The following is a 72,089-nucleotide window of genomic DNA, read 5'->3' as shown; positions in this document are numbered from 1 at the left end:
GTACCATCAGTCCAGCACCATGACCTGGGGAGCAATGTGAACCTGATCCGTGTTTTCTCAGATGCAGAAATATGATCCTCTGCAGGATCATTTAGTATATCGTCTCCAGGAGACAGTCCTGCATTAGTGTGCATTTGGTTCTATTTGCAAAAAATTCACGTGAAAACAGCTGGCTAGCATGGCGCCCAGACCCGTGGCCATGCAGGTGGCACTCCCGGCTGGGACATACCTGCTCTCACACTGCAGTCACCTCGGGTAAGGGCTGTCCATTTACAGCCCAGATGTGCAGTCTTGGAGAGGAACTACAGCTAATTAATAATAAATTGATGGCTTTGGTGGCTAAGTCCCTAACTTAGGTGGGGAAATTTTCTTCCACATATTAAAATCTCTGACTAAATTTCTCAAGCTGTATTTGTAGAACTACTGACTGTGATTTTCTAAACATTAGTTTATTCTGCCTTTTATTTCCTTCTCTGCATTTTTAATTTTTTCTCTCCAAGCCGTATCCTGACTTGAAAACTGTATGCAGCCTTGTATATTCCATAATGAAAAAATGTTGTTTGAATCAATGGAGCAATTCTTCCTCCTCCACGTAAGTAAACTTGCCAATTTCTTTGGCTCTAAAATTCTCATTTTATTAAGACCACTCTCTGCATCAGCTGGGAAGTTTTGATCTCAGTTAAAGTACCGTCATTCGTTTCCTTCAACAGGAGGCCATTGCTGGTAAAAATCACTGTTTATCCATCATAACTGTGTTACATCATAATATTTTATTGTATATTTATATGCAATATTTTGTGGGGCTTTTTCCTAGGAGGAAGATGTTAGTAATTCAGTGATTATACAGAGTCTGAGGTTAAATAGGCAGCTCCAGTCCCTGCTCTTAGTGAATACTTCAACATGGTTACAAGCCATGAACAATTTTGTAATGCGTGTCATAGAGGCAATACAGGTGTTGTCTTGACCCACACTCATTTGCTTTTTACCTTCTGCAGCATTAAAGATTTTTTGATCCACTTTTGAAAACCTAGGAGATAAATTCACTATCTGTGAAGCCTGAAGGCCTGCATGAACAAATCATAAATCAAATGCCAGCACATGCCAAAAGTGGGCGTGCTCAAAGCTAAAACTGCAGGCACTATGCTGATGTGTAAACAGTAATTCTTAGGGAGAAAACTAGTAGATGGAGGAAAATAGAGACAAGGAATGAAAGCAGATCTTTTGGAACAGGAACACAATCAAATTTGGGTTTTTTACAAGTTCAGAGTATGGTATGCTATTTCTGAATATTGATTGAAAATTTCCCAGTTAACAGAAATAAACAGCAAAAGTTCATCTTCACGTTCACACACAGAAACAGAGCCCCTAAATACAGTAGGAGTGCTAAGAGTAAGCACACGTATAAGTAGTTTGTTGGGTGAGATTTGCATTCCAAAGCTCTTTCTAAGACTGATTTCAAGGCCCACCTTGGAAAAAAAAAGGAGCCTCATTTCTTGCAAGGAATTTTGTGTCAGAGGTTAGGGGGGGTAGTTGTTGCTGCTGCTGCTGTAGTTGTTATTTATTATTATGGGTTATGGCACTAAACCAGGGGTATCATGTCCCTGAGCCTAGAGGCTATATAGTCATTTACACTTGATCAGCTTGAAGTTCAAGTGCAAAGGCTGTACAGATGCCATCGTTTCAGAGCCGGAAATATTTACATCCACTTTGCACAGACAGGAACAGAAAAGGACAACAGAGATCTGAGTCATTTGTGTTTTGTAATATCTTCTGATTTATGCCTTAATATTAAGAAACTGCATTGGGAAATGGCAATTTTGTTAATGCAAGAAGAAAGACAATTAGTTTGAAAAAAATATGAGCCCTTAAATAATTACAAAGTGAAACTTACATCTTTATTATTAAAGAAAAGTAGTAAATTCTTAAGAACAGGAATAGTTTAAGTGCAACTTCAGAACAGGAAATAGGTATAGAAAAGTTCCCTGTGGGAGGCTGTGCTAAAATGAACTAAATTATCATTATGTCTAAACTTTTTTGTAATCAGTAATTTGCCACTATTGTTGCCAGCAATTTGCTAAGAACGTGGAGGGGGAAGAATTAAAAAAGAAGATTCAATTAAGGAATTCCTTAGAAACAAAACAAGCCTCAAATAACAGTCACATACTTAAAACTTACAAGTCAATAGGAGATTTGCAGGTTCCAAATTCATAATTGTGTCCCATAGCTAATTGTTTGGCATAATTATCTCTCTGAGCAAGACATCCTGTTCCCAAGAGAGGTCTTGGGAAATTCAGGAAAAGCGGAAGGGGTCACTTGCCAAATAAGAGTTGTTCCAGTTTTTAAAACAAACAAACAAACAAACAAAACCAGTCTGAAATCACTTCCACTACAAAAGCCCTTGGCTCAGGTTTTCTGGGAGTGGGACAGATTTTGGGGGATTACAGATAAAAACAGAGAGATTGATGGTGAGGAAGAATTAAACCTCACAGAAGAGGCTGAACAGATAGCTCACTTCTGTAACAAATTTAACCTTTTTTTCTCAGACACTTACAAGAAAAATGTCATCAAATAGATCCCCAAGAGCTAAGGCTTTGCTAAAAAAGATTTTACCCAGCCCTCTGGAAAAAGTTTGTTTCAACATTCAAATCTCAGCTCTGTATATTGCTTACACTATTTTACATGAATATTGGGACTGTTAAAAATTACCAGTAGTGTTCAGTTACCAGATGTGGATAAATCTCTTTCCTTCCAAAAGCTGACTTTATACTATACTGTGTAGGGCACAAGCCTTGCAAAGTTCTGTTGTACATGCTCCAGTCTCGGATGGTCGCAGCGCCTTAGTCAAGGGATTGGTAAACAAAGTGTAGTTTCGGCTAGAGAGAGAGAAGATACAAGTTAAATAACACCAGCTGGCTGTGTCAGAAACTGTCTCCAGTGGGCATTTGGGTTCAGCCTTTTGAACTTATAATAGATAAATATTCTTCAGGACGTATGGGGACCTGTTAAGTCAACTCCTTCATGTAACTCAATGGAACTGCACTACCCTGCCCAACAGCATGTGCTGTCATCATTGAGATAAACAACCTGCTATGCTTACAATGTTGTAAAGATATTACTAAAGTCACAGTTGAAGTCTCATTGCCTTAAACAATTGACTAATTCTTGAGAAATTTTTAACACAAATGAAAAGGCTCAAAGAAAACTGTGACAAAAAATATAAAGAGAATTTTTGGTAGAAAATTCAAATTTCCATCAAAGCATATCACAATAAAATGAAAAAGAAGGTTCCCTGTAGTTCACTGAAGAATTCAGAAGGAGTAGCCTCAGGACAAGATTCAAGGTAAACACATTTATCTCAATATTCAGATTTTTTCAGAGGAAAAAAATTCCAAATCAGTATTCTTGAGAAGAGATGTGATAACTGAAGAACTTTCCAGAATAACAGGAAGACCACCAGAAGTATCATGCTGGATTAAGCCAATACTTTATCTAGCACAGGATTTGGCTCTCGACAGTGGCAAAACCTGGCCAATTTTCTTCTATCCATTCTTCTTATTCCATAGGACCCACCATCACTGAATTAGGGATATTGGAGGCCACATTCCTACTTTTCCGAGTTGATATGTATTCTTTGAATTTTTTAATCCGCTGATACCACCTGCTATCCTCAGTCTCCTGTGGCAAATTTTTCCAAAGTGTACCACCCATTGTGTAAAGTACTTTTAAATCTTTTTAAGCTGATTTCAGTATTATCAAGCGTCCCCAGGTTTCTGTACTGTGGGATTTGGTGAACCGTAGATCCACACTCAGCTTACTACCACCTGTTTTATTGCCGCCTTCATGCCTTCCCTCAGTCTTTGCCCCAAACTAAATAGCCCAGACTTTCTAACCTTTTCTTCTAAGGCAGCTTTTGCATGCCTTGGATCATTTGCACATTTTCTGGTACCTTTACATCTTTGTTGAGAGGCAGAGACCAGAACTGCACCCAGGCCTAAGATGTGACTATACCACAGAGGTTTTACAGCGGCAAAATGTCACCTCCTTTCCCACCCCTCAGAATGCTCTCAATCATCTGCTGTACATAATAGATACAGAATATAATATAATTTAATTTTGCCACACAGTTACAGAAAAGATTGTCATCTTGCCTCAAAAGTCACTTCCGAATTATCTTTTTAAATTTCTTTTAAAATATTTTTTAAATAATAATTTTTAATTTAATAATTTAATTAATTTTTAATTAACTTTCTTAGTTCAAAACTAAAATGTGGCTTTTCCAAGGAAATCCAACGCATCAGATTCAGAATAGTTCTCTGGGGTCCAAACTGTTTTTAATCTGTACGATGCCTAAATAAACAGAATTTGTACGAAGTGTGAATATCAAGCAGGTAAGATGAAAAAAGTCTTCTGCAGCCCTAGAGGCAGGCTGTGGCATGGCTTTGTAGCCAGTCCATTTCTGCTGGGAACAGCCAGGCTAGAGCAATGGCCAAGGGCTGTTACACATACTCCTTACACAATGGCTTTCACACATGAAAACACATGCTGCCAGTTCAAGACATCACTTACAACATATTCATCCTCAAATCAAATAAAGTCACAAGAGAATATTAATCTTTTGCCTGTTGGAGCTTGTTGCCTTTATGCTTTTTCAATGAGCGAGCACACCGCCAGATAACTACCTCATTCTGAATGGAGAATTAAAAAAAAATAAAATGTAAAGGGAACTGAGTCTTTGATATGATCATCAAATTTTGGCAGACTTTTCTGGAACTGGGAGTGAAAAACTGTTCTTCATCTCAGCACTGGCCAGGTGATAATGCAATTGCTGTGCTCAGGCACAGACTTGTTTCTCCACATTTTCTCAAGGTGAAGAGGGATGAAAATAACAGACAAAACCAGGATTTACTTGAATCATTCCAGCCACGCAGGGGGAAAGGTGTGCTGCTGCTGCTACCATCTGAAGTGGAGTAACTTTGGGCTTTTCCCTCCTGGATCTTCTAAAGGCATCTGGGCTTCCCCAAGGCACAAGGTCCTCGGGGCTGGAGGGCAGGAAGAACAGGGCCATGCTGTTCCCACAGCAGGACATAACCCATCCCTGAAGCATTTATCAGTCTCCAAAGATGTGGGTGAAGAACAAGGACACACTGAAAACTTACTCATATATAGTGACTGGTGCTCTCTTTTCTCATCCTCATGATGTAGCCTAGTTAAACGGAAGGTGTATACCTAACTGATCTTAATGGGGCAGAGCTTATGCTGATAAAATCACTTGTTTCTACTTCTGCCACACTCTCTGCATGTCAGTATTTTAATCTCTGTAATTTTCGTAAGAGAAGGATGTGCAGCATGCTTTCTCATCTCCCACAGACTCAAATCCTTTCCTGCCTTCACGCACTCACTGGAAATAAAGATTTCTCTCAATATGGTAGCGTGAATCACTGTTGGTGAACATAGCTAATAATGTTGGATTCACAGAAAGCAGAAGCAATTACTCTTACTAGCGTTCTAAGGACATGGTTCATTAACCGAGTAAGAGCATGCGGGGGAGAAAGATGTAAAAACTGCTCATAGTGCTGATCCTAACAAAGACAAAAAAATAAGGCAAAACCTGAAGAGACATTTGAGGAAGTCCAGGTATGAGTCCTAGCAACACACCCTGTACTGTCAAATTAGGGAAAAAATCTATATTAATTTCTTCATATTCTCTCCCCACTTGTTGCCACATACGTTGTACTGCTGCATTGTACTAACCACCCATATGGGTCTAGTCCCAGTTCCTTACCAGCATCCTCAGTCCTGGCAGAAAATACCTTCTCAAAAGAGAAATTGGTTTCTGTTATCTGGTCCATTTTATAATTATATGTTTACCTTCAGTAACTAAGGTGAACAAGGGTGATTTCTCATGAAATAATGATACTTAATATCTTTCAAATATCAATGAAATAAAAAGGAAATTTGGAATCTAAATAGAAATTAACAGCCTAATTATGTTGTTGCCGCATCTCTACACTGGACAGAGTTTTCTGACAGTATGTAGTCTGTGATTAATAGGGGCATAAATATGGAAATCACCTATTTTTTTTAAAAAAAAATTTTCCTTTAGCATGAATTTGTCATATCATATGCTTCCAAAGAGACTGCCATTCAAGTTTCAATGAACATCTCTCAAAATGACAGGAAACACAAGATACTGACCTAAACTTTGCACTTTTATAAAACAGGACAGAAACAAGCGACCAAAATCACTGCTGAAGGTTTCAAAGCATAAACCCAGCTGTGAATCAGCACTTACTCAACGTCTGAACACTTTTTGCATGCACAACTATAACCGTCAAATAAGTGTACAAGGTTAAGTAGTTGAAATATTACTATTTTGGGGGATTTTTTTTTTTCCAAAGCACTAGAGTTAGTTCCAAAGCACTAACATCAGTTAGTACGTATGGAGTGCAGATGGATTACTGAAACAGAAAACAGAAAATCTCCCCATTAAAAAAAAACAACAACCAAACAAAAAAAAAAGCAAACACAAATAAAAAACCCACACACAAACAAACCAGAAAACCTTAATTTTCTAGTTTGAGGACTTTTGTTCCAAAGTCTATGTGAATTCATTTAGGAAATGAAAATTTTGCAGGTAAAATGAAAAAGTAGATTTCCTACCTAATACAGGTACATTTACTTTAGAGTGAACATGCTGGAGTAACAATTTTAGAAGTGTACTGAATGTAAAGGATGTTAAAGTTTTTCTTTGGCTTTGGTTTTCTGGGAATTTTATCTGCTCATTGAAGTTGTTATATTAATAAGTCACCATGTTGCTTGGTGATGGTTGTTTATGCAACTTTTCCAACAAACAGAAGCATATTCAACATGTTGTTTATTCACTAAAACTTTGTTTTCTGAATCTCATTTTGAAAATGAAAATTTTTCTGTGTACTTGTAGCATTACAAAAAAAGACTTAATTTTCTTTTCAAGCTTGTCAGCAAAATGCCAGTTTGGCCAGATGACAAGCACTATTTTATTTAGAGAGAAAAATAAAAGCAAACCCAAAATACATTCAATTTATTCACATCTTTTGTATAAAAGCTGTAATAATATGCTTCTGATATTATTGTATTAATGCAGAAAGCATAAATGTTACAGGCAGTTTAAGAAGCAGCAGGTATTGTGCCAAAACAAAATTGCTACTTACCTTCAAAATGTTTTTTCAGAATCTAATGTAATGTTCACTGGAATCAAAATGAGTGTCTGAAATACAATTTCTTATGCAATACGTGCATGTATAGTATCTGTGGCAAAGCATGAAAATCAACACCTGAAAAATAAGCAGTGTTCTCTTTCACAGTCATTCCAGTAGTAAATAAAAATATGTTCTATGATATTTAACTTGAATACATTTTTTTCTCATCAGTTGATAATACTTTAATGTTTGATCTATACACTTTACTGAAGCTGGAAATGTCTGATCCTCTAGATACTTGATTATCAAGGAAACATTAATTTTATCATAAGATACGTATTTTTTCCTTAACAAATATGTACAAGCATGTAGCTAGTTTGATATTACTCATCAAAGATGGTTTTAGAAAAGAAATATCTGCTATACTTAGTCCCAGATAAACTGAATTTTCTTAAATATCTTTTCCCATTCTTCTCACTACTGTATAAAATTCTAATAGCTATCATGACAGTATTTTTTACTTACTTTATGTTACTGCTAAACACGGTTTGGTTTGTGGGGGCTTTTGTTGTTGGGGTTTTTTTGTTGTTTTTTTATTTTATTTTTTTTTTAAATATTAAAGAGATGCAGGCCCTGATCCAACAAAGCACTTACTTATGCATATAATTAACTTTTGTGATGTCTGTGGGTCCAGAAAAATCAATGAATGGCTCACCCATGCCTAAGCGCTTTATGGAGCTTAGTCTTGCAGTACCTTTGGAAATAAAATATCTGCATTAAGGGAGCTTCACCCAGGGTAGGAATAAGATTTTTTAAGGTCATTGTAAAGGATGAAGAATGAAACCAGGAGCTTGAGACCATGAGGTGCACATCAGTCACTTCTAGAAAACAGTCTCTCATTCTGGAATGGTGCTCACATACCATTTGATTCAGTTGTGAGTTTAAACAATACCTAAAAAAAAAATTATTGTGGGGTTACTGGAAACTAATATGATGTCCACATCTTGATGCCCATTACACAGGAGGTCCTTCTGCTGAAAAAAAGAGCAGTGCTTTTCAGACAGTGAGATTCATCATCACAAGAAGGAAACACTGACATCTACACTCACCTGTGATAAAAGCTCAAGGACAAACTTTACAATGAAAACCAGCACAGTTCATCAAAAAGTGGTCCTGCTTTGCAACCTACATCAGATCTTGTTCTACTCCACCCACCCCCCACCCCCCAACATTAATTTGGGCTAATCAGCTTCATTGTGCACCTCATCCCAAAACCCTGTTGTTCCCTGTCCTCAGGGCAAGTATCAGATTCTCCAAATCTGATGTGATCAGAACCACAGGGAGGAAGAGCTATGGGGGCACCTTGCAGGCAAGAAAACAGCTCCGGGGGGAGGTCTGCTCCACTGCAGGACAAAACTGGGCAAGGCATGCTGCCAACAAGCTCCATTCCAGACAGTATCTTAGCCCAGTTTTCCTCACAGGATCTCCCAGGTCAGTCCAGACCTTTGTTGGACAGTGATGGTAACACAACATCACTTTGCTGGTAGCACAATGTGAGCAGCATGAGTCCCGGGACTAACAGCTGCATCCAGCTCATAGCCCTCCTCCTCAGTGGCCGCTCAGACTCCCTAAGAGATCTTTCACACAACAAGCCAAGTCATTGAGCTGTGGTGAACTTCAGATTCCTGATGAACTCCAAGGGGGTCTTGGATAAATTTCTTCCCCTGGGGGTGTATGAACATCCCAAAACCAACAAAACCCCAATAATTGCATAACTTTTAAGGTATTTCATGACACAGATAAGGATAATTGTTCAGTTAGTTATTTAACCTATAATTAAGTTGGAGGCAGGGGAAGAAACACAGTCACATACACTTGTGGCCCCAAAGGGTAGAAAATCTATATTATTTTAAAATAGATACAGAAAAGCAATAGAAAGAATCTGTTGGCTGCAGGATGAACCAAACGTAGCTTCTGAGGATGTAGGCCCCCCAACCTGGTTTGTTTATTTAACCAGAAAGTTAAGGAACAAGGAAAGACAAGGATAACAGGAAAGCTTTCATGTACTTAGAGGGGTTAGTATGTGTGTATATACATTTTCTGAATCTAGCAAGGCTAGCTGTAGTTCTCAGATACAGGGAATGGGATTTATGATAGAGCCTTCATTAGTAAATTAACTAATAGTGTTGCTATCATAATGAAAAGCAACAAGGCAGATTTTGAAGGAGGAGGTTGTTGCAGCCTTACAGATCAATCCAGTGCAATGAAAATATGCATAAAGTATTGGCACAAAAGAGGGTGAAGCCAGTAGCAGAAGTCAGGCACCAAACAAGCATTCAAAGCCTGACACGTTGGCAGAACAGGTCAAAATGAAATTCATGCCAGAACAGCAGCAGCTAAGCATCAAGGAGCAGACGTGTGCTACAGTGTCTTGAAGGCTGGAAGAAAAACCTGGGATTTTCTATGAAGAGTGGGTTCCCTGAACACAGAAGTGATTCTGAAGGGAGGCAGATGTGTCAGCACGACTGATAAGAAAGAATTTGGACAAATGGGAATGTGTATGGACAGGAAAAGAATTTATGACACAAGTTTTAGGTTCCATTAATTAATGAGTTGCAGAAATCAAGTTCTTATCTTGAAACTCATGAACACAGTTACAGCATGGAGAGAGACCGTGGAGAACTGGACAGAGCAGCCTGTGCAGGTGAAAGGGAAGAAAGTGCTGGGGGGGAAGGGGGGTAGGGCATGGAGACTGTTGAAGCCCTGAAGGTGGCATGGGAGGAAAGCCAAAACAAATAAATCCATTGATCTTTCTGTTCTATGTGATATTTAAAGTGGCTAACAGACTTGCAGAAGAGAGAGTGCAGTGTATCTGGAGAGCTGAGGATGGGTAAGGTGTAATTGTATGAGACCGCACTGAAACTGCAAGGAAAGACTGGCCTCCTGAAAAAGAAGTGCAAATTGGCAGGAAGGGAAAAAGTGGAAGATCTCAGAGAGGGATCCAATGTACGCTCACTGCTGACTGAAGGACACCGTTTAGATCAAAACAGGGGAAATACAAGACCTAAAGAAGACATAAAGGCGTTCCTATGGCAAATGAAAAATATGTGCTGAGATGATTTCAACATTTGCAAATCCTGGAAAACAGACTTGGGGGAAAAATGTACTCAATAATCTCCATGTTATTTTTTAATTGAAATGTATAGAAGCATCTTCACAGAGAACATATTCAGAAATGCAACATTTTCTGCGAACAGTAAGAGAGGAAAGGACCTCATCATCCTATACCCTGAGCAGGTGTTTCTGCAGAACTTTTGTGCCCATTATGTTTTACCCAGGGAGACTAGAAGCCTTGTACCTTGGCTGAAGGGGAAATGAAGCTTTTTTGACTTGCATGCTTTCACTTCCCATCCCTACTTTGCTATGACCTGCAAAAAATATTAACAGCAATACTGATAACTTCATGGAAAAATAACTCAATCACTACATTGTCAAAGCACTGACATTTATAAACCAAGTAGCTGGAACACTACTATAAAAATATTACTGTACTGAACACAATGGACTATTGGATTTAGAAGCATCTTGGGACAAACAATGCGTTTAAGATGAAGAGACAAAAGCACTCTCAAGGCAGTGGTTTCAAAGGCTTCTGGGACTAAGATCTACTGAGGTACAATGTCGAGCAGAGAAAAACTGAAACTGTTTGAAAGGTTTGGGAGTGCTTACCTGTGTGATTCCATACAGGTTTCAAGACAAGCCATATTTCTCATCCTCCTCCTCAGCTTCATTCTTGAAGGATTCAGCAGACACAGCCTGATTTTGTAGCATTTAATTGCACTCTCCAGGGACAGGATAAAACAGAGAATGCAAGGTTTTCCCCTTGCTGGCTGTTTTCCAGGCACTCCTGGCCCCTAAGAAGGAATGTGGACAAAGGGATCCCTAACTGTAGGACCTGTGCCGTAGGCTAGGAGTCACAAATCCCTCAGCAGCTTGGCAGTGGCACTGTACCGGCACACAGCAGGTCCCTGCCCTGTTGAGAGCCATCGCCCCGCTGACATCTGCCCTCGCCCCGGCACCTGTGCAGGACGGTGGCTTTGGCACCATTTTCCTTCCCTTTACTGGGGGAACAGGGAACACACTGGAGTAACAAACTCACTCAGGCACCTTTGAGTACATGACAGCTGAGGCAGGTCCTGTGATAAAAGCTTGAGCTAAAAAAGAAAGCCTACATTTTAATTTTATTTTTAAAAAGCATATGCTCCTCTGTTGCCTGTTTCCAAACAGGCTGGAAGCCAGCACCATTCCACTCCTCTTTCTTAGGTAGGTTCTGGGGTGGTAACCCAGCAGCATAAACAAGTTTCCCTTTGGGTGAACCTAGGGAAGCTGCTGGGCTGTTCTTGCTCTAAGAAACCAGAAAGTCTCCAACCTTTAAACCCAGTTCACAGAAAAGTTAGCTGTAGAGACTGAGGCTTATCATTGCTGTGGTGTCTCAGAGTCATCATTTTTAGATACACGAATTGACGTCAGGAAACCTCTGATTAAAAAAGAATCAGGTTTAACATATTTTTTTAAAGCAAGCCTTTGGCCTTTATACTTACAGACCAAAGAGTGAAAAATGTCGCCGGGCCAGACGCTAAGGACTCAGTTCAAACAGGACACTGACTGAAGTTTTAGGACAAAAGCTCTCCTGCAGCAGCTGTAAAGAATCACAAAGCATTTCTACCAGCACTCTCAGAGATCATTATTAGAATACAGAAAACTATTATTGGCTCTAAACCCTGTCTTCCTTCATTTAATTTACTACTATGTCTTCCCCTGGGCTCCTGCTGCCTTTTTTCCTTCTACAGCTTTTAAAGAAATAGCATACGTCTCCGCAGATGCTCTTGTTAAAGTAGCTCTGTCACTGCTTATGTGTTACAGCTTCAGAGGCTCTCCACCACCGCCATGGGTTTGGGAAGATACCAGATTTTAAATTGCTCCAGTTCAGTTGTTGCAGACCTCTCTTTCTGTATTCACTTGCCCCAGTTTAAGCTTTGATTAAAACTTTCTCAGCTTGCGTCAGATGACTGAATTACACTAAATTGACTAAGCGGGGGATAAGCCAGCTTAACCAGGACTCTCTTGCCGTGGCCATAAGCAGACCAATTCAGAATCAATTTCCATAGCTAGCTATCACCTTTCGACGAAGAGCACCAGTAAGGATACACAGTAATCCTTCTAATCTGAGGCTAAATTGCTAGGGACTGTTAAAAGCCTTACTTTATCAAAGCAGGGGCACAAAGAACATTCTCCTATTAGCCTCCTTTAAATAACAGAAATGTATAATTCCCCAATTAACCCTTTGCAAATTTTCTTGCATGCACCAGACCCAAGCAAGTCTTCTCTTGCCTGTATTTATCACACTATGATCTATAGTATCTATGGAAAGGATGCTGTAGTGGTTACAGAGAGAAAAGGGTTCTTGAAATTACAGCTGAGAAAAGATCTGGGGAGGTGTGTTAAGGACATTCACTGCCGAAGGGAATGAACAAGGCCCTGAGCTGAAAAGAGCCTGTAACTGAGAGCATGTAACAGTGAACTGTCATCAGTAAAAAAGAAATGGAAAAGCATTATGAGGGATCTCTGGGATAATACATATTTTTAGCATTATCTGTTGGTATCTTAGTGCGTCAACGTATTTCTAATAACATTACATGCCTCCATTTAAAACAAAACAAAAACAAAAACAAAAGTGAGAGAAAGGGTAAAAGACTTCCTTGTATAAAAGTATGTTGTATAATCTCTCTGTCACTTAAGCTTCCAGCACTAGATAGCAGACACTCATGGTCCTCCACCTGTAACATGACAAAGTGGTGTGCATAAAGAAATTGACTGATGTAGTTCTGAGTGAATCAGCTTGTTTCACTACAAGAAAACCTGGGGTTTTTTCCCTGTTAACGTGATGTCACTTCAAATGTGAAATGAATACAGCTTATGGCACCTGCTTACACATTTTCATATAAGTGTAAAATTAATGATTACAGTGGGGGAAGTTTAGTTCTCAAGATAAAAAGTATGAATCTGCTTTAATAACAGGACTTGGACTTTTTTAAGAATGAAAACAATAAAATATGGATGTATTTCATTCACATTGCCTGCAATCTAAACAGAGTTTGTGATAAGAGCATTCTAGTACCTACCTGTTTAATATTGTGTCCCAAACACTGGAAGAGTGATATTTCACCATCTGTTGCTGAGTCGCTCATATCAATGGCTTGTGCATCAACTTTAGCCTCTTACATTGCACGAATTTATACAGCAAGAGTCAAACACCATCAGCAGCAGCCAGAATTCCTTTAAAAACACTGGGAAAATTTCACACAGCAGATCTTCAGTAACTCATGCTTTTCATGGAAAGGACTTTGTTTAAATGTGATGGTGGTGTTTACAAGACATTCCAAACTTTGCCTCTGGTCATTATGGCCAGCAGATGATTTCCAATGATCCCACAGGGTTTTCAGCTGGCAGCTGCCAGGAGGCCCTCCACAGATGTATTCCATGTAGTTTTCACAGAAGTTACTTCCCCCATTTTACATCGTTCAATTGCTTCACACAAAAATACCTAATGGTGCCAGCTATGAACTCCTGAAATCAATAGGTGACTTCATTAGGAGGTCAAATAAACTGCTTTTTTTCCATAAAGTGCAAGTTTGACCCCATGGCATTTTGCTTCGCTGCCAGCTATAGGGGTGCAAGATGGTTTGGATGGACTCCAAGCATTACCCTAAAACTGCAACATGCTCTCAGTGACCAAGTAGGAAAGCACAGCAGCAACTGGAACATCTGTGCTTTGTTTTACCAGGTATCACCTAGTGTGGCACCCTGTCAGCCCAACACCACCTCTTGCAAGGGACCTTTTACACGATACCTTGTGTAATAATTTTTCCAGATTTGCAGCACACACTTCAAAACGATATATAAATCTGAAATCACTGCAAGGTAGAAAACATCTTCTGACAAATACCAGTGCTATTTTTGCTGGCAGTACACATGATACATTTCACTTATCTCTGCAGGTGAGTAATAATAAGCACTAACATGACTTTCATTACCTGCTGCATTTTATGCTTTCTCAATATATCACCTTACATGAAAGTTGAGAATTTTAGGTATTGGAGATCTATGAAAAATGAGATCTCTAGTGTATCACGAGCCTGACTTTTTAATTTGAAATGTGAGCTAAGTGAACACTGTTCTATTTGTTGTACCTGTGATGATCCCCACTGAATTTTGCAGAATTTTATGCTACTGTCACTGTAGCACAGAACATTTCAGTGATACTCAGAAAGCAGGTATTACAGCCTAGGCAAAGCAAGTTTGTGGTATTGACATACGTATGCTTCTGGACTGAGAGCCAAAAATGATGGGATCACCTGGGAGTTCCTTGCTGTACAATGTTTCACTCATGTTAAGATTACCAGAAAGGAAGGTTCAACAAGAAATAAAATGTATTTTTCAAGGCCTCTGGGTTGCTTTCCTTAGGTTTGTTTTAGTTTAGTTTTGTTTTGTTTTCTTATTCCCCCCCCCCCTTTTTTTTTTCCCTAATGGACTGAAGGCAACCGCATTAAAATTTAAATTGGGATCGTTTTACCTTGTATATGCCTTTACATTACCGTATCCTTCAGTCTTTGCTTCTCAAAAGCAGTTAGCAAAATAAATCACATTGACTTCAAAGAAAGATAGGCATGGAAACAACTTTGCAGATCTGGACCTCAGTACCTTTTCAGCAGTGCTGTTTGAAATGGATGGAAAGAGGCGGAAAAGGCGACAACAAAAAGCAGAATCTCAGATGGTTTAAATGAGCAGTGCTAAACTGTTGTCAATTCACTTACACCAAAAGAAAATCTTATCCTTTGAACATGAACTGAGTTTTCCACACTAAACAGAACTTACTGCTTTCATTACACAGAGTAATAGCAAAAAAGCCACATAGGGGGAGTTTAGGGAAAAAAAATATCTTATTTTCAAGTAGCACATACTTCATTACTAGAAAACAAGTCTTCTAGTATTGGTTGCAATTGTTAACCGTTTCAAAAACAAATATATGCAATTAGACCACTAACAACCTGTCATTTTTAAGATGTATGGTTCTTTATCCCATTGTAGGCTGTATTGTATGCTTAGACTTTTAAAAATACTTCTCAAATTAACATTTTAAAATATGTATTTTTATCTATAGAAAGTTTCAAATATTATAGCTGGTGAAATAGTAAACTATTATTTATCACTCAAACTACATGTTAAGAAAAAAGTAGAAATTAAATTGAAATAGGAAGCAGTCAGCATGAGAGATAAAGGAAAAAAATAATTAAAAATGAACCATCAAATAATCCTATTTCATTGTTTCCCCTTTTCCCCACAAAAAGCAGCTTCAATTCTTCCACACAACTGAAAGTAAGTTTTCTGTTTTATCAAATGTAATGAATTCAAATAACCATTTTGTTAGCCTCCAGTTAGCACCTAAAAACCTATTTCAGTGAGGACCCTGGGATTAAATTGTAAATGAGTGGTTGAACAGTCCACAGCACTTGTCTGGGAAAGGGTGATCTTCAGTAATTACTTTTTTATCCCCTACGAGACAGTATGTGTAGAGCTCCCGGTCCAGAGGGAATGCAGCATTCTGCAGGCTTCACCAATTTCAAAATGAGCTAATTTATAATAGATAATTCAGCAGGCACACTGTAGAAGTGAGATTTGCACTGCAAATTGTTTTGTGAATTCATTTTTTACTAGGGTGGGTATTTTTTTTTCATGACACTTTCATAAATAATGTGTTCACATTACAGAAATCTTTCATCCACCATCCCTTACACTAGCATTGTCCTGGTTTTATGGGGAAGATTTAGATTTCCTCACAGAGAGAATAGGATGGGGGCTTGATTTAAAAGCTACTAAATCCAGCAAGATTATTAACTTCTGCAGATTCCAGGTAAGGAAAATGACTCTTGCAGATAGAGGTACTAGGAGAAAGCAGTCCTGCAGGTTCTCCATGTTCTTCAGTAAGTCCCACAGCTTCACCTGCCCAGGGAGTACCGGCAGCACCAGGAGGGCTCCTGCTCCTCTCCTCTGAAGTCAGCGCTCAACACCTAAAAGAAACAAAATATTCTGCTGCTTTGAGTTTATTTCAGTAACTGATACAGAGAGGAAAGCTTGTAAAAGAAACTCTCTGTGCAAGTTGTATTTACAGTCAGATGCATCTGCCAGTAAAGTTCTCTGGCCAAGAATCTTCAGGCTGTTGGAGTTTAACCCTGGCTGGCAACTCGGCCCCACGCAGCCACTCGCTCACTCCCCCCACAGTGGGATGGGGGAGAGAATCAGAAGAGTAAAAGTGAGAAAACTCATGGGCTGAGATAAAGGCAGTTCAATAGGTAAAGTAAAAGCTTCGCACACAAGCAAAGCAAAGCAAGGAATTTGTTCACCATTTCCCATGGGCAGGCGGGTGTTTGGCCATTGCCAGGAGAGCAGGGCTCCATCCCATCTAACGGGGACTTGGGAAGACAAATGCCATAATGCTGGACATTGTGCCCCTTTTCCTTCTTTTTCCCCCAGCTTATATGTTGAGCATGACATTGTATGGTGTGGAACATCCCCTTGGTCAGCTGGGGTCAGCTGTCCCAGCTGTGCCCCCTCCCAGTTACTTGTGCATCCCCAGCCCACCCGCCGGTGGGGTGAGGAGCAGAAAAGGCCTCAGCTCTGTGGAAGCCCTGCTCAGCAATAATGAAAACATCCCTGTATTATCAGTGCTGTTTTCAGAACAGATCTAAAAATGGCCCCCTAGCAGCTACTCTGAAGAAAATTAACCCTGTGCCAGCTGAAACCAGCACACAGGCAAGTCCTTTTTGCATCCTGCTCCTTCAGGCCTCTGGCAGCATGCTGGTACCTGATCCCTGTCCCCTTTCACACCACTTCTGAATTCATCATTGTGAGCCAAAGGTGACATAATGTACACACCAGGGGATAAGTGAGAGGAATCCAGCAGAGAAGCTTGGAGGTAATAAAACTGGGAGGCAGTAATCTGGCCCAAAGGAAACAGCAATTGTTTCACGGGTATTTGCATCACTACATTATCTTCAGCATCCTGGAGTGTTAAATTCTCCCTCACAGGTTGCAAATTGCATTAGGAACTCCCCCACCATAATATGGTGTAGCTTTTCCCAGGTGACTCCCACTGCTAACAAAAGCAATGCCATGCCTTTTGTGTACTTCTGAAGATTAAAAAAAAAAACACAAACAAACCTCAAACAAAAAAAACCCCAACCAAAACTCAAAATTAGAAACCATCAAATACTTACTGATATTACATTTGATTGGGAAGACAGCAGGACACTGTGCCATGGATGAAGGCAGTAACTCCAGACTGTACCTTCGCACTGAACTAGGTCCTCTCTCAGCCGTGCTCCCCCAAGACCAGCTTGGACACATCAGTTATGGCTTAAATCCTTTGGAGCTCTCTGACTATTTCCCTTGACAGCCTATTTCTTAGGACCATATCACTTTATATGGCAACAAAGTCTTCTGAGTATCAAGCCTACCTCTCTTTCCCCAATTTTCACTGCATTATCCTATGTTGAAGAAAGATTAATTTCCTACTTTGCTATTAGTTTTCACAGGCACAATATTTGCTCCATTGCTAAGCTTCCTCTCAGGTGCCTTTGCCTCTGATGGGTGAATGCCAGAAGATACACAAACAGCCTTTAAGTTTGTCTTACTCATCCCTTTGGCCATACAAAAGTACTCCCTGTAGTACCCGTGCCAGTGCTCCATTCAGTTCAGTTTAAATTGTCTCACACAATCGGATTTCTGTTCCTTCCCTTGGGAAGCTATTTCACAGCTTAGCAGACCAGCATCTCTCCCAGACCTCCCAAGGCAAAGTTTTTTAAACGAGGGATCTGGTTCGTTGTTATGGCCAGGCCAGGCAGGGTTTGCTTTTTCCAGTTCTGTCTGTTTCTTGATCAGTTCTTTCAGGGAAAGAGCAGAAGGAATTTTATGGGAACACAAGAAAAAGAAACCCTGCAGGTTACCCCTGCCCAGATACCTACTATCTGGGAGTGCCCGGAAAGGGCAAAGCAATCCAAATGAGAAGGTGGCTGGAGGGCAGCTCTCCCTTACCATCCTCTTCTCCAGAGCAGCGTGCAGGAACAAAACAAACGCCCAAACCAACTAAACAAGAAACAGGTTATGAGTGCAGTTCTAAGCTCTATCTCCTCAAGAGGTGAAGCAGCCTCCCACCTTTCCCATACCAGGACAGCCCAGGAACTTCTCCAATGTACTCTTAGCTGTGACCACCACTAAGAGCTCACAGGTTACAAAGACACCTCAGCTACTCCTCTAGCTAGCCAGGTAACCAGACGCTTGTGGCTGAACTGAATGTCCCCAGGACAAGACATTTTGTCTTTCAGAAGCTTTTCCTCCAGATCACCTTGGTTTCTCTCTCCTCCTGTCCACAGTGTCTCCTTCCAGGCCACAGGCACTCCGTTTCTGGATCACTCCTATTTTTTCCAGCAGTCGTGTCCATGTTGCAACCACCGCTCTTTGCCAGCCCAGGCTGCCTTGAAGTCCCTGTCCCAGAGCTTTTGCAGCAGCAGCTACACCATCACTAGCAGGACTCACCTATATTGCTTCAGCGTTGCTGTGCCGTTGGAGCGAACGCACAGAGCTGACCATAGGATGTGGGGTGACAGCCAGCAACCAAATGTCCTGCGCTGGGGTGGATCTGTGCAAGGAGAGAACTGCTATAGCTAAGGACACTATGACTGTGAGAAGTCAGATCTAAGTGTGCTTATACATATACATATACATACATATACATGCACACACACACATTTATATAAGGAATAACGCTAAACAATTATTTAAATAAGAAAATTCTTAAGATATCCTAAGAATTAATTTGACAGTCCCATATCCCAGCTAGCTAGATTCATGCCTTTTTCAAAAAGAACCGAGTTTTTCACCTTCATTCGATTGACCGTCCCTTTACTGAATGATGAAATTCAGTCCTATGTTACAAGAAATATGAGTTAAAACTCAGCTCCCAAATTAAGTATACATCAAGCTGACAGATGTAGTCATAGATAACCCACACAAGAATTGCAGTTTTCTGACATAAGTAACTCTAAGTTTATGTCAGTAAATGTGAGAACTGTCCTGAAAAAAATATTATAGCTTATCTCTAACTTTTATGTGCTTGACTATCACTTGTGTTCAGCTGTTCTTCTATATCTGAAATATATATCAGCTTTGAATAGGTGAATGAAACTTCAGTCTTAGTCATACATATATATATAAAAGAAGTTATTTATGTTCCTTTTGAAGTCTGGTCTAAGAATGAGGATTTTTTTTTCTCTTTGACTCGCAGGTTCAGGCACAACAACTGTCTCAGCTTCGCTAATTAATCTTGTCCAAGCTGCTGACTCCACAGGTGATGAGACTCTCCACTTGTCACCTAGGAAATACAGCTTCTGTAATAGAGAAAGGTTTCTATCTGTGAGAGTCTAAAAACCTCTCTTAAAAAGTTTAAAAAAAAGTTCTAGGGACCTTGCCCATGTAATTAAAGAATATTGGAACTTTTAAGCTTTGAAGTACAAACTACTAAAAGCTGGGGGTCTGAGGTTTTTGTTGTTGGGTTTCCCCCCCCCCCCCCCAGCTCCCTTTTTAAACCAAGGTAGCAACTACTGTTGATAAATTACTTTTATGCCATGTGCCATGCAGTCATTTACCTGCAGCATTGGTTTTCGGTTAGCAAAATGTCCAGCTTCTTCAAAGAAAAGAAAAAAATCACCTCCTTGTTATCTCCTAATTGAACAGTATGTAACGAAAATGGCTGCATTACCAGATATTTGTTATTTTTCCTATAGCAACCAGAGGGAATGCTCTCATCAGGGAGACACTGTTAGGATTATTTGCTACAATAGTGGTGAAAAGAGAGAGTATGAGGGGATTCACACCCAGTCAGATAAATTGGTGATGAAGCTCAAATAAGCTTTTGTGACATTTTGCCAGTACTGATAGGATGTTTTCATTTATCTTCCACCTACACTGTTCATTAGGAATTGATTTCTACCAAACACAACTTGAGAAAGCAGTCTGAATTGCCCACAGTTAGAATGAGCAGTATCGCTGGTGTTTACTATGAGCAGATCATAAGGTCAGCATATTTATTCCACCAGGCACTTGCTTTGATCAGGGACAGTAACACCATCTGACTGAATCTCTGAAGACCTGACAGTGACAGGGCTGCTGCTGGGTGGTGACAGCTGTTTATTATGCCGACCACAGCTGCACCCCTCAAAAGGTGCTTCTTTCTCCCTGTTGTAGCTGTCCCTTGTCCCACCTCCCATGTTGTTTCTCATGCTCCCTCCAAATTGCTGTTGCTCCCCCCGTTGTTTCTGTCACCCTGGACCAGGGGGCTGAGGGTGATGTAATATCACCAGCGATATGTTTTGCCCCTCTGCTTTAGCACTGCTTAACAACTCGTTTTCACTAGCTGAACTCCTGTGCGCACAGGCAGAATCAAACCGAGGAGGAAATGGGAGCAGTTATTCTTAGTTAGATTTGGAGGGGTTTGGATTTTGAAAACAGGGGGGTTTTGAGGATAATTTGAGGATACTTGGGGAAACTTGGTTGGAGCCAGAGGAAGAAGTCCAAGGTACTCACGAGCAGCTCATTGACTGACAGAAATGAGTTTACAGTTGCTGTGTAGAAGACACAACAATTGCTTGGAGGTCTACAAAGACCCCATGCTGTTGGCTACGCTAATAGATACAGCCAGGTATGGGCTGTTCTTGTGCCCTGACGAAAATGGCAGAGGACAGTGTTCCTGTGGCTGAGCTCCTTACCTCTCCTCCCACAGCCCCCAGGACAAGATGGCTTTGTATGTTCAGCTGCTGAGGAACAATCCCTGGGGCAGGCTCATGCCCCAGATGATGCCTTGGCACCAATCACCAATAGTATGCCAGGGCTCATGCCAATGATTAAGCAGAATGGATGGTCATTTATCAAGGCCTCTTCCGTATTTAGTTTCTTAGTATGTGTGTAGTCAGTAATTCAGGTACAGAGTCCTCAACACAGAGATGGTGGGGTAAGAACTGATAGTTTCTTGGTTTAATAAAGGTGGAAGAGTGCTCAAAAAGTTGTTTGGTCCATTCCTGTGCCCCAGGACAGACTCCATACTTGGCAAATTGCTCTCAGGAACAAGATCTTTGGTGATGTCATGACCCCTAAAAGGTATAGAAAGTGTAAGCTCAAGCTTTCCATCCATATCACAATGTCTAAACTATTAACCATTCTTGTTGTTTTCCTTCTTTAATTGGTATAAGTCCTTCTCGAGCCGCAGTACCCAAAATTGTCTGCAGCACTCCAGATGAAGTCTTACCAGTGCTTAGCAGAGAGGAATTATTTGAGTGGGTTTTATATACTACATCCCTGTTCATGCATTCAAGTAGATTTATTGCCTTTCTCGCAAGTGTAACAATATTAACACCTATTTAGTTTCCTATTCAGCCCCTTAGATCTCTTTCTGCAGAGCTGATACCCCACCAGTTAATCCCTGACCTGTTTTTCCCTGGCAGATTATTCCTTTTTACATGAGGCGTCTCCCTCTTTCCATACCCAGTAGTCTGTGATTTTTTTCAAAGCAGGTTGTCAAGATTAGTTTGAATTCTGACTCCGTTCTTCAATGTAGAGAAGTTCTTAAAAATGCACCCCAAAAGCAGTTATCAATGAATCATTGTTACAATCAAAACAGATATTGAATATAAAACTACAAGAAAGGTTGGGCCTGTTAAATGTTTACAGCAGTTACTATAGATAATCAAAAGACAGCTGATCAAAACAACACTTTTGAACTGACCCTACCCATGTGTTCACACAGAACACATTTCCGTACTTGCTCACAGTAACATCATGGGTGGTTCTTGCCTGTGAGCCCTCATATGCTGCTTTCAGTTAGAATTAGTTCAACATGGTTTATGCACAAATCCATATTGGCTTTTACCCATCTCCTTTATTTTATTTTTCCTTCTAAATGGTCAGTTTGATGATTTATTCCAGAACTTTTCTGGGGAATTAAAATTAAGCTTCCTTATATGTATGCATAATTCCCCAGATTTTCCTTTGCTTATACTGTCCTGCTTGTTGGCAAAATCATACCAGAGAAACGATTGTGTTTTCTACTCCAGAATAAGACTGATCAGTGAAAAAGCTCATCAAGCCTAAGAATTAAAATCAATAAAAATCTAACAGGTGAAGTACCTAATGCAATTCCATTCAGATTAATTTTAAACACAGGCAACAACTGAACTAAAAACAAGCTAGAAGGGTGTTTTTCTCTCTTAAAAATGTTCCCAAATATGAAACAGAAATCCAGACTCTGTGCCTGCTGCATGTCACTGACATAAATTATTTACAAGAGGATGCTGCTATAAAGCAAACTCCTGTTCCCTTTGGCAAAAGCAATAGTTCAAAATATTCTGATAAATTAACTGAATTTATGGATTCCGAATGAAAATGATGAAATAACATGAAATATACTGTCAAAAGATGCAAAAGCAGTAATTAAAAATCGTGCCAGATCTGTTAGCCACACTGCAGAACAGACTGAAGGCATTTTAGAATAACTGATCATACTACATTTGAAAAGTTTCATAAAAACAAAAGCAAGTAGAACCTGTAGGAAGAGACTGTTACTCTAAAAGAGCTTCAATGTGCTACTTAGAAGATAACACTGTTCTTAATGAAAAGCACAAGTTGGAGATTCTATGGAGAAAATAGCAATAAACCTGATAGAATAATACCCCAATGGCTTACAAAGTGCACCCGAAGGAGCACTGACCAAGCTAACCAAAATTAAGGCAGCTATTAAACATTTTTTTCAGTATTATGTATTGCTCCCAGATAAACAGAGCTCATATCAATGACATCAACTGCAAATTAGAGTTCCTTGTTTTCATATGATTGTAAATCCCCCCTCTTTTTTTTTTTTTTTTAAATGTCTGCTGCTGCTCCCTCTTTGTTTGGGATTCCAGGAAAGCCAGATCTCCAGGGCTAGATGGGTATCAGATACATTTCAGTGGAGCAGTAAAGCAGTTAAAAGGTAATTGCTCTGCCTCTAACTTTTGTTTATAAGGTGGGGAAAAAAAAGGTAGTACTTATCATTAAACCTACACGATGATATTTCCCATTTATTATATAAAAATATCCGGCCTACTGAATAAAGTTATATTTGGTGTGTTATGTAGTGACAGAGAAGCTTCACAAGGGTAACATTTCCAGATCTATCGATTCCCCTGTGGTTAGAGTTGAATTTCCTGTGCCTAAATGCATTATAGAAGTATTTTTAATTAAAAACAACAGAATAAATACAAAAGTATTGTCTGATACAAAAACAAGCTGGAAAGGGAAAAGAACAATTCTATGTTTTATACTCAGCTCAACAATTTAAATTCATCAGTGTGAAAGACAAGTGTACCTGTACAAGTAAGGGAACGAAACAAGCATAATTTGACGAGATAGTCATATTTTAACAGTAGAAATAATTAGATTCTTTACCTGAGTTTTGTATGTTCGCAGGATGGACAGATGCGGGAGATGTGAATAACCATGGGGAAAATAGCAGAGACCTATTTGTACAAGTAATGATTTAAGAGTTATAGACCCTTTCATTTTCCCATGCTCAACCCCTTAACCTATTTACAGGCTGAAAGGAGAATATAACCTGTGTGGTTATATATATATGGTCAAACCATATGGTCAAACCATAATGAAAACCAGCTTGGGCTGACAGGTAAGAGAGGGCAGGGAGAGCCTCTTCAGGTGCACGTACAGAGATGAGCATGGCTGCAAAAGGACAGGCAATGGCAAGTACCAGCAGCTGGTAGAAAATATGAGATTACATAGGAATTTTTTCCAGTCAAAACTACTAGGGAATGTGCTTAATGAATCCTGATAATTGCTTATTTTGACAAATAAATAGGTCAATATTTTTTTCATTTGCCGAGCCAAAAGCATGTTTTTCTAGATTATTTACTATCCCCCACCCCATAAGAGCTTGTAAGCCTCAAGTGTTATTTGACTACTGAGAGTATTGATTGTCAGTTTTTTAACACAATAAGATAGACACAGCACTAAATATTTCTTCTAATGAACTAGATGATTAAATAGAGAAAAGATCAGAAATATCAAAAGTAAAAATTTTCAGAAATCTTGCATTAGGAGCTTAGATTCCTAAGGAGGAATCTAAGGAGGACACAGCACTTCACTTTGCAAATCACTCCGTGCTTCCAAAACTTTCTCTTAAGCAGTATCTCATTTTCTTGCCTTTCCTATTGGCATAGAAGGAGATGGAAGGATGAGAGGAAATGGTTAGAAAAATCTGAATATCTGTTTTGTAGGGATCCAAGAGGGTCCTTACAAAAGGAAAAGATGACACATGGAAGCAATCACCTTCCAGCCACTGCTCACTATTCTTGTAATTTCTTACTAGCATCAGCAAAGTTGTCTGCTGAGGAGGGCAAGTATTAGGTATTGGGCACTTAGTACTCTCGTTAGCTCTCTCCTACTATGTAGACCACAGAAAACATACAATATTCTCTCTAGTACACATGAGATATATGCATCTTAAGAGATTTTTTTTGCCTGTATTAGCTCTGCCTAAAAGCATAAACATATTTAAAATGCTCCCTTTCATATTCCTTTGGAGCTTTTCAATGACCAGTTTCACATTTGGTAGTTTACCATGGGAAACGAGAGTGGCACGTTCTCAGTAATGCCTTAAAATAGCTTTTCATTATTTCAGGCCCAACACTGACATCAAAATTATAGTAACACATTAAAACAATCCATTAATTATTGTTTATTCACCAGCAACTCTATAGTTGAAGTAAAATTACTTCACATACCACTATTTCTGTGGAATATATAACAGAGCTCTAATTTTCCATTAGCATTTTCCCCCCAGTTCAAGTAGCACTGGAAATATAAAAATACAGATGGGATTACGCTTTGGCCATTGCAAATACTATATATTTCCTCTATATGAGCACAGCTGTGACTGCTGTGGGGAAGTGGCATCGTCTGACTTGCTCTTGCATCTTACCTGATCACTGTGGTTAAGCTCCAGATGGAGCCAGGCGGGTGCTTTTACAGACCCTGTGTGCTTGCCTGCTTGGCCAAGACCTGAGCCTGGCAGGAGTCATCACTTTTTGCCTCCCAAGATTTTGTGTCGCTTTACCAGACAGGCAACAGACGTTTGAAATGAAGGGGAAAGGAGAGCAGGCATGATTAGTTCTTCACACCCCTTTTTCCTCCCAACCAAAATCACTGCAGCCTTTTCAAGGCTGAGATTCTATCCTTAATAACTTCTTTTTACTCCCATTTAAGAGAGCAGGGGAAATGACCTACCACATATTTCACAAGGATATATCTTCACTAATGGCATATATGGCATCCTAATATATTTCCACTAAGGGTCTCAAAGCATGAGGACAGAAAAAGACTTCTGTGGAAACTCCAAGGCTAGGGTTTCTGAAAGATGTTGGAGCTCATTTCTGAAAGGAATTTTTACTCTTCTGTGTATTTATTTCAAGGAATAAGGACATGGTCGAACTTGAGAAGGAGCAGAGTACAGGAGAGACATAAGCAGGTAGCTATGAGTGTGCTGCTGCCATCTGTGCATACAGGTTGGAGTACATCTGCTTGTTAAAATACTGGGAGGGAGTGGTGCCACAGGCAAGATTAAGCCCAGAACCAGGACTATGCAAGAAAGGTCTCTCCTGAAATGGAGGTTTTGACTGACGTTTCCCAGTCGTACCACTTTGTAGATTTGGGGTTTCTGGTAGGACCTTAGAATACTCTGCCTTGATATATTTGGGTGATTTTACCCTACATTCTGCCCAGGAGAGGAACCAGAACACCCTTGGAACTAGTTGTTCCTCACTCAGGATGTAGTCCTTTTTCTCAAACCATCCACAGCTGGGAATACACCTAAACTGCACCAGCCAACAATTTTGGCAGCTGGCATTTCTTCCTACCCCAAAGCACCTTTCCTCCACCCCCAGGGCAAATACCATGGAGGCATCACAGGTGAGAATGCCCTATGTCTGAACTTACGATGCCACATTATGTGGATCTGACTGCAACATGGAGCCAGGCAGGGGATCCCTCTGGCTGAAGCTACCCAGAAGGTACTGAAGTTCATTAAGGAGAAGGCTAATCTGCTCTGCATATTTCTGAATACTATTTGCTTGTAAATTCAGCTGAACACAGTCAGATGATAAAAATAGTATCCTCCATAGTTTTTTTTTAAGGGGAAAAATTTCTATCTAAAATCATTATTTTTGCGCTTTGTTGGAAGTGGCTTGCCTGCTATGACAATTAAACGTAAAATGGACTTCTGTACATGGTTTATAGTTTAGAAATGTGTTTCTATAATGGCTTTGGCTCATGCATTTAAAATCTGTATATAGATTGAATCAAGCTCCTATTTTATTAAGATACTTTGTTAAAAAAATCTGCAGCAAATAATCATTTTCTAAAGCATTAAATTGCTATTTTAAAGAGATGGTTTCAGGTCAAAGAAGCGTATTTGTAACCTACTACAAAACCACCCCCTTAATTGACTAAGAAGGCAGTATTTTAAAAATCTATCACCAGGTAGCACAAGTACAATCACTGAGATTTTATTTTATTCATACATTATGACTATAGTCAGAATTTGTTCTCTCTTTTATTTCTCTGCCATACATATGTTTTGCATTTCTTTTAGCTTGGATAACAAGCCTAGGCTTCTGAGTTTCATATTCTCATTTGTTGATTTAGTCCAACAATTTTGTGCTTACATTGCAAGACAATTTTTCTCTTAATTCCCTTTCCATTAGAATGTCTAAAAAAAGGAAATATTTCTGTTGGTTCTAGATTCCATTAAGGGCTAAATTTATCCAAATGGTTAACCAAAACTGACCTTATGTTCCCATTCAAGGTTTAAGCATGCTCCTAGGATTGTTTATATTTATGATTCACTTGCTCTCTTAATTGTACATCTTAGAGTTCTCCAGGTTGTAATGTTTGCCTGAATATCAAAATGAATAGAAAGGTTAGCACGGTTTCACTAACTAGTGATTTCCTGGGGGGAGGGGAAACATCCAACACCCCCCTACTGTAATATGAATAGTGCTGTAATACCTTTCAGTGGCGATTAATAGAAACTTTGGCTGGGATTTTTAAAATCATATCGGTAAATCCTTCAGAGAAAGTCAGGGGGATTTGAGTATCTTCCAGTCAGGTTTTAACATGAACATTGTTTTCTTTTTTTTTTTAGTAGAACATTCATGGGCTGTTGCATTTCCATCTAACCACCTTCAAGGGCAAGTTGCCTTCCCACAGTCCAGATCCCATTATGGTTTTTAAACCAAGTTAATTTTCTCAGAATTTGGAAGAAAACCCACCTAAAATACCTCCAACAAAAGGACACCTCCACCTGCTTGACGCCCTTCTCCGTTCTTTTCCAGGATAATCCTCTTCCATGTAGTTGCCTCACCCCTCTTTATGGAATGCCCTCTGCATTTCGTGCAGTTGCGCTCGTGCTCTCTGCTATTCCCTCCCAATCATCCAGCCCCTGCAGGCTGGGACCCCCTTTTAGCTACCAGTGTCTGGGATTCACAGGGAACTAGGTGTATTCATGTTGTCTTTCCAACAAAGATGAAAATAAGCTCATTATGTTGGCCTCTGAATTAGTTCAATTTTAATACTGCAACTGGACATGGGTGTTTTTCATAGCATTTATCATAAGAGCATCAAAACATTTCGTAATATTAAAGCTATATCAAATGTATTGCTAGGACGAAGATCTTTCTTTTCTTGTTCTTTTAATCCGGTTTGTTCAAGTAAAATAAGCTGCTGGCAGATTCCTTTGCGTTCCATTTGGCTATTAGCTGGCACGTACTTATTTCAGTAGAAGAGTTTTGTTGCACGCACTAGAACTGGGAAGATTCAGGCTCAACCAGATCTGCTGGAGAAATTTGTTCCATAAAAATCCTGTTGGTTTTGTGTGGGGTTTTTTTCCCCTCCCCAAAAATTTTCCTCTCATCTCTCAGCAGGATTCAAGCTGGACTCCATCAGACCGTGTTTTTAGTGATGAATAGGAAACATGGATAGGAAGACAGAAAGAGAAATAATTCTCCACAGAGATCATAATAAAGAGTTTGACTGGCTTGAAAATCTGATTGGCAGCCAAGGCGGGTGCCAAGCACATGTATTGCAAATTCGTGCTGGTTAGCATCAGCACATGTTGCTGGGAGAAGGCTCCGTACTGTGCAACAGATAGCGCCCATCCCCGGACTAGCAGCAAGTGAAATTCTGCCTTACCATTTCTCAAGGGAAAACTTAAATACTTGAAAACTCGAGACAAATAACTGGAAATGACTGGATCAAAAGGTGCACAAAATCTAATTGTGCAGAAATGAGCACTCAGTTTCCTCTTGCCCTTAAGTTTCAGAGGGAACTGGAATATAACCTCGCTGCTTTTTTAGGCAGAGGCTGCAAGCAGCCACAGGAGTCGGTTCTTCCTCACAAATGCCTTTGCTATGTGGACCCAAGGTTTTCACATGCAATAGCAAGAAAGATGTTTATGACAGCAGAAAGGCATGATGAGGTATTGCTGTCTTCTTATAGCAGACAAATCTCTAAAGCACGTATCCTGCTGAAAATAAAGCTCTTTAGTTTGGTTTTCAGTACTGATCTAGGCATTTAATGAAACCCAGTGATTGTCACTTTTTTTTTTTTTTGCCTTTTGTCACTTATTGTTGTTGCTTCTTATAGCTGATTTATACCTGATTAGCTGAAACCAACAAATGAATAGCACATTACATTGTGTGTTTTAAAAACAGTTAATAATACTGTAAGTAGAAATATCATCAAGCGTATAAACTCAACACAGAAGTCAGAGAAAAGGAACCACTTGAATTCTGCACAGAATGACTAATTTCATTCTCCAATTTCATTCACAGAGACAAGGTGGGATGGCTGCTATGACTGAAGCGCTGGGATGGAAGGATACAAGCTCTTTAGGAGAACAGGCAGGGGACCAGAGATTTGTGTTATCCTATAATATCTGAAGATTAAAATACTTTAATATTCAAATGTATGAAATTTTCTTTAACTTTTAATATCTGGTATGTACTTGGAAAGAAGCTGGTGTGTCATCTCAAGGAAACAAAGAGTTTTCTAAAAACAAAAGTACTTATTCCATTCTCTGAGTAATTTTCCCTCCCCCCCCCAATTAAAAAAACTTTGGGTTTTTTCTTTCATCAGATACTTAGGTTTTGAAATATGATGTTATTCCCTTTTCTGCTAGTTCTCCTCTACTAGGAGAGAAAGGAAAGTCTGTTTTCTTTTAAGGTTTCAAATTTTTAATCATGCATTGGATCAGCTCCTGTTTCACTAAAACGTTTATCATACAAGAAACTGTAGCAACTCCTTTTGGTTCAGTCTGGTAACTACAGAAATGCAGGTTTCACAAGGGAGGATTAGACACTGCACTATTGAACACTGGCACACTGCGATGTCCAAAATTTTGGCCCTTGGCATCCCAGGGGAATCTGTAACCCCAGATTTGGCACCCCATCTGCTGCTTGGAGAGTGGTGTGGACTTGTAAAAGCGGGTACACAGAAGCCAGCAAGCTGGCTGCAGAATCAGGTAATACTAGCCCATAGGAAACTGGAGAAGAACAGAGACTCAGGGATTTTTCCTCCAAAATGTACAGTGTTTCTAATTTTGGACTGAATAGAAAGGCACCTTTTTCGCAGCCGTGAACCCCTTCCTGGACTGAAGTGTCTAATTTGAGTCAATCTTTTTTTCTTTTTTTTTTTTTTTCTTTTTTTTTTTTCCCCAGAAACAGAGGAACAAAGAGTGGCTGTTGTCCTTCTTTCCTCATTTTAAAAGTTCATTGGGTAGATAGAGATTCAGAGTGTTTCAAAAATACGATGGCTTTTGTATTAATCTGGGATACTTAGATGCAGATCCGTTCTCCAGTGAATATAGAAATATATTAACCAAGGGGAGAAACAGGAGAGGTGAAATTTCCCCATTCCACATCTTAAGCGCAAGGGAAGCTTTCTGAGTGATGCAGTTTCCACATTCAGCTCCCAACCGCAGACTGGGCAGGGGGGTGTCCCTGGCTGGGAGGCTCGGATGCCCTGGCTCACTGCTCTCCTTTGCTGTGCGGGACGGTTGTTCTGCGGGGGCTGGGGGACCCCAGGGTTGGGGGATTTGCTGCCAGAATCCCAAAAAGGTGGAGCTGCATGGAAAGTTCAAACACTTAGAGCAGGCTGCAAGGATCAAGCTCCCAAATGGAAAAAGCTCGAAAATGCTTCTTTGTGAATCATGGATATGAGATAAATCTTGCTGGTGACAATTTGTGCAGCATTTGGGTGGTTGGATAAATGTTCAAAGGCAAAAGTGCAGTTGCTGGAGGAAGTGCTGATGAAAAACAAGCTATTTGTGTATTTAAGTGGAAGTAGTGTGAGGTTCAGCAACCTACGATACCTAACGCTGCATTTAGGGATTAAAAGGGATGTTTAGACTCTCAAAACTCCCCTTTTCTTTTAGATTTTTTTTTTAATAAGAATATAAATCACTCAAAGTAGGTCAAGAGTTTCTCAGAAATGCCCTGAAGTGATTTGGAAAAAAATGATGAATATCACATCAAACAACACAAAAAGAGCAGGGTCATTGGCCTTTCTGAAAATTCCCTTGTCTTCAGCAAACCACAGAGCCCTGGTTTTGGTAACACTGCATTTCTACGTCTAACAAGCACACCTGAAACATAAGCAGAAACACCTTCTTTTTCATTTTGTTTAAAAGCAATATACCCATATTTCAATATGCTTTATCTTCCAGTTTTCATGCAACTTAAAATCTGACTCGGGAAGTTCTTGCCACGTTCAACATTAAAAATTATTACTCACCCAACAACCATTAGTATGAGAATGTATATCATTAATTATGAAAATTAATCCATCTGCCTTCTGTGTGCTGAGCTGTCATGCCTTCCAGTGTTACCACAATGGGCTGATAGTGAAGATTTTTACAGGGACATAGTGGACCAGGTTCTGGAATTAGAGATTAGAAAATAACAATCAAAATCAAAGGAGCTGACAACACTGGAAATATAAATTGGAGAAATTCATTCAGTTATGGGCCTGCAGGTCACGTTGGTTCTTCTTCCAGGAAACTAAATAAAGTGGTTTCTGTTGGTTTTTTAGTTGGGAGAGACATCTGCAGTTTATAAGAAGTTAAAAGGTAAACATTATCCAGATATGGGGATAGAAATTCCTGTGTTTCCTTCATTCAAGTCTTTTAGCCTCTTGTTTGCCTGGGATGAGAGGGTGAAAAAGAAATCAATGTGTATTTCATTCTCACACCCAAGTGGGCAAGTAAGTTATTCCCAGAAATGGATTGTTAAACCCCAGGGAAGGAGTCTGCAGGACAGAAGGCATGCTGCCTCTAGCAACCCAGTGAAACATCATGGCATTCTGCACAAAGAAAGTGGCAAAATCCAATCCACAAGCAGGAGAGATAAAGTCAGTTCAGGGACCAGAAAGGGCAAGTCTAGGCAAATGCACCTTCCACCATAGGCCAAATCATCCTGTTTTAAAAACCCACAGGTGAAAACAAAAAAGACATCATGGGCAACTGGGCTGAGACTTTCCCCATTTGCTGCAGAGTGGACAGTTTCCAATGGTTCTTACCGGGGAAGGACCTTCTCTGTTGTCCCATCAGCACAGAATTTACTTCAGCTACTTAAAAAAAATATTTTTATTGTTTACCTATTGCATTATATATGAGATCTCCTATGATAACATATTTTAAAATTATTTTTGTCTTGCTCATCAAGGGAAAATGTCCTCTGCTCTGAAAGGGAGGCCAGTTTTAGTACATTATTTGCCTGAACTTAAGCAATTCTGGCAAAGGCTGTAGGGCCATTTGGGCTGGTTTTTTTCTAGGTCTACTTAAAAACCAAGACTACCTATCAAACCTACCTGACAGTCTATTGGATGGCTTGAGTCACCGGTCGTGTCAGAGTTTTCATCACCAAAAGTTCTTTGACAGGACCATAGCAGTATGTAGCTTTCATTACAGAAGAGAGGGTGGAAAGTAATTCTTTATAATGGCCCCAAAATCCAAGCAATTCCAGCCAGTCTCATGAGATCAGCTAAAAAACCTGAGCAGTCAAGGGTTTTGGGTGTAGTTCACTTTTTTTTTTTTTTCAATCTTGTTTTGGCAATGTTGCATGTTTTTGGACGTTCAATGGACAAATGCATTTATGCACTTTTCTCCTTCCATGTACATGTGACAGTGCGCTCAGGAGCAGCAGCGCAGCAAAGTGAGGGATTTTTTTCCTGATAGTCCTGCAGTCAGCTTATCTTAGGCTGTTCAGACTCTCCAGCTTGGAATTCACAGTTTATTTCCTTTCATGCATTGTGGCCTTGGAGTTTTTTTCAGTCCCCGGCTAAATTAGTTCCTTTTAAAAAACTGAAGTGCTCTTGGCTAATCATTTAAATAAGTGAAGGGCACTTGAGTGTACAGAATGCATATCCAGCAGGAAAGCTGATGGAAGTTATTTTTTCTGAATCTCTCTTAAGATGACTCAGAAGATAAACAAGCACAGCGAGCCCGGGCATGCAAAGGCAGGTAGCAAAGACCTTTACACTGACGGCATTGACTTCTTCACTGGACCAAAAAGGGTCCAACCTGGAGGACTGCGATGCTGCTCTGAGACCCTCTTCCACCTGCCCTCCCTGGTCCTACTAGGTTATTACAACATATTACAACTCTAGGAATCTTATAATACCACCAAGGCAATTAATGAGGTAGGTTGTGAAATCACTTTTTTAAAAGACAAATTGTTTGTTCGGGGGGGGAAAAAAAGATTTTTTTTCATTAAAATCCTGCTCAGGTGGGCTATGCTGCAGCTGTGCTGTACTTCATTTTGTCTGGAGGACTACAAAGACCAGAAGATAAGCAGAGGATAGAGTGAGGAGAAAACAAATGGCAAAACACCACAAAGACAAAATGTAATTATAAGAGCTTGATCCTGAAGTCACAGAAGTGTCTGTAGAATCTTGACCTCTCGATCTACTTCTAGTGCCAAAGCCTTACACCATAGGTATGTAATCCACATTAATTTTGACATTTCTGAAATAAAAACCTTCAGTGTTTCATTTGAGGATAAGGCACTTTAATAGCATTCCAGTGCAGGTTGCTGACTGATATTTTAAAAAATGTTGCTTTGAAATTTTAAGAGACCCTCAAACTGGACTTTGGTGAAATGAACTGAATTATTCTAATTCCCTGTACTTACCAGCTGACAGCTGAGTATCCACTTGATCATATCACAGAATATACCTCATTTTGTTCCTCCGAGCACTTTATTTGGTTGTCAAAGTCATTAGAATATTCCTGCTATTAGAAGATGTATTCTCTATTGTATACGCAATCCTATTGTTTGAAGTTAATACAAGCCTGTTTGAAAACAGCAGTTTCCATAGGAACAGTTTTTCCAAATAAATCTTACATGGAGAAGTATGTCATAAATAATTGGTCCTGCCCTGAGGGAACCGTTAAACACCCGAAGAAAATGCATGGGTAGAGACAGAGAAAAGCAGTGAGAAAGGCATAAAATGATGGCAAATGGGGAGAAGTACATATTTTTTGCCTATTCAGAATTTTTTTCAAAGTTAAAAAAGATATGAACATCCATTGTTTTCAGAACTTGGTGGATATAGAGTAGGAGTCCATATTTTATCTCTTAGGATCTTAGCCGTGTTCAAGATAAACTCCATGCATATCTCCTTAAATTATATTGTGGCGATATCTTGGGTTTAGTACATCTAGTTATCCACACTGCCACTTTACCCAACAAGAAGAATATACGCATGCTTACAGTACATTTTTAGAATGTAAATTTTAAAATGTCTAAATCTTATGTGACATCTTACAAAAAGGATAAGCATTATAACATCTTCACAGACTGTAATACCTGAGGAAAAAATGTGCTTGCCTCCAGTAAATAACGAGTCTCTCTGGAGAACACAATATGATGGACATTTTCACCAAGAATCTCCCAGGAGAACACATGTTTGCTCTCCTTTTAAGGCCAAGGAGAGTTCAGCGGGCACGTGCCAAAACCAGAGAAACGTTGCTATTTGATAATGTTTGTCATATAACAGCCCCCCACCCTGCTCAGCCAGCAGGTGTTAGGGGCTGTTTAGGGGTGGGCATGTGAAGGAATGGCCTCAGACACCCGCCTCAAGGGATGCTTCAGGAGCTGTGCCTTTGGTTACTTAATTTTACCTGTACAACTGGAGAGAGATGAATTTTCTCCTCTTCAGCAACAGGCTCGAAAAGCCTTGTCTGAGTCACAATTTCCAAACTATAAGAAAACTCTGAGCATATGTTTAAGGTAACTGTTTGCTTTGAATTATATTTTAATTCTGGTTAGTTTTTGACAGTTAATTATAAGCTTGGTGTGGAAGCCTCAGCAGTGATGGCCAAGGCAAAGAGCTGCCAGCTTGACTAAAAGCTCTGGATAGGATCCAGACCCAGCTAACTTCTGTAGGCATGTGATTTAATTTCCTGAGCTTTTGTCCTCTGCCACGACTTCAGGGTGGACAGCACAAGGGTATCGCTTTGTAAAGACGTGCAGCTTGCAGGAATCCCTGCCTGGAGAAAAGAGTGTCTCCATTAAATGCGAAAAGCTGAGTTTTCTGTTTGTTGGTGATGAGCTAAATTAGGTAGCAAATAATTGAGGAGGAGATTAAGCAGGCATAAAAATATCATTTACCACAATATCTTTCAGGGCCAGCTGCCAAGGAGATGACTTCTATCGTGCTGCCATTTATAACAGTGGGTCAGCCGGCTGAGCTGTCTGGATAGGTAAAAGAAATTCATCAGCTCAGTTGAAATATATAACTAGAGTATAAAGTATTTGAAGTGATCTGTTACATCTTCCTGCAAACCTTTTCCTTATGACAATGAGTAATGACCCTAAATTGCTTAATGTCTCCTCTACTTACACAACTGAGGCCTGCAATTATATTCTTTTTCATTTGGAAACTTGACACATTTGGTTAGCCAGAACTCTAAAAGAAAGTTATATCAAATATAAGGTTGAATTATGCTATTTAGTAAAGAACTGGCCCCCAAGCACCTCATTCAGTGCCCCTCATTCAGTGCCCCTCCACACTGGAGCCTTTGCTTGTACAAATCCAGATTGACTTCGTTAGACTTACACTGATTTACACAAGAATTTGAGTCCACCTGCTAATAATTGTCAACCCCTTTTGCCGGAAAATTATTCAGATAAGCCCCAGGGCAGACTGGAGGAATAGGACACAGGATGAGCATGTTGGTGGCAGGTCCCAGACGGTGGGTAGAAAAGTCAACAATTGTGAACTTGGGATGGAGTTTGGATCAGTAGAAATATACCTCTAATGCCTTGCAGTCTCACCTCTGTATACTTCACTGTGACATTAGAAAAAGCGTGATTTTTTGCAACATTGAACTGCTGGCAAGCCCACATACACAGACGAACATGACAAAAATTTCTTTAAGTGCTGTGACTGGTTTTATTTGTACCAGAAAGGTACAACACTGGCTCCAGCAAACAGCACTAGAATGCACTTAAGAGGCCATGCATGGCTATCTGGAACTGTTTTATGGTTATGTCTCTTACATATTTAATTTTAAACAAAGGGATTAGGTTTGAGACGGTAATATCTTCTTCTGGGAGTGCCACCATCACAGTAGTCCTCTGCAAGACATATGTGTGTTACGTAGGACATTTATGGGTAGAGGTAAGTCAAGGAGTCTACACAAAATCTGGTAGAAAGATGGCATTTGCTATAGGCATCCACATTTCACCACCATAGAATCAGATTCACCACTGAAATCATGCGAGCCTGTGAAAGCAAGATCTTATGGTACCAGATGATCATAATGAACACAAGAAGCAGTGCTATCACCTGTAATTTGATATAAATGCAGCACAAACTCTTACGTAGATTCTATTATAGTCTTTCCAGATTATGGGCTGTGAAATTGCTATCTTGTAAGCAATGCTGGAGAAAGTGTAACAGAGATGGAATTTAAAACAGACAATTTGCTTCTGTCCCAAAACACAGAATTGCTGATAGGAAACAATAACACTTGCTAGAAAATGCTACTCAAATGAGAACGATAGCATTTCCTCTGCAGGAAATTATCTTAGGAGTAGAAAATACTTAAGTAGTAAATGACAAAACCCAAAAGCCTGTAAAAATGTTGTTTCTGTCAGGGAAACATTCCATAATCAAGACAGACAGCATTCCCATAGTCACTAATGAACCAGTGTAGTGTGTGCACATCTAATGAAGGTGCAGACCTAAATTTGCTCTTTTGGAAACCAAAATTGTGAAAAAAGAAGTTGCATGGTGTTTCTTTTTGCCCATTTCTTGACTCTTTTTCTCTGAAGTCTCAGTCCTTTCACATCCAAAATGGACCCTGCTAGCCTCAAATGTGGTTAATTAATTCTGCCACCTAAACAGTAACTGTAACAGGCAGAAAAAGCACTGAAGATACCCCATTCAACTGTTGCCGTCCCTAAAAACCCTTAAAAACCATGAGTCATGCTCTTTTCCTCTCCCAGCAATATGATGATTAAATAATAATAGTCATGCTTTAGGGATTTCTTTTTATTTGCCTTCTGCTTCCCTACCTTGGAGTCACTTCACACAAGAAAGTTTTTTTCTCCATAACCACAAAAGTTAAAAACTTTCTTTAAAATTGAAAAGAAGGATCTACAGTAAGATCCTGATTCCAGGAACTGGGACTGTGAGAACTACCCTGAAGCTGTGAAATCACAATAAAACCATAAGAGCTGGCAACAGTGCAATTCCTCCGTGAGGGTGTTTTAATTTTATTGTTAATTTCCTCACTGTAGGGCTCAGAGCATGGAAGAGGGGACAGTGGAAAGGGATTTCCTCTTCTCAAGGCTGGGAAAGGTGCCTCGTAGATCCTGTCCCTGCCCTCTGATTCCTGTGTTTGTGGATGACAAGAGCTGCTCCCTGGGAACCTCTCGCCCAAGGGGGGTGGAGGTGAAGAGCATCAGGAGGTGGAAGGGGGAGCAATGCTTTAAAATGCGGGGGGAAGTGAGCCTCAGGTTTCATACCCCTGGAGGAAGGAGGCAAGAGAAGACAGGCAATCAAAGTGAATCCCCTGTGACTTGGCCAACCCAGGGAGCAGCCGAGGTCCCTCACCAGCTTTGTGCTTCAGAGTTACACAGAAACCCTCAGCCGTGGTCTAACACCACTTGGAGAAGAAAAGCCTCTTCTGCTGGCAGGTCATGTGGTCCAGCAGGCTCGTTCAGTAAGAGTGGTGTCTAAATTAAGTAGTCAGGAAGATGCTTTCTTCCTCCTCTTGAGAGAATGAGAAGTCCAATTCAGCTTCTCTGGAGTAATTGCTAAAACTGAGATTTATCTATAAAAGATACGACCTAACCTTTGTTTGTTTTTTTGTTTTTTTTTTTAACAGAGTGGCAAGGCTGAGTTCATACATTTTTATAATTTCTGGATTTTCTTTTCTTAGCCATAACAGTTTAACAATAACTCAGCACCACCAACCAGTACTAATGTTGTAACTGTAGAGGTAGTTTTAATGTGTAATAGGTGAACAAATATAGCCACTTGCAACTTCACTCCCTACCCCTCTAAGTATTTCTCCCTAGACTGACTTATCTGATAATCTTATTTGCATTGAATGGTAAAGTTGTTGTCGAGCTGTTGTCACATCTCAGTAGACAGGACAGACTTTATGTTCTTCGAAGCTATTTAAATTCTTTTGGCTGGAAAGTTTGATCATACCCAGTGACTTCAAAAATTATACATAAATATTTTCTACATTAATTTTGCCCTGCAAAAATCTGGATGTTTATCTTTAAACAACATTTTTTGCAGGATGGGGTTTTTTTTCCATAATATTTTAACCAAGCAGAACCTTGAATTCCTTTTTAGCACTGAGGCAAAAGTAAGAAAAAGGAAAAATAGAGTACACGTTTTTTGGTGGCAGTGTGTCTTTTTAGTGACAATACAGGGAATAAAAAAACTATAGAAAGAAATAAAAAATGAAACTGAAAAGAAGTAGTCTGCTAGCCTAAACCTCTGTCTAGATTGGACACCAGTGGATTTGGGAGTGAAAAATAAATTCACCTAAAGCGGTAGTTTCAGGAGACTATAAATTTTTTGTGATTTCAGGGTCTAGTTTTACCCTTTCTGGGATGGGAGCTGGCACGTGGAAGAAGAAGAAAAGGATGAGAGAGAGGTCTTCTTCTGTTTGGACATTTTCCAAAGGAATAATTTAAACCTTTTTCATTTCAAAATGGCATTTTATTTTTAAAGTCAAGTATTTTAATATCATGTTTTAAGGACTGAAGTGATCACAAAGTGAAACATTGTTCAGGTGAAGGGGTTCCATTTTTACATCAGCTTTTCTGAACTTTTTTTTTTTTTTTTTTTAAGTAAAACAGTGGGGAGAGGGTGAGGATTTCATCAACCAGCCAAAAGTTCTGTTGCTTGCTTACATCTAACCTTAAGTCAATAAAAGGGTTTTCATTAATTTTTTTGATATCACAGTCCTATGTAAATTTGTTTATGCTCTGTTCTAGGGGTAAGGGACATGACAGTAGGCTGTTTGCTCAAGGGCCTGTCATCTGTTCCTGGCTGCCTGGAAAGCAGGGTGGGAACGCCACTGCCTCACCACCTACCCCCCTAATATAAGGTGCATCTTTTGCCAGACTTCTGTAAAACCCCAGAGATTCACTCCTTCCCAGATCCAGTCATTGCACTGTTCCATCTCCAGTATTTTCAAAACTTCCAAACTGAGCGAAAACATACTGAATTTCCCAATTAATAAAAAAATAAAAAAAATCACTTAAGGTGAGATCATACAGTCCAGGGAACCACTCCAACATTTTACTTCCATCTATTCCCTGAAGACCAGGGACAGCTGCAGGATGTAAAATGGTTTGGGCTTTCGAGGTATGGGCACCTGCTCTTGATGTACTATAATGCCGGGGAGCAGCTGGCAACGCAATCGCCACAAATGGTTTTGTAAGGCCCTCCTGTGTGGCTGGTTCATGATCCTAATTCTCTAGGTCAGCATCAAGGAGGAAGAGTGGCTTCTCTCCACTGCCGCCAGGCTGTCATCACGTTATAACTTAAATGGTGGAAGGAGGTCAACAGCTAATAAATCTTGTGAGCAGACTCACCACTTTCCGACTGCAGTCCCTTTAGAGATTGTTGTTGCCTTTTTCCCTTTTCTTCTTTTACCCCCAGTGAACCTGTACATCTTCAGAAGTATTTGGCTTTTCCTGGCCTCTGACAAATGGAAAATGTTAGGCTTTGAATAGGAAGCTTCTGCTGTTGCCTGTTAGTCTTTGAAATAACCAGAGGAAATACATTGCCAGATTTTTCTTTTTTCTTAAGAGCTCTGAGATAAAGGTTCAGATTAAAGACAGGACTGTACAATTACATGAACTTTTCAAAGGGCATTTTTTCTCAGTAGCTTTGATTAAATTATTGAAAGGTTATTGCATTAAGAAAATGGTGCCATTTAGCTGTCCTCCCTGCTTTAGAGCTAGTTGTGAAAGAGCTGCATTACAGTCTGTTATAGTATTGATGGATACGCTCATAGTGTCAGGTTCACCAGTAACTCTGCTAAGACTCAGCAGAAAAGCAGCCTAGAGCCCATCACTTTTTTCATTCTTCTCTTGTGCAAAAAAACGATCAGGAAAGGGCAAATGAGAGGTTGCATGGCAGATAATTAGCACAAAGGTATTTCTGAAATCTGAATCCTGAGTTGTTTGTGTCCTGAAGTATTTCATAGTAATGGATTATATTTTATACTCGCTTGGATTTCATGCTGTCTTGCTTGCCTATTCCCCACTTCACTTTGCTGTTTGTACTGCAGAGGCAATGTTAGGCTAGGCTGTTTCTTGTTCCAGAACAAAAGCAGAGACCCTGAGACAGCCAGATTGACTGGTGACAGCCCAAGGAACCACTGTTTTCCCCAGAAACATATGTAGCTGAGAGACATCCATCTACTATAGATACAGTACGGCTGCCTTCCAGAGTGGTGACAGAACAGGATGAGACATCTGCACTTGAGACAAGCCCCACAAGAAACAGGTATCTTAGTGGCTGGATACAAGACTGCTGCATCTGCTAAGGCGATGCCTTGTACTACACACAAAAACTGAAGGCTGACTTAAGAAGCCATGCTCTTTGTTGAATAGGAGATGTTCTGAGTGTACACTGTTAATTGCAGTTCTCTAAACCCCATATTTTCCTGTATTTCCCATTATTTCTGGAGCCTCCATGATTTGCCGTAGCTTGAAAATTGGTACAAGTATGATTGCTTTCCGAATAAACATCTTTCTGACCCAAAAGTAAAAATGTCTCAAAAGCAGCTTCAGGTGGCCTCATGCAGCAGCCGTAGGTGGCATGTTGCAGGCTGAGGTCGGCGGGGAGAGGGGAGCATGGTACCCTGTGTCGGTCACCCCAGCACAACTGAACCCCAAAAGAACTGCATCTCTGATAACAGCAGATTAACAGAGACAGTGCAGAAGCTCTTGTAGTTTAATGTTATGTCTACAAAAAAAAAAAAAAAATAAATCAGGAGAAAGTTAACATTTAGTTTGTTCACTTCTCTAATGAAAACAAAACATTCTCTTCTCAGTCCCATGCCACATAATTTTTTGGTCCCTTTCTTAAAAATACATAAACATTAGAAAGCACTTAAGTACAGCTCTCTTCTTGAATATTTTTTGAGGACTCCTCTAGTTTATCATCATAGGGAAAAAAAAAAAGCCTGTCTGTGGGGCCCAGTCAAAGCTCTCCCACCAAGACCCTCAAAGACAAACCCATTAGTGTTTTATACTATGTAGTAACAGGAACAGCTCTCAGGGCACTCACAGAATTTCAGGTGTTAAAAGGGTTGATAAATGTCTGTAGATACTGAAAGTCAGGAGCTGCAGAGATGTCACTGTTTCGTGTCGTGCTGGCAGGGCACTATCAGGGCAAGCTGGCCACTGGTGCCCAAGATGTGCGGATTTAGCTGTCTCAAGGGTAACCTCTGCCTAGGCAGACTTGTCCACTATGGCTTCAGCTGTGGAGAAGAGCTGATCAAAATGATATGGGAAAGTAAATGCACCTTTATGCAGAATAGATACTCCTCATCCTGTTCCAGCATTTGCTAGGGAAACACGAGTTATTGCAAGAGAACAGCAAAACTGTGCTGCACTCCCAGACAGAGTGGGGAGGTTTTAAGCCTATGTGTCTCCTTTCTGTGGGTTCTCCCTTCCCCAATAAAACACCCAGAGGTGGAAACCTCCTAGGTTTCTTAGTCATTGGTATTTGACTCTCTTCCACAGGACCATGGAAGGCACAAGCAGCAAAAATGAGGGAGGTACACCAGGAACACCTTCAGCATCTGCGCTGGGCACCCTCATCCAGTGGCCATCAGCTGAAATGTGGTAATTGAAAGGGGAAAAGGAGATGCTTGGCCAAGAGTTTGACAGAGGAGGGACGAAGGACCTCTGAGGGCCATGGAGAGGGGCAGTTCCAGTTCATAGTGTAAGTTGTGAAGTCAGTCCTTCACACCAAGGTACAACATTGATCACGCTGTATCTGAAGATCACTGAGACCTATTGATGTCCTCAGAGACCAGTTCATCCCTCCCTTATCCCAGGCTTTTTCCCAAACTTCTGCTGTTCAAAGTTACAGGGTTATTGAAACATCCTGCTGCCACAAAGCTCAAGGGGATGCTGTAGGGCCAAGGCAGGAAAGTCCCCGCAGCGGCTGGCATATGGGAGAGAAGAGAGTGTAGGGAGACCAGTGTGAGCAGTCTCTAATCTAAAGTATGCCTTACCACTCCAAGTTTCAGCAATTTGTCTGTACTAAAGGTAATGAAGTTGTGTTGGCATGCTGTACTAAAGGGCTGAATCCAGCACCCATTCAGTAGGTGACAGATTACAATTTTATTGTAAAATAAATAAAAAAATATTGTAAAAATAAAAAATTACCAATTCCCTTGCTAAAAAGCCATGTGGGGAAAACAAGTAATGTTTTTGTCTTTGAGGTATACCTTCTGTTTCTTATGTTCTTCTTTGATGGAACTTCAATGACAAAATTAAATATTAGGAAATGTTATGTTAACCTTGTCCACATATCCTGTACAGTCTGGGTTGTGTATAATACCTTGCTTAAATTTTTGGCAAATCCACTCCTGGTTTACAAACACCTAGCTCCTAGCAGAAATCTACTGTAGCTTGGAGAAGGTAATGAAAGAAACCACAACTGTAACTTCAGATGCTGTAGGCAGAACCCGGTGCAATGACTGCCTCAGGATATTGCAGAAGAACAAGCAACAACAACAGCAACTGTCAATACTGTCAGCCTCAGGGACTCCAAAATGAGTGTCTGCTGCTTAAACAGGATAGTCATTGGCTTAGGACAAGGATTAGCTAAGTTCTCTGGAGAAGACAAGACTGGCTTCAGATGTTTCCAATCAGCATGACAATTTCAGGCTTTGTGCTCATCTCAACCTCATTGCTTTCAGCATCCCTGGGCCGCAGCAATACTGTAGCCTTTCCCTGAATCCAGCGTGTTGTTTGCATAAGCCCCTGCTTAAACCTCATGTTAGACCTATGAGAATATACCTGGTGCACCTCTGGATTCATGAGCATGACCACAGTTATAGAGTTGAATGCACAAATGGTCCCTTTACTTGCATACCATGAAGGCACAGGCTAAAGCCAGGTAACACTGCGACGTACGGGCATGAGGCTCTCAGAAATTATCTCAGTGCTCTTGGATATTCTGCGCTTTTAAGTTATTTGGTATTAGCTGTGACCAAATACTTAAAATAAATACAAAATGTGTCCATTAAATACCAATTGACTGCAGAAGCAATTGAAAGCGTCCACAGTACCCTTCTCTTCTGCCACGTGCTGTGTAAAATGTTTCTGTGTCACGGTTCAGACCCCAGAGGGATGTGATGTATATGACAAGTAGCTCATTGTGAACAACGGGTCAGGTAGAGTTGAGAGCTCTGAATCCATTACCTTTCAGGGTCACTGAGCTGCAGGTTGTAAGGAAAACACCTTGCACATCATACCGCTGGAATAATAATAGGAATGAATAGAGGTGGAAAAGGTATACACAAAACAAACAGATACAGTATGCAAGTATTAAACCTCTTGCTGAACAGGAAAAACAGAACAAGAATATCAAAGCCATACTCTGGAAGTTCTTTTACTACTAAAGGCAAATGGGTCTTTGAATCATTGCTGGCAGAGGCAGCAGAGGAAAACCTGTAGATAGGAGGAACAAAGAACCACAACCAAAAATAGAAGAATCCATATTTCCTTTGATTTATGTGCTTTATGAAGCACAGAGGGCACTGCACTCTCTCCAGGACCATCACTCACATTTCCTAATTCTCACCTCATGCTACAGGCCAAGGAACAGTCAGTCAAGCCCGAGCAGGGGAAAACGGTAACCAGAACACATCAGCTGTGAAAATCTTTAGCCATGAGTAGGCAGGTGCATGGTTTGCAACCAAGGAGCATTGTTGCCTTGATAAGCAGTGTTATTCTGTGCAGAGTCACCAACAGAGTGCATTTATTGGGTTGAGGCAGTGCTTAATACATGCCATCAATACCATTTAGGCAGTGGACAGCGCTCTAGCAGCTGCTGTTCTGTATTTTCCTGCCAGAAACATAGTACCGAGAAGGTAGCTAGTCATCTCCACTCCTGTGCTGTCAATGAAGGTCTCAGAGTTTTTTAACTGATTAGGTTTCAGTTCACCATGCCTAATTTTAGGCACCGAAATAACATGCCTAACAGTCCCCCCATATATTCAGAGGCTCTGAGTCCATTTCTGAGATGCCTCAAAATTTAATGACCTCTGCCAGTATCTATCCCTCCCTGCTGCTTATAGAAGGCTAGTGCAAATAGGGTCCCAGTGTAAAAACTTCTAGATCCCTTACAGTAAACTTCCTGTTCTGTTCTACTTCAGGATATCACTGTGTCAAAGGTTTCTGTGATACCATGCTCCTGTTCTTATTTGCTTACTCTTAAAAGAGCAGCTCCTCTGTCTGGGGTCCTTCACCCTCAAGGATAATAGAAAAGTTGTAGTTGCACCTTGGAATTAAAGAAGACATCTTCTCCTACCAACTGCTTTCAGTAAGTGATTAGGAAAAGTTTTCTTCCTAGTATCAAAGGATTAATACATGGGGCATTGTAGAGGAATGAAGGCAGTGGGTTGGTTAGCATTGGTAACATGCAGCTGTGGCCTTGCCTCAGAGGCAGTGGGTTGATTGACATGGACGATGTGCAGCTGTAGCTCGTCCCGCAAAGTGGTTAAATAACTCTGAGGAGTAGGTGAGAGAAGGTGCTGGCTGGAGGAGGAGCAGCGTGGTCTGGTCTGGTCTGGTCTGGTCTGGTCTGGTCTGGTCTGGTCTGGTCTGGTCTCTGGAGGAAGGAGAAACAGTGTGGCCAGTAGAATCTGACTGATGGTAAAAGCCTTGTTGCAGCCTGATATCCTTGCTTGTGTGGCAACAATTGGTGCCCCGTGTGAGGCTGACTGAGTTGGGCTTTGACTACAACAACTGGTGCCCAATGTAGCTGAGCCAAGCGGCAGAACCTGCGACCCATAACAGACACTGTGAGAGGTGAGCCAATGGGTGCATTGCAATATTTGTTGTCTGTCTTAACTCAAATTGCAGCTGGGCATCAGGCACTGAACTGGCTTTAGCTGAAAAGACCACACATGTGAAATCCATGGCTAAAATCAAGGCATTATTAATGCCATGAACCTTTACATCTCACAACACTTTCATAGGTGATCAAGTTATTCTACAAACAGGCAAAACATAACAAACACACTTGAGACCACACTCAGACACACTTGAGCCTTCTTTCCATGATTACATGCTCCATTTTCTGACACTAAATGCTCACCACTTCAGAGAGGTACTGCAGTGCTTTTCTGCTCTATCCTTTTCTTAAGTTCTTACACCCTTCTCTTTCACTAGTCGCAGCACATGTCATCTTAACCTGTACTTTGTCACGCTCGCTGATGCTTTTCTCTCCTGGGCAAAACAGGGGATGCCAATCTGCCCCCCTGTACTCTGCTGCCTGCTCTTCAGGTGGTGCCAGCCATGGCTGAGCGTGGGCAGAGTGGCAGGGGGTGTGAGTGCCAGGGGTCAGCAAGACAGCCCACCTCTCCCCTGTGCTGCGGGACGTTGCCTTTGTGCATCAGACACCCGATGGCTGTCTCCCAGCATCAGCCTCCAGCTGAAACACAGACACCCCGGCGGACACTCTGTGAGAGCGGAATTAACTCCTGATCTCTGCAAAAAAAAATGATACCACTAAAAGTAGAAGAGATATCAGACAATCCTCAAATTAATGGTAAGGAGTCAAACTAGACCATTTTTGGTTTTTTGTGGTTTGTTTTTTTTTTATTGGCTGTGGTTTATATTTAGGGTTCTGTGTATGTTGCCACTGACTGTCCACAAGTGATTGTCACTGCTCATCAAAAGAACCTTTGATCAGTGATGCCCGCTTGCTATGATTATCGCCATTCAGAAACATACAGCTCCATTTTGACACAAAATACAGATAATGTAACAGCTTGGCCTTGCTATTTTCCGGGGAACCCAAGATGTTCTTCCACCAAGTTTGCTGTGACACAGTAAAAACATCTCAATTTATTCTAAGTGGCCTCATCTCACAGGCCAAAGGCAGTGTTCTTCCATGGTTGGAGGCACACCATCAGACGATCTTTTGCAAGATATTATGTATATCAATGATATTATGTATAATACAAAGAAAAAACTTAAATGTGTGCTTTTTCTAGTATGATTTATTTTCATTTGGAAAGTACTGAAATATTCCCCTTGCAATATTCTGAGAGCACATGCAGTGCAATTAATATGGTAGCTATGCCTCTGAACAGGGAAGAAAATACTTGTTTTATAGAAGTGTGAATATGTTTTGAGCAAGGTAAAATTATATCTGTATATTTGGGGGGGAATTCAATACTAATCCCATCTGGACCTGATGTTTTACTGAAATGAGATCATCAATTACTGTCTGTGTTTCCTCATGAGGTAATGTTTTATTTAAATTGTTCCTGATTTCTTCTGACAGTTTAGGCAAAGGTAATTTTCATAAAAAGGACTTTTACTGCTTTCAGCTTTTTTCCTCAATATATAATTCCTAATAGAATTTTTGAGGCACTGGTGATTCTCTAATTTTATCTCTCTCTGATGTGTATGCATGCATAACACAGCCCCTGAAACCTTTACTTTCTTGAGTTGTGATTAAGTGTGATATTAGTCATCTAGATTACAGCAAATTCAAGAAGTAGTCTTAGATATATCTATATATCTATGTATATCTCTGCATGAATTCCTCCTTCACTTCTTTGCTAAGAAAAAAAATTACTGTTTTGTTTCCCAACTCTAAAAATAAAGGATAGGTCTATCAGTTACCATCATCGATCTCCTTAAAGCGTGGCTTGCTTCTAAACTAAGTTGGACATCCCCTAGCTGTCACTTTCTCTGCTACCTAACCTTGTATAGCATCCACAGAACTTGTGGTACCTCCCCAGAAGTGTGTTCATACCAAAGCTTGAAGAGGCGAAGTCCAAGAGGAAAGGTCTTTGTGCTGGAATTACTATTATTGTTATCACAGACTTTGTTTCCAAGTGAGAACAGGTGATTGAAATGCAGTAATTTCTATGCTGAAAGCAAAATAGGAGGTGTAGAACAAGTGGCGTTACATATTATTTTCCTGTCAGCAACAAAATATCACTTCAACAATAAATTTTACTGCAGAGTGAGTAAAAGAAACCCACAAGTGAATGCAAGAAACTGCCTTCCAATAGCCTGTGTTCCAGAAAAGGCCTGAATTCAGAGCTTATTAAAACGTGTACTTATGTACTTGGTTACGCAGCAGGAAAACATTATCCTAATATACTGCAGCATAACTGAAGAAACTTTCACTGAAATGATGGGAACTAAGGACAAATGAGACAATCGTATGAATAAAAAAAGATGTAAGCCAGAAGGCAATCTGGTGGTATCATCTGTAAACTTCCCTCTGGCTACAGATGTATGGGGGAGGTCTCTCTGGGTTTGCTGAAGCATTACTGGGCTGTGAGGCCCCCACCTCACCCCAGGTGTCACTCAGTCGATTCAAGGTTCAGACCATACTGTGACATCTGTTCTGGGAGATGAGCATGCTGCTCAGGTCAAATGGTGAGTCCCTGCTAGCCCATGGTGACTTCTGTATTCAGCACCACCAACTCTGGTGTCCTGCAGCACCGCAGGTGTCATGCTTGGAACAGTACAGAAGTGTTTGGAGTGTTGTGGTGTGGAATCAGTGCCACTCCATACACTTTTTGCCCATGCACACTATTTGCCCATGATGCCAAATAACCTCAAGTTCAGCATAATGTACGAGGCCTTATGACTAGTTTCAGACCTGCTTAACTCTATCAAATGGTAGTAGACATAGCTGGTGTTGAACATGATGAATGTGATCCTCCCTAGTGCCCCCCTTATCATCTATCTGTTCCACTCTGAAAGGCTGAGAAGGTTCCATTCAGCCCATTTCAGGACAGGTTAGGAAATGAGGCATAAAGTGAGCAATAAGGCCTTATCCCTTAAAACCCATCATTATGCCTGAAGTTAAAGGAAATGTTTCCTGGTTAGACATCTTCTGCATCTCCTACTCTTGTTTTCTAATTTCAGTATAAGATAAAATCTGAAATTAATTGTAACTAATATGGATATTGATGTTTTTGTGACACATTGAATTACACCATACCAAGTCTCTGTCACTGAAACTGTCTCACTGTCTTCTTACATTTGCTTTGGCAACCAAACCAACGTCTACTTTGTTTGTGAAGTACACAAGCAAAGATTTATAAACATGATAAGCACATTTAAATATTCACAGATGTCAGAAGGCATTGAAACTAGTTCCCATGCTAGCTCAGCATATCAAATATGTTTAAATACCCACAGATGTCAGTGTGTTGCAACAAGTTCTCATGCCATATCAGCAAACAAAATTTAAACAGTTGCTTTGCAATGGATGTTTCAGTACAATTAGTGTCTCTGTCATGTTTTCAATAACACTTTTCAAGCAGGAAACCTGCCATACACAAGCTCCTTTATCAATTCCCTACTTGCTTCTGTCTTAGCTGCTCCGTTACAACTGTATTTCCTTTTCAGAGATGCTGGGGACAAAATAGATATTGACTTATTAAGGGAGGTTTCTACATCAACTCCATTCTTCCAGTGATAATTTGCTTGTCATTACTGTTACATAATATTTATTTGACAAATTTAATCAATTTGCCAGTAAAGCAATTACCTCAGGGGCTTTACTTGAATAGCGCCCAACTGAGACAGACATGGTTTTAGCAAGCTAAATTGAAGGGGCCAGAAACATATGCTGACTTATAAACAATGGGGGACATACTTTGGAAATAGAGATCTAGATCGTTCTGACAGCCCATAGCCAGCATATACAAAGGAAGAAATTCAGTATCTTTCAGTACACAGATATCTGAATGCAGCCAGTAAGATGTCGTATGTGAATTTACAGTGTGTATGGGCAGGGAGGGCAAGGAGTCAAAACCAGCACTGCCCATGTTAACTGGAAGGGAAATTAACCTCACCCTCTATCCTAAGTGGAGGTATTTAAAAGACATGTAGAAGTGTGCTTAGGCACATGGTTCGGTGGTGGACTTGGTAGCGTTGGGTTTACAGTTGGGCTTGATGATCTTTTCCAACCTAAATGATCCTATGATTCTAGGAAATGTGCATAGGCACTTGGTTTAAGTGTTCTGTAATAATTTGTAAGATTGATGCTTTATACCTGAAGTTAGAAATAATATAAAATACTTTTCATCTGAGGAATGCCAGCATCTTGAATGAACAAACCAAACCAATATATTCCACCACCAAGAAGAGCTACAGTGGTTTCCTAATGAATATGTAATACCTACATAAACATTTTTATTAGGCACAAGTCATCATTTTTTCATATCCATAAACACAGTGGACCATGTATGAAATTACTACTTTTCAAGAGAGTGAGTTGTGTTTCCTGTTGTAAACCATCACGGAACTGCTGTGTGGTTTCTGCTAACAAGGTTCTTTGGGAGATCTTTTCTCTTCTGTTGGTCAGGAACCATATGGCAATGACAGAGCCACATTTTTAGATAACTCATTTGTTTATCTAACAACAAAAAATAACTAATAGATTAATCTAGCCTGGAAGAACTGTCATGCTCTAATTCAACAGCTTGCTTCAGTCTTAAGAGCTCTGAAAGAATTTAAAACCCTGTTGCTTCCACAGTACGTGGAAGCTTAAAATTTCATCCTGAGATTTTGAATCTGTTACAGAGCAAATATTCATATCTTCTCCTGGTCTGTCAGAATGCAACTGACTTTTTTGTTCAGTTTTTATTCAAGTGCAGCTCTTGTGTTGATAATACATTAACTCTACTAGTATGAGTCAAAAGGAGAAAAAAAAAATTGTAACTAAATGAAGGGCCTGGTTGGAGGTTCTTTTCTGCGATGTTAGAGTCCAAAGTTAGGCAAAATATTTCTCCTGAGCTAAGTATTTCCATTTACTCAGCATCTATCTAATCCTCTGTTAACATGGGCAGTAACTTACCAATGTAGACCATCTGAAACACAATCATCACAGAAGTTCAGCTGGATCGTCCACCACACATAAATAATACGTGCTGGTGGGGCAGACACAAGCTAGCTGATGAACAGAACCTTTCCTTTCCACTTGCTTTGATACGTGCTCCCACCCCTAGTTGCTTCTCTCTGCTCCCTCCTGTGAAAAGCTCTCATTCCCACCTATTGCCTTCCTATATGCCGAGATCTCACCTCTCACCAGTGGTCGCACAGGGAGCAAAATCCCCATCAGGCAGAGCTGGTCAGGGATGCAGATTCCTGTGTGGTGGACATCAGACCCTGCAGACAGTGGAGGCATCACAGCATCCCTGGTGATGGCTGGCAAGGGAGGACACAAAGTGGTCCATGCTGTTCAGCTCAGCCACTAGCCTCTTCGGAGGAGATGTGCTGGCATGGGTGATGGAATCAGCAAGCGGCTGATGTAGAGGATGGAGGAGCAGGAAGCTGCTCCAGGGGAGCAACGGGAAGGAGGAGGAAGGGATTGCTGAAGAAAGAGGTTGCTGGATTACTCTGAGATAGCTGAGAAGAGACTTGCACAGCTCCCCACACCCCACTCTGTTCAAACTGGCCCTGAGCAACATCCCCCAAAATAAATGTTCTTCTCACAGAGCGTCACGGGACTATGCAGTTCTTTTTTTCATTTCAAATAGGAGTCAGAGTCTAATGCAGTGGTTAGTGCTAAAAAAAAAAAAAAATTCAAAGTTTTAATAACTGGTGGGATAGTGATTAAAACACTGGAAAAAAAAGTGAAGCTGTGTGGAGATCCGATTGAGTAAATCTGAGGGATGTGCTTTTTTAAAGTTAATGAAAAGTCTTTGGTAAGCTTAGTCATACCTGTAAACTTTGATGTGGTATCAAGTTGATCAGTTTGACTGAAAGATTTTGATAACTGCAAATGTACTATGACAGAGTCTACTGTAAAGAAGTGTGCTGATTTTGGCTGGGATAGACTTAATTTTCTTCTTAGTAGCTGTTACAGTGCTGTGTTTTGGATTTAGTATGAGAATAATGTTGATAACACACTAATAGTTTAGCTGTTGCTACGTAGTGCTTACTCTAAGTCAAGCCTTTTTCAAGTTCCTGTGCTCTGCCAGCGAGCAGGTGACCACCACGTGATCAAGTCATTTTTAATCCAGAATGAGCTACTGTTTTGGTCAGATCAGAGGTATTCCCCATTCCTTTCAACACAATTTGGTCTTACTGAGCAGTTCCTGCAATGTAAAGAAAAAAAGTATAGAACTGTTAATATACAACTGCTTTGTGCATGCCTGAGCTTACAAAACCTAAGCCAAAGATACTGTGGCTTTTATGTTAGTGCTGCCTGTGACTCCTACACTGCAAGAGGCTGTGAAGCACAGTCAGTAAACTCAGAGGGATTGTTGAATGTCATCTGAACAAATCTGAAAATTATCTGTTTATAATGATACAACCATAAACTGGACCTGTAAAACCAGATCTTCACATCAGTTGGACTGCTCTCGAACAATACCACAAACCTGAATATCTATTTATCAAAAATTTTACATTTAACATATGCAAAAGGCAGATTTATTTTGCTATCAGGAATGACTGAAGAGTAGCATCCTTTATTAGGTTGTACCTAATATACAGTGATAATAGCTTACAATACTTAAGCTCTAAGGATGGTGATTTGGGCATATGAAGACCCACCAAGATTATTTCCTCTGCTTGGGCTTAGACAGGTACAGCAATTAGCCTGTTCTGACTTCCTCATCAGTCATCTGATTGCTTGGGAAGGATGAACAGGAAAGCAATGCAACAAATTCTGGATTTTGGCAGAAAGTAAAGGAAAGAAACAAAAGACAAATATTTCTGGCTGGATGCTGTCCGTGAAAATACCATTTTTAACATGCAGGTATTGTCGTGTCCTGAATGAGACAGAAATAGGCTTCTGCTGTATAATTAATCACCCTATGATCTGCCTTTAGAGAATATTGTATTTCACATGTTAACAAGACTCTCAAAGTCATAAGAAAACTTAAGGTGGTAAGAACTGAATTAAAAATAAAAGAATATCCATGGAAAAGCAAATTTTTGCTTGAACATTTTACTGGAGTTTTCTTTAAAACAGACTTTTTGGATGATGGTGAACACACATGACTGAAAAGTAGCTATTACCCAGAAGAACATGATATTACTCTCATATTGCTGGTAGTGTCCAGCTCTTCAGACTATACCACCAGGTAAAGCAAATTACGTTTGATTCTGGCTGATGAAAGCCAATAGAATACAGTGAACTATTCATGGCAAATTTCACTTTTTAAATCTTGATAAAAAGCTTCAAAATCCCTAACCATTTTTATGTTTTCCTTTTTAAGGATGCTGGTGCTAGGGTAATCAGTGCTCAGTATTTGTATAATGTAATATTAGTTGTATACAAGCCTATCATGCCTTCTGTGGGTTGAAAAAGATTCAGAATATCAAAATTTATTATCTTCAAGAGTGGAACTAACACTGGTCATGGTAGCTACTTTTTTGGGTTTTCTACTGTGGCCAAAGGAAAATGATATGACCTTATCTATGCTTTATGTACATTGACACCTAGTTTCTGGGAATCCGCACAAGTATAGACTTTCACAGCAAGGCTAGCTAGAGGGCTATACTGTATGCCTCAGATAGTCTCAAGCTGTATTCCAAACCAGGAAGAACAAAATCCACTGTTATTTCAATATTTTTATTTTAATTTGTTTTTGCTGGTTTGTGCATTTTAGCTTTGTCATTTTCATTATTGTAGCTTTTGTGCTTGTGTGTGTGTACCTGATTTTATTTCCTGTTCTTAGTGTTTTGCTATTTTTTTCTGTCTCAGGATTCATGTAATGTTAAAAATGATTATCTGTTCATCACAATGTTTTTGGTGGAAGGGTCACAAGAACTATTTTCACTAGTTTGTGAAATGTTCCCCATCAGGGATTCATAAACAGCCAAATTCCATAAATAGCCAAACATATGATCTCTGACATATACAGTCAATCAGGTTTTTATTATTGCTACCTATCAGGTGGAACAACAGCCAAGAGAGTTGTCTTGACAGATGGGGGGGGGGGGGGGGGGGGGGCGCGGAGAGAGAGAGAGAGAGAGAAGGAAGGAAGAAAAATAAAAGGAAAAGAGAAAGAAAAAGGAAGGGAACACAATCACTGTTACTCATCTGAGGCATGCGTTGGTTACATGAAATATACACCTGCTTGGCTATCTCTTTTCTTGTTTCAGTGATACAGATTCTGCTCTAAAATTTGTCAGGAACCAGTGATTTTCCTTTTGTCTTAGAATTATTGTAGACCTTTGAAATTTCTGCAGGGATAGACTGAAAAACAGATGCTGGAGGGCAGAGGAAATAAATAGTCTTGCTAAGACTGTGGTGCAGGAGTCCAAGGGGAGGAGAAAGGAGCAGCATTACCCAGACTGCTAAAGACAGATGTCTGCTTTCCCAAATCTCCTGTGGAAGCAGAAAACAGCAGAGAAATCTGATCCCCTCTTTCCACAGGAGCGAAAAACTTCTGTATTTCCATCACGCTTGCAATCAAGGAACAAGAGAGAAAATACAGGTTCCTTATTGTGGGCTAAGATAATCCCTGCTTCTGTTGGTCAACAGGCCTAAAACTGTGAGGCTTAAGCCAGAACGGGAAGAATATTAACACAGCCCTCAGGGGCCCAGTGCATCATCTGGCAGCCACTATACAGCACAGTTCTGGTTTGTTAATATCCATTAATAGTCATGTGGAACATGAGAACCTGAATCGCACTGGCTGAAAAGAAGTGTATGAAAAGCATTCTATATATTTTTAGAAGTGGTATTCAACATTGACATCTTCTAAGTTTCAAAGGAAAATGGTCATAATCCTTTCTTTTCCCCATATTCTTCTGCTTATGGCGAAAAAGAATAAGATATAGAAAGTGCTTTCTCTGATAAAAAAATACTATAAAAAAATGAAAACCACAATCAAAAGTAAAACATATTTTTTGTAAAACTTCTAAAAACTGAAATATTTTTCACTCTTTCTATTCCAGATCATCAGATTTACGGGGAAAATTTATTCAAACTTTTTGTCTCGGTTGAAAACTGATATCCATCTTTTAACATTGTTTTGATGGGAAAATTCTGTCAGCTCTGACTTGATGATTACCCACACCAGGTCCTGGTGTAGGGGAACATGCAGCAACTGGTGGGAACAATTCTCATCCACGGTCTAGATTTCTGAGTTCAAAGGAAACACAGGTGCAGAAGGGTCTTTGAAGCTGCACTGTGGATTTTTAAGTCTACCTGTGTCTGGGAACATAGAGCTGATATAGCTGGACGTGTTGGGAGCTGATGGATGAGTATTAACAATTTCTCTCAAGTGGGGAAGCTGGAGATCAAGTCTCAGAAGACTTGTCCCCTTCTTGCTGCACGCTGGCATCAGCGTGCTCAGGATCCTGCAAGGATCATGAAGTTGCCATGCTGTACCATAGTATCAGCAGGAATGGACCTGTCAGTGTCCATGTGAATACGGGCCACTCCTTCTGAGGAGCAGGCTTGGAAGCTACAAATCTACAGCTCAGAGGCAGTCTGAAGAGAATCTTCAAAATTCATTCAGCCAGAAAAACTGGCACTGGTTAACAAAGTGTGCATAGCTGCTATGATTTAACTCTTTCCCCCAAGCTGCAAGTAGTGATTTTTTTCTTCAAACACTAATAAAATGCACAGACACCTTGTTCCCACTTTGCCTACCTCTATTCCACTGACATCAGCGCTGCTCTTCAGAGTAATATTGGTTGAGCATGTTAGCAAACACGGAAAGTATTCGTAATTGTCAGATCATCTCATGCCATCAGCAGGCACTGGAGGCAATTAATATTTAATCATTCATTAGGAACACACAGAGCCAAAAAATAACATAACTTGCCTTTAAAAGTATTGGCACAAAGCACACAGGAAGCTGTGTGGGTCTACAGAACAGCGGCTTACAAATCTAGCAAATATGTTGTGGGGGTGCTATTATAGAACGCCATTTATCTTTATGCATACACATCCTGTTAGAACATCTAGTCTGCAGCATAAAAAGCTATCACACTAGTAAAACCAAAGATCTATGGGACTAATTATGGTACATATTCCAGAAAGGAAAGAAACCTCAATTTGAGAGCTTTTATGGGCTGCTACCAGACTTTATCTTTTTAAGTTCACAGTTTCAGTCTTTAAAAATTGGCTTCTACATGTGGGACTTAATTAATATCACTGTAACTTCCCAGTTATACACACCAAAAGCCAGCTCCATTTAAAACACAATAAAGAGAGAACTGCACAGCTTGCTGGGCTGCCAGTGACTATGTTGCTGCAAATAAGAGCGCTGAATTAGTTTTCCCAAAACCTGCAACACACAATCCCTTTGGTACTATTTCTAGTGTCCTTGCAGTAGATCTCTGGTACTGGAAGCTCACTGAGAGCATTCAGAACAACTCCCCGCAACCCACACATCTAAGACTGCCTGCATGCACATGTAAAAAATCCATTCAGGAATTGCCATAACAAAACAGTATGCTTCAAAGCACAGGCTGCCTCTGTGACCATGTCTTTAGGAAGGGAGCATGCAGAAAGATTGTGATCTGTACCAAAGATGTGGACTGCAGCTATACTACGTGCTTGCCTCCCCACAGAATAGAAATGCAAGCTCATTCACTCAACAGCATGTGCTTGTCCTGACAGAAGAGCCATCGACTGCTATACTTATTTCATATTTGTATTGTATTTGACTCCTTGAGACTGATTTGACCTTTATTATGTGATTGTCGGAGACATTACATTCGGCTTCTCAATGTGGACAACTTCTAGGAGCCCAACGCAGGATTGTGCTTTTGTGCTTTACCGTCAGCATCGTGGTTAATCAACATTAACACTTAAAGGACATCAGGATGTATGTGTATGGGAAATCAGCTTCATAATTTTTGCAGAGTGCTTTTCCAGGTCAGGAGAAGTCACATCTGTTTTTAATTATTTTTAATGAACTAATCTGGAGTGAAAAATAAAATAATATTTGGTTTCAAAATTATTTGGGATACTAAAATGAGAGTGGTTGTAAGTAGTGGAGTCTCTGCATGGTGACTGTGTGATTACAGATGATACAATGGTTATCAGCCAAAATAATCACCTCTTTCAGGAGTAGAGGAGTTGACTAAGAGTTCATGTGTGATGTGTTTCCACTGGAACATCTCCATCTCATCAAATGCAACGCACAACAGAGTTTGGATTCTGTAGAATGGGGTAGGAGCAGATCAGTCAGTGAATACCCCGCTGTTTCTCTTTTGCTTTTATTTTAGTGTACCTAATGTTTCCAGTCTGTTTTCACAACACAAATTGTATTCACAAATTTGACATCACAGTCACTAAACTACAGAGCGGTAGAGAGAGCTGACTCCCCACCTTAGGGTGTTGTTATTATGGGGAGTTTCACGGCAGGGAAGAGTCTCAGCCTTTTTTTAAAGCTTGCATTTTCCAGAGCTGGAAAATTTCATACAACTCCTTCCCTGCTTCTGTTGAGTTCTGTCTAGCAGCTTTTGCCTGTGAGTTCACACAGTTCCATCACTTCTTCTCATTAACTCTGCTCTTACACATCATGCAGTTGCACAATTTCTGAAGTTACCTAAGCCATTCTCTCTTTGCACCTGGATGACTCCTAATTTCTTTTCACCTATTTTTTGGATTTGGATTGGAATTGATATATCACTTCTCAGAAATGTTGCATTCCTGTAGTCACCAAAAGCTGGTCCCCACTTGCATCTTTTTTGCTTTCAAATACCTCCCAGGTGCATTCCTGTAATGTAGATGAAGTCAGTCACTAAATGAATACCAAGTAGCTATTTAGCTACATGATGCTCACTAAGATCCTCCACCTGGAGCTGAAAAAGAGCATACAACTGAGCTTATATAGGTATTTAACTGTGAGGGGTAGTCATCATGCAAGAAAACTAAGGGCAGAATTTGAACTACAGCCAAACCTGCCCAGAAAACCATTAGATTTTGAAGGCAGGAAGAGGAAAGGAACAGGACACAACAGGTGCACTTCTGTTAGGAAAGCAGCTTCATAAAAATGCTCTGAATTGCTTTAATTGGTATAGGTATATGTCACTCAGACTTGTAGGCTTTAAGAAAGTAAGTAATGGCTGCTAGACATCATACAAAAATAAAAAGAAAAAGAGGAAACAGCTTAATTTCTGAGTGATGCTGCCTTTCATTCCTGACCTTAGTTACTACTATCCTAACTTGTCCGGAATCACCTATCACGTTTCTATTTGCTTCTGTGTAGCAATACAACTATTAGATAGTAAATATTGATAGTAAGGACTGCATCATATGCATCTGAACATCATGCGGGCACTCAGTAATCAAAGCTGGCTTACACAAGGAGCATGAGAATGCCTCTTCTGTGATACGGGCTGAAGCATGGTTGTTTAACACAGTAAGACCTCATTTCACAGCAAAGGCAGTTACTCCTCTATTTACATCTCATAACTTGCTAGTTGGTGTTATTTACTCTGCTAAATGCAGGTGAGTGAGGCAACAGTTTAATTCCCTCTCTGCCAGGCCATATGCTGGCCTCTGGATGATGCCAAGCAGAAGGGGCAACAGAGGTGTCTGCTGCAGGGTTCAGGAAGTCATTACCGAGCTTTGCATCCTCGGGAGATCTCAGCTGGAAAGCCAGACTAGTGACACACACACACAGAGTCACACTGCCAGAAAAATGCAGGTTTTACTTCTCTGTCTACTCTTGCCCCTGGCTAGTTCCACAGAATCAGCAGAGATCTCTTACTCGTTTCTCCATCACGGAGTCAACTGTAACTAGTAAAGACTGAAACACCTTATTTCTCCATGGTGAGTGTTATACACTTCCCAAGGAGCATAACACTATTCCATGATGCCAAGGGCATTTTCTTTCTTTCTTTCTTTTTTTTTTTTTTTTAATTTCTAAAATGACTACTATACATTTAGGTCTAAGCCTGTCATCTCAAACAGATACATATACATGGGGAAACAACAAAAGCAAAAGAAATGTTAGAAAAAAAAAAAAGTAAGGTAGTTACAGAACATTGCCTATGAAGTGTCACATATTTCTTTGGTGAAGAACACATCAAGGAGCTTCTTACTATTTTAATGGACCTCTTTTACAAGAAAAGAGCCCCATCTTTAAAAAGAAGAATTTCAAAAGGTGTTTGCTGAAGTTGGTGCTTCATTATGGGTAGCTATGCTTGTGCACAGCAGGTGAAACTGACTCAGTCATAATTTTTCAGAGACAGGATGACGGGAGACAGTGATCCCAAAAAGATGAGAAGCCCAGGCTCTGGGAGAATGACTGAAATCCTAAGACAGAGAAAAATCTTTTTTTCTGAGAGGCTGTGTGCATTAGTGCTATTCCCATAAATCGTCAAGTGAAAGTGGTTGCAACTAGTGGCCCTGTAACAGGGTTTTCTATGCTGTCCTTGTTGCAGTCTACTCATGTTTCTATCGCACTTTTCTCCACAGTTCCCTTCCACTCACCAGAATTTTGCTTGTGTTTGTTACATACATTATGAAAGAGATAATATCTCCTTTACCAGCTTTGTACTGTATTCCAGGGGTGTTTCTGCTCAGGAAAGCTGCTTAAACCTCCAAACTGATAAGAAGAGCAAATTGCTTATATTGGTCTACCTTCTCTAATTTTAGAGGAAACCATGTGTAGGGAAATAGCCTCCTACAATGATTACTTAGTAGTGGTAAGAATTTCTAGCCAAGCCAATTGCACAGTAGTTTCTCTAGCTGCGGTGAAGCACTGATTGCTTTATCTTCTATCTTGAGCACGTAACTAGGTCTTTTCTACAGTTCACAAATTGTATGAAGACATCTGCACAAACTGTGCACGTTAGATCTGTACTCTCACAAAGCTCCAATTCAAAGTTATCTTAAGTGCAAACACAAAGGGATTATGTTCTCCTTTTAAAGCTCCATAACTGAGGTTTTTCTATAATCTCTTACTAAACAGTACCAAGTAACAGAACAGAATCATGAAAAACAGGTATGCATTTCTAACTCACCTCCTATGCTTCTATAGAATTTAGCAGTAGCCTTTTACGCAGCACAGAGGCACGATAGCATTTTACAGTTTTAAAATTAATTTTAAAGGTTATCACACAAAACTTTATGCCTTTAGTGAGTGTCCTTCTATGGAGGACAGTCCACAGAAGTTCAAAATGGTCAAAACCACCATCTCTCAGCCTGTTTGCCTTGCTGAAATGAAAAGCCCAAACCTCAGTTCATTTAACTAGGAAATGAAACAGTAGTTTAAGACAGAAGGCTGTCTCACTACCTTATGTCATTTGTTCTGGCCCAATGGGAATGCCACATCTCAGAATTCAAATTACTGCACCGAACCTCAAGGTATGTTACTAATTCCCACCCCTGCTACTTGATACTTCTACTATTTTGGGCAATTAGCTAAGTCTCCATGCCTTAGCACCTACATCCTGAAATATAGTCACCCAATCTCTTAAAAAGTGCAAAATTTCCAGGGCTGTTCAGAGGATGCAAAGTAACTACAGTAGCTACATATTGTGCTCCTCACAGGGTGACCTATGATTGCTGGGGTAGGCTGGTAAGAAGCAACCACTGTGCAAAGATTTGAGGGAGTGAAAGAGGAGGCTTAAAAGGAGGTGGTGTAAAAACTGCCAGTCTAGACACAAGAAATTTTTGCTCCTCAAGGACACTTCTTAGCAACTTGTATCATATAGCCTCCAAGATCTCAAAAAGTACACTAACATTTTTAACAAATAAATTTAATATGCAAATTATTATTATCGTTAATATTTTTTACTCTCACTTTTATGGTCAGTATAATTGGGTAGTGAAAAGATTTAGCAGATCTAAAAAATACATGAAGATCACAGAGTTCCTTCTATTTTTCCTTTAAATAAGTTCACTGAATTAAGTGTCCTTTTTCCAAACAACTTACAATTATCTGTGCATTTATGAAATCAAAATAGTTCTACCTCATTTTTAATATTACTCTATTTAGCATAAGACTTTGGCAAGTCATGTTTAGGAAAGATAACTTAAAAAATCATTGGATGTCTTTTTTCTTCTCTTCTCCAAAATATTTGTAAAAAACTTTTACTCAAAGTATGGAAATGTTGTCTTTAACCACTGACACTAGTATTATCTGTCCAGAACAGAGGGGATTTGGTGGTTAGAGTTCAATGCACATAGTTTCTCCTAATTCCCTATCAAAATGTGGCACATGCACACACACACACACACGCAAAAACCCACAAAACGGCAAACAGAAAAAAAAACCCAAACCAGCCAAAAAAACAATTCCTATCCTGCAGCCATAAGTCTAATGCTGAAAGATTGTGAGTCCTGAGTGTAGTGATTAATGGTTGAGAAATCTGCATACAAAAAGCTACACTGAATGAAGCTAAAAGGCATTTCCATCCCAGGAGGCAATTAATAGGTGGCAAGAATACTCTTCATTTACAAAGTTATGTTTAACTGGTAGTGATGACACAGAGCAGGGTAAATGGTAGAACTGCCTTAATGGTCCCCAAACCCCAAATCTCAGCGCTGATTAAACCTAAGTCATAGATTAATGAAGAAGCATTTATACTTTCAATCTATCCCATAAATAACTATACAGTGTTAAAGTCAGCTAATAAGGAGGCAGAAGTTGTTGCCTTATGACTACAAGCACGTTTTAGAGATGTAAATTTCAAAAGAGATGTTTTTTTCTTAAAGGATGCATTACAAGTCACACAGAGGAACTACATAAAACTCAGCAGAGTTTCTTGTGGGAAGCTGTCATGTATGGTGCAAACAACAAAAGTCTTCAAACATAGAAGTCTAGCACAACACACCTTCTTTTAGTAAACAACACACTCTTAAGTAGGTAGAAAACTCATCAGCAAACATGACCTTTGACCAGAAAGAACCTTTCAATTTTAGCTGTTTTCCTTGGCAAATTGGCAGAGATGACTATGGTTAATCCTATTGGACTCATTATTCTTAGGTTATACTTGGTAAGAAGCTGTCAGATACCCTTGCACTATCAGTAAAAGATGCTGGGGTTCTAACTATTGCTATACAAGAATTAGCCTCAAAAGTTTCTGGGGCTTAGAATAATAATTTTGCACTAAAAGCCTCCCCCCAAAAGGCTCTACTACTCCGGTACTGCCGTATTTGCAGTGGCTATCACCAAAATAAATCTAGCAATGTACTCCAGCAGCTATGTGTACCTACTTACATTCACTCTACTTTTAACTACGTAAAGTTTTGAAGCTAATACTGATGCTGGGAAGAACTTCATTACAGTAAGAGCTGTCATTTATTAATCTCAAGTTATTTTTAATAAATCACAAATTCACTGAAGTGCCACAACTATGGTTAAACACACACACACACACAATTAATTAAGCAAGAATACAAATTTTGGTTGGATTATAAATAGCCACTACTTATTTTACACAAATATATCCAAACATTAGTGTCATTATTAAAATTTTATTTGCAGGCAAATAACTCAAATTATTTGATTGTTGAAAAGAACTTTTCAGCCTTTATAGTGTTTGGTGTGATTTGCTAGCATTTCCAATGCCTGACCAATTGACTCCCATGATTAATTCACTATGAATTTCATTCTGTAACTTAATACAAATTGAATTTTTGCTTTAATTTGTTTAATATCATTCATTCCAGAAGGGAGGACTTCCAAAACACTGCACTTTTCTGTGTTTTATATTTAGTGCAATTTTCTTGTTTTAGTTTTGTTAGTCAAATATCCTTAAGACAGCTAACTTGGAATTGTGCATATAGGAAAGAAACATATTAACATTGCTTTAAAGCAGAGGCATATTCCTGAACAGTTTTACCATGGAGAGTAGTTCAAAACCACCGAGACTGTAGCTATCAGTAATTGTGGCTTGTGGAGCAGGCAATAGAGATTAACCTGGTGAAGTTGTTTATAATAAATACAGTTGGGGTGAGACTGGTTATTGAGGCAGCGTCCAGAGAAATTAAGAGAAGTGCATAATTTATGGAGGATTTTATAACCACAAACCATGAAGCAGGCAAGACAGAGAAAATAATAGTCCCTGGCATAAAATATAACTTCAGAAATAGCAGGCACATGCTACCTTGCCTGACTGAGTTGTACCCATCTAGACTGCATCTTGATACCAGATCAGGAACAGAGACAGAACAATTACAGTTTTAATGTGAACCTTGCCCTTCTGCCACTCTGAGTAAGTTGGATCCATCCAGCTAAGTATTACAACAGAAGGATTTGTTTCAATAAGCAGCCTGGACATTTGTTTTGTTCCTCATAAGGCCAGCCTGCTCATGCCCCAGAAACACATCTCCATGGAACACCAACAAACCTGTCAGCCAAGAACTGAATGTCCATCTGGAAATGACACAACCGATGACAGTATCCAGAGGATGGGCCTTCTGGGTGTCATTAGCCTCTGTACAGATTTGCCCACTGAAGGTGTTATCCCAGATCTGGGTTCTTCACCCAGTGTGCAAGAGCCGATCCACGCAGAGCCGAGACAGTTGTTTGTCACATGTCTATGCAGAAATGGATGTTAGGTGGCAAACCCACAAAGCTAGCGTGCCTCTTAACACATTTTAAAACATTTTATACACCTCAAACAATTGTTTTTAATTACATTTAGTCACAATTCTGATTGGTTCTTATGAGCCTCTTCTCCTTTTAGAGGTACAGTATTATTTCTTTTCACAGCACGTTCTGTGGGGAGGGGGCTTTGTTAGTAGGGGGCTTTCTTTGCTCGAGGGTGATGTTTTAGTATGTTAATTAGGATATTTCACACATATTTCAAGTAATTTTCTGTTTGGTCCCATCAACCATTTGGTTCTCCTTGATATTATCTTGTTATTTCTTAACTTGGTGTATTTATGGAGTTTATTCCTTCTCCAAAGGCCATGCCTTATTACCTATTTGTAAGGGTTAACATCCTCTATTTTTTCAAATTCTTTTGGCCTCTTGTTTTTCATGATAGATGTTTCTTTAAAGTAACTAGTTCTTTTATCAAAGAAAGGAGGTGTTCCAGTATTTTTGCCAGCTGATTTGACTACATTGACATGCCAAGAACAAATGCCAAGAAGGCATTCCAAAATATGTGCATCCTCTATTATTCACAGCCACTTTACTTTGTGCTTTCACAGAAGAAACTGGTAAGATTGATGAATAGGAGACAAAGTTTACATGCTGCCTGATGCGATTTAGATGTCTGCTGGGACCGATGTTTTTCAGGCAGGACAATGAAAGTCTTTAAGTTACTCTGCTGAAAAGAGGAATTGGAATTGACCACACAAGTATTTACAAAGAGGATCTGTTAGGAGATACAAAAGCACGGATGAGGAAAGAAATTAGGAAAGTGCAGTTTCTCTGAGAGTTTCAAACAAACGTTTAGAACAAAGTTATAACAGCTTAATGTTTTCTACTTCTAAACAAGGAGTCATGTTTCTTTGCTGTAAAGAAGTCATTGTTATTAACCTCCATGTTTCTATCACACTTGAAGTTTGGCGAGAGGTTGTAAGGGGGGCCTTGGAGCTTAGATATCTGACATAGACTATGTCAGTCTGACTATCTGACATAGTTCTCTCTACAAATTGGTCAAAAGTGATTATTACTGTTCTAACGGCTACATGCCGGCTTTCAGAGTCCTCGTTTATGAACCAGCTGATGAAATGATACTACCATCAGACCTCAGTCGATACAGTTACCTAGGTGGCAAAGACATTTTGAAATTGGTAATGCTGGTTTAATAGATCACTTCACTGGGGCTATCAGGAAAGTGCAAAATACTGCCAAGGCAAGATCACAGCTGTATCAAAATCAAAGAACTGAAATCTTGGAAGAAAACTAATTTTGGCAATGCCTTCTGTCTGAAATGGTAGCAAAGGCAGTAAATAACACTCTGACAAGGTGCCATGACAGTTGTAAATAAATGCCGAATTCTTGAACAATAAGTTGAAGAGCTTTGATTAACTGAGGTATATTTTCCCTCCCATCCATATAAATGGTTTCGTACATATGAAAGTGATTGGCATATTTCCAAGCCCACCCATTAGGTGTCTGTCTCAGTCCAGAAGAGATCAGAAATTTTTCTTATTGAAGAGCTAAAGGTAGTGCTATATCCCAGCACCATATGCACTGTCAGTATGTATGCACTGTCCAGTAAAGTGGCTTGTAACACATTCAAAGATCAGAAGTCCTTGACCAAAGGCCTTTTTTCTGTTGTCCATAAGCACCTCTGAGGTGAAAAAATTCTTCTCTCACTGGGTCAAAATTGGACTGCAAGAACTGAGTACTGTACTTTACATAGTGTCAGCAAATTTGTTTTATGATGAAGAGCAGCAACAGGCTAACAGGAAAGGGTCATAGCTATTAGCTTAACTGAGGCAGGGAGAATTATGAGGGCAAAACCATTAGACATATCAAGTAAACATAGCCAGGAAGAACAATTCACAATATTAATAGCAAATTATTGAACAGACTATTGTGGAAAACTGCTAAGGTTATTGCTATTAGTTATGATATCACATTACCCAGATCATTTCAATATACATGAAGCAAGACACATTACTTGTTGCTTCTACTTTTTTCTTACCAGCACAAAACAGGAATAGTCAATCTCCTGAAAGAACAGGTGGAATTGGTGATGCAAACCACTGCTTATGAAAAAGGGTCACGACACAGAGAAGAAGGTCACAGAAAACAATTTGAAACATGGAACCCAATTTTATGGTTACTGGATTTATATTATTTATAAATTACCACAGCAACCTGTGGCATCTGGGACAATATCCAAAAATAATTCAAATAGAACTAAGCCTTGTGGATGAAAGAGAAAAAAACCAGAAACTAAGTATAAAGGACAAAAAGATTAAAAAAAAATAAAAAAGCAGGTGTGTGTGTGTGTAGGAAATAATATACCAAGCCTTCTTGTAATTTCCCCGCTAAATATAAAATACTGCACACTTCATCCATATCCATTCTAAATATCTGCTAATGTCAGATTTACAACTTTAGCATCGTTATTGTGTTGTACTAGAAGGAAAATCAATGCATTGTACATACCATTTTCTTATCTGTTGGGAGCAGAAGCATGCTGTTTGTGGAGCTGGAGAATCTGTTCCTGCCAGCTAAATACGTTATATGGTGTAAACATAGGGTTAAGCTATTTTATAAAACCTGGCACTTCCTCTCCCTATTTGTGCAACAGAAGACAGATCACATTTAAAAAACTTTGCTGTCATTATAAACTATTACTGGAGATGAGATAATGCAATTCCCCTTGCTGCAAGGTTTGTGGTACAAAATGATAGCATTTAAAAAACCTGCTTTTGGTTGTGATGAGCAGCGTGATACGCTAGGTTGTTTTAAGTTCAGAGTCAGGCTTTTCCTCTTGTGCTAAACCAGAAAGGCTGTGGGTGCTTCACAGTCTCAGGTGATCATATTTGGTCAGCACTGGCTGACATGTTGATAACAGATTATGTATCACTGCTTCTGTGGAACAAAAAAAAAAGTCCAGATGGAGTTTTCTAGAATTTCAGCCAATCTTCCCATATTTCCAAAAAGCACCTGGCAACTACAAATTGAGTTGAACAGCGGCAGTGAAAGTTGATGGACTTATTAATTGTGACTGCTGTTCAAGAAAAGATGTATAGAGAAATGCCAACACACTTAATTGAATAACACTGACTCCTGGACCAGAAAGCCAACTCTTGCTGGTGATTTTTTTTTCCACTTTAAAAAAGTGGAATGTGACAGTCTTTTTGAAACAACTGATAAGTCTAACATAGTATACAATCAGATATGTTAGAAATTTTTGATTCCAGTTTCTGGATAGAAAATGAGAATTACATTAATATTGGCAGTTATCTAAATAGAAAATGTCAGAAAACATCAGAATGAAGGGTTATTTCTGCTGACTTTTGTCATTCATTGCTGCCCATGACATCACACCCATGAAGTCCTGTTGCAAGGATAGTACAGAATAGACTGGAAAGGATATGTTTGACGTATGTTTTCCATTCTTTCTTAAAGAAGGCCATTTTGGATCACTCACATCAACAGTTTCAGATACCACTTTGACCTTGTATTTATGACAGCGGACTGACCAGTGACACTTAGCTCCAGCTGTTGGTACCAAACAATGCAGTTAAAGACTCAAAGAATGTTTTTCTTCCTTATTTCTGAAAAACAAAACAAAAACAAGAAGCCTTTAGCAGTACTGCCTGTTTACAGAAGGAAGGCAGGCTTGAGTGGGACTTATCTAGAGGACAGAGTGTCATTGTAGAACAGCCCTGAAAGAACATATCTAAAACATATTACCACGTAGCTAGCTTGGAAAACACCTATCCTCTTGGTGTCTAACAACTGTCATGCAAGGGTTCAGCTGCCTTCTGCTCACTGTCTTAAGAAGCTGCTAGATAAGGCATTATACTTCAAAGACATGAGTCCCAATATCACATCCCACTACCCCAAAGTAGCTGCATAGAACTTCAAAAAGGAAATTAAAATTAACATATGTGTTTTACCACAGCCCAGCTCCATAGAAATCCTGCTATAAGCATCAGCAGTGAGATGTTACTCAGCTGTTACTGAAGATTCAGCTTCTTACAGCCCTTCCTTGCTATTAGAACTTTCTGAGATGCAAGGCAAAACAGAAACTGAATGCCTGCTTTCACTCAGCTAGAAACAAACCCGCTTCATCCTTCTGCTTTTTCTGTTTTCTTGCAACGAGAGAAGTAACTGACCCCATTTCCCCCTCATCTACAAAACGAAAGTATCACCTGTCCTTTCATTTTTGTAGTGAAGCAAATCTGGCTGGAGGGGGAAATCTCCAGCATGGGGGACTGAGATCTTTTTCACCCCTGCAGGGTGCCATCAGCCTGTTTGCAGGAAGACCTGTTGGCAGCTTCCTGCATCAACTCGCGCCCCGAGGTTTTAACACTCCTCCCTCCCGTACCCAAACAACTTAATTTTGGTGAGACTTCCCATGATTCTTGGTTTCACCCACTTACAGCTTGAAGTTAAGATAGCTTTTCAGCTAGAAGCAGAAAATACAACAGAGAATTAAGGTACAGTGGTTGGCTTTTTTTTTTTTTTTTTAGCTTTGAGTGATGGTTGGAAAGTTTTGCTGGGATAAAAAAAAGGAGGATAGGAAAAGAAAAATGTGAAATTTTACATTACTGATGTTCAGAGACATTGCACACTATAAGACACTGATGTCAAAACAAACCAGCTATCTTCAGCCAGGCAAACTAGGATGAATGGCTGAAACTCCCCAAGCTTCCCAATTTACTGATTTTAGGCTTGCTAAGTCATTATTCAGCAATAATAGCTGAATAATAGCATTCATTCTTGATGAAACACTTTATCTTATATTATATAGCTTGTTTCCTAAGTAAAGCCATTTCCTCCTGGTGCCGGTAACCACATAAACCTAATAAACTCATTTACGTTAAGCTGTGACACTACTGTTCTCCCTCATCTACTCCTATCTATAAAAAATATTCTCACTGTGAACATACTGGGGCTGTTTAAAAAGCCAAAGTAGAATAATCAGTAAATTAAATCACTTCTCTTATTGTCTATTAACAAAAGTTATCAGAAAAGGCTGATTTTGGTGAAATAATCACAGCTAGGAAGAAAACAGCAGACTGATAAGGACATGGCTGGGGAGCCTATTTTCATTGATATTACCTGTGTGGTGTATTGCAGAAGTAGTTAAACTTGTTGGGAAAGTTCTAGCTAGATACTGAGCAAAAGGGGAAGGAATTTACAAAGTGCTCCTGGTTTTATTTTGCAAGACTTCCATTTACTGCAGCAGGGAGCAATACAGAGGGTTGGCATGAATAGTCTGGAAAGAAGAAGAGAACAATGTGGCATCTTTTTAAAGATCCTAACTGCAGTATGATTTTTTTTTTCTTTTTGAGATTTAATTAGGTCAGCATGCTGTGTCAACTATGAGGCTGTTAACTGTTCTCAAAATAGCTTCTGATGTTAGGAACCAAAACTATAATTCTGGTTTTAGGCTGAAAAGACCATGTTGCAAAGACATTACTACATATGTTAGATGCAGCCAATACTGCACAGGTAAATGATGCAGGTGATAAAATGACAGTCCAACCCTTCAGTAATAAATATAACGAAGAATGGAAATAGATCTCAAGAAAAACTAAGTTCCCAGAGAGATCTGAAAGACCCGGTAGATAATGCAATGTATCTGAACAGAGAGGTTATAGGTTTCTCAGGGTCTGTTCCCCGGACTTGAATCCAAGCTTCCAAATCATAAATCCTATATGTGCAGGAGAAGAGCTGGGTCTCTCAAGAGGGTAGCTGAATAAGCCTTTAAGCTCTCTAGGAAGGTCAGTAGAGCCATTTAACACATAATGTTGAATACAAGTATTATTTAAATTTATTCTTCTCTAGGACATAATACCTGAGACACAGTCACTTTCTGTTCCACTCAAGGTCAGAGCCCACCCCTCCTGGAAGGTATCTTTCCATTTTCATTTAAAAAACATGGGAATATTTTATTCAGAGAGAAGGTAGTAGAGGTGCACACTTTAACATATGGCCATTTTAACATTCAGCGACATGGGAGACTTGATCTTCCCAGTTTAACAGGTTAATAGACCCCGCTGCCACAACTGTTCCTACCTAGCAGGCTGAAAATATAGCTGCCTAAGGCTGGGCTGAGCCTTTCTCCAGTCTTGTCAACACTGAGTTTCTGGACAGACATCAATGCAAGAGTTGCAGGCAGAGAGTAAAACAGGAAGCCTTCTGGGGCCCTTACTTCTGGTCCCTATTTCTAACACAGTTTCTCTTTTTTTTTTTTTTTTTTTGGAAGTCTAAGGAATGCTTCAACAGCAAAACCGAGAAAAGCCCTTGGTAGATATTCTAGCTTTAGGTGAAGTCTATCTCTACTCAGCTAGATTTGGGCTTGTCCTGTGCTACATTGCAAGGTAGTAGTATGCGGTCCTCATAAACACAGCTTTGTAAAAGCTTCCAGATTTGGACCCTGTCTGGACAAGATTTTAGCAGACCTAGTAGAAATAAAAGTGAAGTGCGTCTTCCTATGCACATATGAATAAAATCATCTGTTCTTCTAAAATCACTAACTCAGAGCGCTAACTTGGAGAACTGAAATAAGACAACTAGTTTGCAATTAAATATTTTTGTGGGCTGTGCCCTGTTTGACATAGTAACCTATTGCTAAATGCAATTTAGTTGGAAGTTTTTTCCTGATTTTTCATATGTAAAAATAAGCAAGATCACTAATTTAAGGGATTTTAAAAGACAAGCCTTACTTCTAGATAAGAAGGAAGATTGATTATATGCTTAGAGGACCTGTCCGTGGAATTTCTGACAGATGGCTGTCTTTATAGGATATTCTGAAGGCAATATGAAAGGAACAAAACAAAACAAAAAAAAAAACAAACAAACAAACCAGAATTATGTTGTTGGAATAGAAATGGATGACAGAATTACCAGAATGTCTAACATGCTGGTAAACTCAGGTGATATTCTTAAACAATCGCTTTTAGCAGTGAGGTGCTGATAATACAACGTGAAGTCCAAACACATTTGAAAACTGTGACTCCAGGGAGGGTAGGGCTCTGAGCAGAAGGCAGTTTCCATTATCTGAGTGCCAAGTAACAAAGACATCCCCTGGAGTTTTCATACCTTACAGTAGTTGACTGGACAAAGATATAAACTGGTTATTGGAGCAGATAACAGACTGAGCTGCTAGGCAAGGAAAACAGCAAGCAAACTTAGGGGGCAGAGTACCCTAGGCCTAGACCCCAGTTCCTGAGATGATGTGTAAGCATCTTACTATACTTTTGCCCAATCATGAACTGCATCAAGAACATGCTGCATGAAAGACAGGAATAATTACGGATTTTTTCTTTTCCTACTTCACTAGGGAAAGTTGAGTGTAAACAGAACTGTAAAATGGGCCAAAACTGGAGGAAAGGGGAAAGTAAAAATTGTTTTGAGCAGGAAAAGGACATTTTACATGCAGCGGTGGACTGTTTGCTAGGCAGTAAGTCTACATGACAAGCCCTTCCAGAATGTTCCTATGTTATTTCTGACTATGGACTGGCTGAAGGTGAGAGTACAGCTTCACACACTCCAGCTTTCCTCATCTTGGAATCTGCTGTTTAATCATAGAATCATAAGAGTCATTTACATTAGAAGGATCTTTAAGATCATCGAGTCCAACCATTAACCTAGCACTGCCAAGTCCACCACTAAAACATGTCCCCAGGCACCACGTCTACCCATCTTCTAAATACCTCCAGGGGTGGTGACTCGACCACTCCCCTGGGCAGCCTGTTCCAACACTTGATAGCCCTTTCAGTGAAGACGTTTTCCCTAATATCCAATCTCAACTTCCACTGGCACAACTTGAGGCTGTTTCCTTGCTACATTTCTTCTTTTATGAAAAAAAGCTGGGGAAAGGTCAAGCCTTCAGGCGTTTCTTAGCCTCTGTTCATGTGGGCTACATCAGTGCAGTAGCATCCGTCCAGTTGTCTACAACTACATGTTGTCTTGCAGTACAAGGCAGACCCTGTACATGACAGGAAGCCCCATCACCTGCTGCAGCAAGAATCATGTTTGAAATGGAGAATCCACCTTGGCAGGTACAGCAGTAGCCAGGCCTGTCCTATCTCTAATGCAGGTCTTCAAGAATATGGTTTTATACCTTGGTGTGTTCAAAGATGAACAGACACACTGCTTGTGTATGCTTCTGGGAGCTGTGGATGCAAGAGCAGGTTTGGACTTGTGAAAGTCCCAAATTTGTGTTTGAAAAGCAAAGCAAATGGGGCTTAAAAGGTGGTGCAGCAGCTGTTCCTCCATTAAAGCCCATGTTCCTTCCTTCTTATCACAGATATCCAGTCATGGGAGGATGGCTGAGAGTCCAGCCAAGGCCGTGAGCCCCCTGATCATACTTTGATGCTAAACTTGCTTTGAGAGAATGCTAAAACTTTAAACCTCTTTTTCAGGCCTAAACTTTTATATAATTCAATGACCCAATGATTCTGTGGATGGTTGGTCACTAAATTATGGACTTCACTATGGCACAAAAAGACACTGAAATCCTGTTGGGTTTTTTTCTTAACCTGATGGGTTCCATATTATGGACAATAATACCTGAAATCGGACTGATTAAGTTCCTCCATCTGTGTGCTCCAAATGATTGACTGCACTGTGGAGGTGTCAGAACTCACAAGAGGAACAAAATTGCAGAGAGGAGCTTCTAGCAGATGTCACTTCCAGAGGAGCCACCAGTCTCCAAAACAATAGGAAATAGATTATTACATGAGCCAGCCAAATACACATGACATGTTGATTAAAGAGATGTTATCTAGTATAATAATCAATACTGTGAATTAAATACAATATCGACTAACTTCAGTTTTCTTTCTGTAGGAAATTAACATTATAAGAACTTAATGTAAACAGGTGAATGGCAGATGAAAGCAACAGAACATTTCACAGAAGTGTTTAAGGTCACCTATTTTTCAAGGTTTATTTGATTTTTAGCACTGTGCTTCCCTTAGCATCATCTTTAACTATTTGCTAAAAGATTCCAGTTTTTTCCTCAAGAGTTTCCCTTGCCAGTGCTGGCTAGCTGGGATCATGCTTTCTGATGTTTAAAGTTTCTGTTGCTTTCTTTTGCTCTAGTACTTTGGTTTTCATTTAGAATTAGCCAAGACTAATATGCCTCTATAAATAACACACTGGCTCTTTGGCTTTCACCCTGGTCATTTCTTAAGCTCTGGGATGCTTAATTGTGAGATTTTGGTTTTAACTTGTCTTATGTTTGTATTATTATTTTTTAATTATTGTGAGGAAAACTACAGTCAGGAAAAGTACCAGAGCAGTTTCCACTACAAACACAAACTGTTAGCACAAGTGTTTGGCATCTTGGTACCCTTCTGTTTCTAATACTGCCCTAGAAAAAGCAAGTGACCACGCAGATGATC

The 72,089-nt window shown here is 39.8% G+C and overlaps 2 long non-coding RNA genes across 4 annotated transcripts; one reads left to right on the top strand and one right to left on the bottom strand.

The window, feature by feature from the left end:
• Positions 1–15,353: 15,353 nt before the first annotated feature.
• Positions 15,354–67,154, bottom strand: LOC129737300 (uncharacterized). 2 transcript variants are annotated; one of them, XR_008735000.1, is made up of 5 exons: positions 66,882–67,154; positions 66,207–66,281; positions 31,182–31,325; positions 18,831–18,933; positions 15,354–16,306 (listed from the first exon to the last, which is right to left on the bottom strand). It is a non-coding gene; the product is annotated as an uncharacterized LOC129737300 (long non-coding RNA). The 2 variants fall into 2 exon arrangements; XR_008734999.1 differs by lacking the exon at positions 66,882–67,154 and adding an exon at positions 66,627–66,826.
• Positions 32,755–53,074, top strand: LOC129737299 (uncharacterized). Of its 2 annotated transcripts, XR_008734998.1 has the most exons (5): positions 32,755–33,086; positions 33,173–33,382; positions 40,253–40,436; positions 41,681–44,744; positions 44,790–53,074. It is a non-coding gene; the product is annotated as an uncharacterized LOC129737299 (long non-coding RNA). The 2 variants fall into 2 exon arrangements; XR_008734997.1 differs by lacking the exon at positions 40,253–40,436 and having other exon boundaries at positions 32,756–33,086.
• Positions 67,155–72,089: the final 4,935 nt, after the last annotated feature.

The sequence above is a fragment of the Falco cherrug genome, chromosome 13 (assembly GCF_023634085.1).
Source record: "Falco cherrug isolate bFalChe1 chromosome 13, bFalChe1.pri, whole genome shotgun sequence".
NCBI classification, from domain to species: Eukaryota; Metazoa; Chordata; class Aves; order Falconiformes; family Falconidae; genus Falco; species Falco cherrug.
This window is presented reverse-complemented; position numbering and strand designations above follow the sequence as displayed.